Source organism: Erpetoichthys calabaricus, chromosome 13 (genome assembly GCF_900747795.2).
Source record: "Erpetoichthys calabaricus chromosome 13, fErpCal1.3, whole genome shotgun sequence".
Taxonomy (NCBI): domain Eukaryota; kingdom Metazoa; phylum Chordata; class Cladistia; order Polypteriformes; family Polypteridae; genus Erpetoichthys; species Erpetoichthys calabaricus.
In genome coordinates, this window is record NC_041406.2 from 113,129,152 (window position 1) to 113,201,240 (window position 72,089).

At 40.5% G+C, this 72,089-nt stretch overlaps 2 protein-coding genes across 4 annotated transcripts; both read right to left on the reverse strand.

Annotated features, from left to right (window-relative positions):
* Nucleotides 1-4,972: 4,972 nt before the first annotated feature.
* Nucleotides 4,973-22,731, reverse strand: rpp25l (ribonuclease P/MRP 25 subunit-like). Of its 3 annotated transcripts, none has more exons than XM_051935843.1 (3): nucleotides 22,630-22,731; nucleotides 20,457-20,565; nucleotides 4,973-9,883 (listed from the first exon to the last, which is right to left on the reverse strand). In XM_051935843.1, exon 3 carries the CDS (start codon nucleotides 9,852-9,854, stop codon nucleotides 9,261-9,263), a length of 594 nt encoding a protein of 197 aa, XP_051791803.1. In that variant the 5' UTR covers nucleotides 9,855-9,883; nucleotides 20,457-20,565; nucleotides 22,630-22,731; the 3' UTR covers nucleotides 4,973-9,260. The 3 variants fall into 3 exon arrangements, with proteins under 3 accessions (XP_051791803.1, XP_028673314.1, XP_051791804.1); XM_028817481.2 differs by having other exon boundaries at nucleotides 20,457-20,569; nucleotides 22,630-22,708; XM_051935844.1 differs by lacking the exon at nucleotides 22,630-22,731 and adding an exon at nucleotides 22,247-22,614.
* A 2,434-nt stretch (nucleotides 22,732-25,165) lies between these two features.
* dctn3 (dynactin 3 (p22)) lies at nucleotides 25,166-41,482 on the reverse strand. The gene is made up of 7 exons (XM_028817482.2): nucleotides 41,255-41,482; nucleotides 39,548-39,632; nucleotides 39,305-39,391; nucleotides 36,862-36,945; nucleotides 34,654-34,712; nucleotides 34,434-34,493; nucleotides 25,166-25,573 (listed from the first exon to the last, which is right to left on the reverse strand). The coding sequence occupies exons 1-7, from the start codon at nucleotides 41,354-41,356 to the stop codon at nucleotides 25,481-25,483; spliced, it is 570 nt and encodes a 189-aa protein (XP_028673315.2). The 5' UTR covers nucleotides 41,357-41,482; the 3' UTR covers nucleotides 25,166-25,480.
* Nucleotides 41,483-72,089: the final 30,607 nt, after the last annotated feature.

A 72,089-nucleotide genomic window follows, 5' to 3' on the forward strand; every position in this document is an offset into this window, starting at 1 on the left:
TTATTTTTAATAAATTTTCAAAAACCTCAAGTAAACTTTTTTCACGTTGTCATTATGGGGTGTTGTGTGTAGAATTCTGAGGAAAAAAATGAATTTAATCCATTTTGGAATAAGGCTGTAACATAACAAAATGTGGAAAAAGTGATGCGCTGTGAATACTTTCTGGATTATATATATTGTGGCAGGTGGTCGGAATCCTTACCTGGCCAGGATGCCCTGAGTGTGAAAGGACCCGGGGAGAGAGTATTTGTGGGACCCCCCCAGGCCGGTAGAGGGCAGCCCCCTTGGTTTCAAGTGAGCATGGGAGCTCAACCCTGTTGGGGGCACATGGACCTTTTCAGGGCCTTATTTAGCCACACTTTCGCCACACCTTGAAGTGTGGCTGGAATAAGCTGGTTAGGCACCTGGAGTCCTTCCAGGTGCCCTATAAAAAGGGACCAGTCCTACCATTCGAGGGCCAGAGTCGGGAGGAAGGAGTGGACAAAACCTGAGGAAGAGTGGAGGTGGAAGGACTTGCGGCAAGGAGGGGAATGGACTATGTATTGCAGTGTTGGTGATTGGTGTACAAACTGTAAATAAATACAGGTGTTGAGTTGAACATGTGTCCTGCCTGTCTCTGTTGGGGGTTACGATGGCAGTACACCCCCTAGTGGCTTACAATATTGCTGTATTATATATATATATATATATATATATATAGACAGGTGTCTTTATGGCTGAACTGGAAGGTACAGACACAAGACTTTTTCCAGACGGGTTTGTCAATAGCAGAAAAGCACGCAGGAAGCGGCTGTCACCCATGGCAGGTCAAAAGAACACAAAGCCCATCTCATTAAGCAGGTTCAACAGCTCAGAAGCAGTGCCTGGAGCAGACATACTCTGAGGGAGAGAGGACAGGAGAGTGAGCTGTTAGGTTGGCCAGGGCCCGATCTAAATGTCCATACCTTGTGCGAGAAGCACCTCACACAGAAGGACTGCAAGCCTTCAGATAAGAGTGTGTGTTTCCTATTGAAATACTGTTTAAGAGGGAGAGCGGTTTCTTTTAGGTTTACTGTATATATACTATATATATATATATACAGTATATAAACTGCTCAAAAAATTAAAGGAACACTTTGAAAACACATCTGATCTCAATGGCAAAGAAAATCCTCCTAGATATCTCTACTGACTGCAGTGGGCTGGCGCCCTGCCCGGGGTTTGTTCCCTGCCTTGTGCCCTGTGTTGGCTGGGATTGGGTCCAGTAGACCCCCGTGACCCTGTAGTTAGGTTGGATGATGGATGGATATCTCTACTGATATGGACTGGGTAATGTGTTAGGAACGAAAGGATGCCACATTGTTTGATGGAAATTAAATTTATCAGCCTACAGAAGGTTGAATTCAAAGACACCCCGAAAATCAAAGTGAAAAAATGATGTGGCAGGCTAGTCCATTTTGCCAAAATTTCATTGCAACAACTCAAACTCGTACTCAGTAGTTTGTATGGCTCCCACATGTTTGTATTCATACCTGACAACGTCGGAGCATAGTCCTAATGAGATGACGGATGGTGTCCTGGGGGATCTCCTCCCAGATCTAGATCAGGGCATCCCTGAGCTCCTGGACAGTCTGAGGTGCAACCTGGTGGTGTCGGATGGACCAAAACATAATGTCCCACACAGAGGTGTTCTATTGTATTTAGGTCACGCGAGTGAGTGTGGGGGCCAGTCAATGATATCAATTCCTTCATCCTCCAGAAACTGCCTGCATACTCTCGCCACATGAGGCCAGGCATTGTCGTGCACCAGGATGAACCCAGGACCCACTGCACCAGCATAGGGTCTGATATTGGGTCCACGGATTTCATCCCGATACCTAATGGCAGTCAAGGTACGGTTGTCTAGCCTGTAAAGGTCTGTGTGTCCCTCCATGGATATGCCTCCCCAGACTATCACTGACCCACCATCAAACCAGTCATGCTGAGCGATGTTACAGGCAGCATTATGTTCTCCACGACTTCTCCAGACCCTTTCACGTCTGTCACATGTGCTCAGGGTGATCCTGCTCTCATCTGTGAAAAGCACAGGGCACCAGTGGTGGACCTGCCAATTCTGGTATTCTATGGCAAATGCCAATCGAGCTCCACGGTGCTGGGGAGTGAGCACAGGGCCCACTAGCGAATGTCAGGCCCTCAGGCCACCATTATAAAGTCTGTTTCTGATTGTTTAGTTAGACATTCACACCAGTGGCCGGCTGGAGGTCATTTTGTAGGCTATGGTAGTGCTCATCCTGTTCCTCCTTGCCCAAAGGAGCAGATACCAGTCCTGCTGATGGGTTAAGGACCGTCTACGACCCTGTCCAACTGTCCTAGAGTAACTGTCTGTCATCCTGGAATCATCTCCATGCCCCTGAGACTGTGCTGGGAGACACAGCAGACCTTCTGGCAATGGCACATATTGATGTGCCATCCTGGAGAAGTTGGACTACCTGTGCAACCTCTGTAGGGTTCAGGTATCGCCTCATGCTACCAGTAGTGACAGTGACCATAGCCAAATGCAACACTAGTGAAAAAACAGTCAGAAAAGATGAGGATGGAAAAATGTCAATGGCCTCCACTTGTTAAACCATTCCTGTTTTTGGGATTGTCTCATTGATGCCCCTCTAATGCACGTGTTGTTAGTTTCATTAACACCAAAGCAGACGAAACTAATTAACAACCCACTCTGTTAGTTAACTGATCACATCAATAAGCCCAGAAATTTCACTGACTTGATGCTATAATCTGATTAAAAAGTGCTCCTTTTATTTTTTTGAGCGGTATATTTTCTAAAATAATCCGGAACACATGTTGGTGTCCCAAGAAAAGATCATAAATAACTGGATGAGAGAGATTTTTCAAACAAGCTGCTTTCTTTAATATCTCCACCTGCCACCAGTCATTCAGCCTATTTAAATGGAGAAAAGTAGTCACTCTCCTGTTTGGTATCATCATGTGTCCCACACTGAACTTAGACAAGAGAAAGCAAATTAGAGAGTTGTCTGAGGAGATCAGAAAGACACATCTCCAAGCAGCTTGATGTTCCTGTGACAACAGTTGTAAATATTACATTTAAGGTCCATGGGACTGTAGCCAACCTCCCTGGATGCGGCTGCAAGAGACAAATTGACTTCAGAATATGCAGAAGGCTAGTCAGAGAGGCAGACAAAATGCCAAAGACAAACATGAGAAGTATCATTGAAAAACACCACATAACAAAAGCATCAAAACTGGACAAAGATGTTAAAATTTCAGTGGAGGAATTCTTTTATAATTACTAAGGTAAATTTGTTAACTGCCTTATGCCAGTATGCTAACAATTTCATGTAACATTTTTTAATATTTAACTTCAGCTCTCTCCATTTTGACAGATGTCAGTATATTGTAATATAGAACAAACACAGTAAATTGGTTGTAATCTTATAAAATAACCATATTTCATCTATGTTTTCCTAGCGACTATTTATCATTGCTTTATTTTTAAAAGTTTGCTCATGTTTGTTTTATGTCAGTCATTAAGTTCATTAAACATTCCGACATACAGTAAAGCATTCAAACTTAGTTTATATCTCTCTATTATAAAAGAAAATCTTGAGACGAGACAAGACTATTACCAAGAGATTTTATCAAGTTCTGACCTCCTCTCCACCATTTCAGATTAACGGCCCACGCCCGCAGTCCTCTCATTCATATGAATACTTTTGTCAGACACAGTTCCTGCGCTCTCGGCTCTTTTTTTACATTTTCCTCACTTTAAGTTCCCAATGTCTAAATCTTAATGAAAAATTTCATTCCGAAGGGTTATCAACAGAAAAAATGAGTACACGGGCAATCCTAACACAGAGAAACGATGAAGTCAAATGAATTAACATTAAACTTGTCAATCGGTTACATGACAAATTGGTTAAATGCTGTGGGGTACAGCCCGGACACAGACAGGTAGACATCATTTTGTACCCAACACACGTTTATTTACAAGTTCTATTTAAACAAAGTTCAAGTGCACCACAACCCACAGACTCCTCAAAGTCCAGGCCAACCACTATGCCTCACTCTTCAGGCCACCTCCGTGTTTCCTCCTGAGACCTTGTCCAACTGTTCTCCTGACTCCAGCCTCCTTGTGAAGGGAGGCGGCCCCTTTTATTAACACCCGGATGTGCTCCAGGTGTGTTTCAGCAATCTCCCACGAACACGCCCCAGTGTGGCAGAAGTGCTGGCTGCGTACCCGGAAGCACTCCGGGTGTCCCCACTCGTCTTCCCCCCAGCACTTCCGGGTGTGGCGGAAGTACTGGGGTCCAGGAACCATCACGTATGGGGGCGCCCCTTGGCGGTGACCACGGGTCCCTACAGGGCTGAGCTTCCAAGCTCTGTACCCGTGGTCCCCAAAACAACCAGGACGGTCACCCCCTCGTGGTCCCCAGCCGCGTGCCACAATGCGTATCAGTAGACTATGCTGAAACAGTTGGTGGTGATCGCGCGGAAAATGAAAACATCATCTTACAATGTCCCGTAGAATATCTACAACCATTAACACCGTCTGGTCTTCCACTGGATGAATTATTGTTGAAAGAAGGATGTATTGTAATGTTATTGTGTAATTTATGCCTAAGTGATGGGCTATGCAATAGGACAAGATTAGTTGTATTCAAAATTGGTTGAACAATTCTGACATGTAAAATTTTAACAGGCGACAAGAAAGGTGAGGTAGTACATCTTCCGCGGAAAACAGACACCAAAGGATATCTTGATATGCCATTCGTATTAAAACGTTTACAGTTTCCTGCTAGAATTGTAACGGCCGACCCCTTTACCCAGCCGGCAGCTACACCTCCAAGACCTGTGGCCTGGATGATTTACTGAGAAATAATCTAACTATCAAGCTGTACTTCTAACCAATTAAACTTTTCCCCACAATCGACGGTGAAAATATAAGTACACAAAAACAGGATGTAAAATTTAAACGGATTAAATGTATTAAATGAAACAAGACATGCAAAAAATAGAAAACATATAAATATAAATATCCCTCCACCCCAGCAACAACAAGACACCACCAAATATAAATACAACAAAAAACCCTCCCTTGCCCCTGTAACATATAAACACACAACACGAATAACAAAAATGACTGATAAACTGAATGATTGTGAACTTGAGTCCGGTTATACAAACTGTCCTGAATACGGATGACTGAACTAGCGGTAAATGCGTTGTTTGACTTTCCCGGCGATTGAAGCAACCTCACCACGATTCCTCAGCGAATGGCGAATCGACCCCGGGGTCTCAGCAGATGGAGGTTGAAAGACAGTCTGGCAAAATGAAAAGCAAACGGGTGAAAAGGCGCGATGTGAAAAAACAGCAAGTAAGTTGAAACGTGGTTGAAACAAAATGGTCTCCTTTCTCTCCTCTCCCCTTCCTTCTCCTCCTGCTGGCTTAAATAGTCCTGTGATGGCAGTAACTGATTAATTGTGAACAGGTGTTTTCCAGGTTTGTGGCTGTGATCTCCTTCCATCATCCGTCCTCCTTTTCAGGGACGGCATTAACTGATACACATACAAACAGCAAACGGGACAATGAAACGAGACGCACTCAGAACTGACATTTACAACACTAACTATGTGGCCCCGCTACAAAATAGCTTTTGCTATGACAATTAACAAATCACAGGGGCAAACATTCGAAAAAGTCAGTTTATTTATTAGAGAGAAAGAAACAATATTCACTCATGGGCAGTTATACGTTGCATTGTCACGATGTAACTCCAAACACGGAATCAAAATTCAATGCGATATTGATGAAAAGATAATTCCAAATATTGTTTTTACTGAAGTTTTACAGTAAAAGTGTAAGTTTAAAAAGTATTTGCATGTTAATTTCAAAGCCAAACAGAATGAAAACGTATAACGAAATGAATACCTCTAATGCAACATGAAACAATTTTCTTTCAATATATTATGTTTTACTATTGTTAATTACTCGCTGTAATGTAAAATAGTTAGGTTTATTATGCATATGTAACAATTCCCATGAAAATAATTTGTTTAAATTGTACATCCGCTTCCCCATAACTGAGCGGCAGCGCCGTGAGGTGACTAGCGCGTAGCGCCTGCCCAGGAGTTGGCAAGTGAAAAAAACCAACATTGTAGTTACATTAAGTTATATACACTGACCATGAGCAGGTGCCATTGCATAGTTGTGCTCCATTGACAAGGCACCTGCTGTGCTGTTTTCTATGAGCATGGATTTGCACTTGTTAACTCCAAGACAAGCATTTGCCCTTTCGAAAACCAATGCCCATGTCAGTGCAACATTAAAGTTGGTCCAGTTAAAAAGTAACAGCATCAATGTTAATGTAGTGCATAAACGTTAAGTACTCATCAGCTACAAACATGGGTGCTGCAACAACATATAAAAATGTGTCCTGTTGTATCTTTTGATTGTTTAGATTATCTTTACTATGTTTATTCAGTGGAAAAGCTGTTCAAACTTGGGCAAGGATTGTTATATTTAGAATTTGAACACAGAGGAATTTTACCAACATTGTTCTTTTGTGATTCTGCCATTTGTTTAACGGTTTACAGCTTCACCTAGGGCAGCAAAAATGCTAAGGGTGGATCTGGGAGCAGAGCTATAAATACTTCATGGTCCACCTTAACAGCAGATTGGACTCGGCCGATTAACAGTCCTGCTGTATAAAAAGAAAAAAAAAAATGCCATACAAGAATCTTCTGTTTAAAGTGATGTTTTACTTTACCAGTTTATGAGAGCTTTGAAAATAAAATTGGCAAACAATGCAGCTATTTAAGCAAGAATTCTGAAAAATGCTCAAAGAACTGACTTCACTGGTATTGAGAAACGTGAAGAACTCAAATCCTAAGAATCAATGCAGCACCCAGAACTGACGTACATGGCTTGCCAATCCGCTAACCCACCCCTACATCCAACCAGTAAATAGCTGACTTGCGTGCATATGATGAGAACTGGCTTTTACTTCATGGTTTGAATGCAAGTCTGGTAATTTCTGGTAGTCTGAGAGGGTGCATTTATGAGACAGGCAAATCACATTATGGTTCGCACTGCCCCATTGATTTCTGGGATTTGTGTTCTTCCACAGCTCAGTACTAGACCAGTGATGTCACTGGTTGGCTCTTTTCTGGTGATTTTTATGTAAATGGTCACATCCTTTCATATCACAATTTTTACAAAGCATCCACAAGAAAATATACTTTTTGGTATTAAAATATATCAAAATGTGCACCACAGGCTGCTGGGAATGTCTCACTTGTATATTGTGGCCAGTGTACTATTCTCTGGTATGATCTGCTAAATGAGTAAATGCCAGCACAAGGTATGTCAGAGGCTTAAATAAACTGATCAAGGAAGTCAACTGTGGTTAAGGACTAAGCCTTGTGTTGTTAGACAGAGGGGAAAAAAAGGACAGTGGTGCACACTAGTGGCCAGCAAGACTAATGTTGGCATGTGAGGCCACTAAGACTAATGCTGCTGTAGGACAAAGTGGGCGCTGCCCGTTCTGCAAGGCTTTAGCTGCATGCCAGGCCTGTTAAGAAGGCAGATTTAACAGCGATGCAGGCATCCAGCTGTGCCTTCCCTCACTTCCATTCCAAACTAAGTGACTGAACTCCAGCTTGTGCCAGGACCTGCCTGGACATCATCGGGTAAGAGAGTTGCACTGACATCTCTCCGGTGGTTCCTCTGCAGACCTCTTGAGACAAAAGGCGCAAAATTATATCATAAAACTATTCATCTGTGTCAAGATAAAGTAGAACTCTAAAATACCAGCAGACAGGCAGCCTATATGTTACATGTTTTTCTGTCTAGGCTGTCTGCGTTTATTTGATTATATATGCATTTATCATACTTCTGTAACCCTTGTATTTACTAATAAATTATATTATTCTCTTCCTTAAAATGAGTGTGCCTTGATATAAATCTAAAGGTTGGAGACTCCCTCCTACAACCAAGAAAGGAAAGGTAAATAAAGTACCGTTGCTGAATTAGGAGTAATTACCAGTACTGCCGTCAGCAAAACTGATCATTAATTAACCAAGTTAAATTCACTCAATTCCTACATGAAATATATTTTTCAAATCCTACACTGCCCATCCACATCATGGCCTGTTGTCATGCAGCATGTTTACCCATCAGCTTGTTTCCAGCATGGTGCCCATGAGGATCTGCTATGGATCTTTTTTGCCCGCAGTCATTAATATATAAAGTCTCCTCTCATCCTACCTGTCTTTCCCCCCAGCCAGGGTATCGTGTGCATAGTTTGGAGTCTTAAATGTATTGCATTTAACAGTGTGCGCTTGCTTTATGTTATGTTTTTTAACTATGTCTGTAAGTAAGTTATAAGGTGCTGCTGAAGCAAATGAATTTAAACTCAGGGATCAATAAAGTTATTTCTTTTTATCCACCCATCAATATTGGAAGTGCACTGCCTTAAAAACATACAAAGAGTGTCCATAGCTCACATAAAACTCTGGGAAAGGAAACAAAAGAACTACTTCTGATTTCTTGGAGGGAAAGGATGCTCAAAGAATTCATACAGAGCAGTCTATTAAGTAATTTATTGACAAAATAAGGAAATGAGCAAAAATAAATCTATATACTGGGTTTGGGGGTGCACAATCCATTCTTAGTTTAATCATATATCAATTGTTCTTTCAATAAGCGTACAAGAGTCGCTGAAGTTGACCCAAAATGTTGGGTGAAGTAATCTGTAATACCAATACAAAGACAGAGATTTCCTTACTGTTAATTAAAGCTCTTCTTCGAAGCTCTAAGCAGTCTTATTATAAAATTACAATGTGCACACAATACTCTAGAGTAGCTTACCCAACGCATGATACATACAATTGTGTTTGGAGACACCGCAGCTTAGAAGCCTAATGAGCTATGCAACATATTTGTTGACTGCTGTAACTCTGAAATATAAATAATAAAAACCACTGTGCAGGCAATGGACACAACAACAACGTTAAACCAAACAATGTGTCACTGATAAAAATGAAAAGACAGACTACTATTAACCAGAAATTTTCAACACCACCACTCTACCCCAAGACCCAATCAGAGGAGACTATCTAAGTGAAGTGTTATTGCCCAAAAGAGTGCACATTTCTTAGGAAGGAAGAGTAAAATACAAAACAATGAAGACCTTCAGACTGAATGATCACCTCATCATTTAAAAGGGTCAGTCCAGCTGTCTAATTCAGTAGGACCTACTGCTTTGGACGCCCTCTGCCTTGAGTCTTTTTGACTGGCTCACCACGATTTCCTGGGTTTTGAGGCGTATATTTGCCTTTTCCTCCTTTTCCTTGCCACACTCCTGCTTGGCGCTTCCTTCTTTGCCCTTGTTGACTTTCTTCATCTTTTAAGGTCTGTGCCCAAAAAGCAGAAAAGCACCCTGGTGCCTGATAGCCAGATTCTGAAACATCCAGAGGGTCTTTTGACAGTAGCACATAGATAGCTGGCACATTCCTCTTCACAGTTAAGCTGTCCAGTCCAGCAGTGGGTTCAAGTGGCTCCCATAACTCTTCAGTAAGCTTGTACAGAAGTTTAGTAACCTGATGCAGACCCTTAATGTGTTGCTTTAAGATTTCCACACAACTGATGGCCTTGCACACAGCATTACCACTTCCTGTGAAGACTATGCACCTTGCCTCCTCCTTCTCCATATGCCTAATAGCGAACCCCACTAAGTTACGTATTTTACTGCCATCCTTGACCTTCATTTCTGGGGTGTCAGACGGCAGTTCCTGGAAAGGCATTGGACAGGGCTTTTCTGTCGTTTGAATCTTCTTGTAGTTTTCCATTTCTGGTTTTCTAGGTGAGATCTTGAAAACTAAAGAAAAAAAATAAAAATATTCAATAAATTAATAAACTGCAAAAACAGCCTACCATTGTAGTGAAAATTGTTGGGAAAGATTTGATACCAAGGACACAATAATACTGATTTTTTTGATAATATGTTAAGTATTGTGATTTAAATGTACAATATATTGCTTTCCATTTTATTTTATTGTTCACCCTGTGATGGGCTGGTGCCCATTCCAGGGATTGTTCTTGCCTCTGTGTCCAGTGCCTGCTGGGATCGGCTCTAGCTTCTTTGTAACACTTGCCTGGATAATGCATTTGTAAAATCTAAATGGAATAAAATAAAATTAAAATTTATACCGTAACTCCACAGGCAAAATCACCACAGGGACTTTGTATCTGAATCTCAGTAGCAGTGTTGGTTAGGGCTGTCAAATTAGCAAAAAAACAAGGCTTGAACATCCATCCATCCATCCATTTATTTTCCAACCCGCTACATTCCTAACTACAGGGTCACGGGGGTCTGCTGGAGCCAATCCCAGCCAACACAGGGCACAAGGCAGGAACCAATCCCGGGCAGGGTGCCAACCCACCGCAGGACACACACAAACACACCCACACACCAAGCACACACTAGGGCCAATTTAGAATCGCCAATCCACCTAACCTGCATGTCTTTGGACTGTGGGAGGAAACCGGAGCCCTCGGAGGAAACCCACGCAGACACGGGGAGAACATGCAAACTGCACGCAGGGAGGACACGGGAAGCGAACCCAGGTCCCCAGATCTCCCAACTGCGAAGCAGCAGCGCTACCCACTGCGCCACCGTGCCGCCCAGGCTTGAACATTCAAACTAAAAATAAGTAAATATTTAAAGATATACAAACTTATGGTAATGATTCTAGGTGTAAGATGTATGTTTGTGGGGTTTTTTAATACTTTATTTTAAAGGTAAGCAGTGGTGACAGCAGCAAGAACAAAATCCTGCCCATCTAACCAGGAACAATTATAACACTAATCGAGCAAGTGTTAAGTAAATATAAGAGCCGTCAGATCCTGAGAACATACACCATATATATATATAAAAAAAAAGATCTGCACAGTCACCTTGTCTTAAGTCCAGCATTGATGTCTGGGTAAGCAATTTCTTGTTAGTATAGCTAGCCATAAAATAAACTATGAAAAGGAGCTAAAATCCATATGAGTCACATGTGCACGCAAAGTGCTTTCCTATCCTTTTTTTTTTTTTAAATTACAGTGAGTCTGAAAAGCATTAAGTGCTTTTGATATGTGCACTAGTGAGTGAAAACTTCAGGCTACAAACTTGAAACAACAGCCCCTTCCAAAAATGGGACTCTTTGTGTGTACAAGGTGATGTGATGTCAATGGAATTAAAACCAGAAACACTCACACTGATAAGGCATGTGTGAAGCCCCAAGAAAAAACATTCATGATTGCTTAAACCTGGTAAATGCAGTTGTCATTTTACTTTCCACCAACTAAGCCACTTTTTGGTCCTTGAGGGCAGAGGATGCGAGTAAGATGTGCTTATAAAAATTAAGGCACTAAGAATCTGTCCATGTCTCACAACGGAGGTAACTCAATGTACTAAATGTTGGACTGTAGTGATCTTTAAGTATTTAGTCCCCATTACAATTTTTATTTAGCATACATTTTTATTTCACAGCAACTTAAAGATTCTGTAAAACAAGTTAGATTGTAGTGCTAAGTTAACAAATGATACAATTTTAAAGTAAATCATAAGAGGCATTGGATATAGTTATCGTTTATTAAAAGAAACACACACACAAATTGTATAGGGCCTTCTTGGTACGTCTGTAGTGCAGGACGCCAGTTGAGTGCAGCAGGCAGGAGTTAGCCATTAATTAATAACACATGACATTAAAACTAACTAGGGTCTTTTCTTCTCCTTTGTAGATTCAAAAATGCAATAGGTGGCCTGAACATTTTTTTTATTACACTTGATTGTTTTAGGCATTATGAACCAAGCCAACAGCCAAGAGCAGTACAGTGTGCTGGCTGAGGTAGCTAAATGTGCAAATTCTCTTTAAAATATGGGTTTACAGTGTTACAATAGAGGAAAATCGGAATTGTGCAAGTTGTTTTAGGCTAAGATGTTCCCATTAAGTCAGAGAGAAAATAACAGTCAAGAATCAAGAACAGTGGATCAAAACAATATCTAATGCAAAACAATACAGTACTTTTAGTGTACCAGAGAAGACTTTAAAAATACCAGTAGATCAAAAAAAGAGGGCAATGGGGTAGAACAACTGCCCCTATGTTGTAAATTGGTGTAGCTGTAAATCTTACTGATTAACAAGCTAACCATTCATAATTCCAAAAAGACTGATTGCGGACATGATCTGCAAATTCCTGCAGCACTGCATAGTGTATCTAGAGTAACACTTTTCCATAAATTATTGCAATATGAAACGAACAACGACTGTTAGCTTTTGCCTTGTATAAGACCTTTTTCAAATAAGTTCAAATTATATTTTAACAGTGAAACTTTATCTCACAGTCCTAGTATTAATGTTAGCAATGTGCGAGAATGCAAAAGGGATACATTTTGCTATGGAAATATCAATGAAATTCCTGACTTCAACTTTCTTATTAATGGTGCATAGAATGTAAAAAAGTCTTGGTAATTGTGATCAGTGTTCCAGTGGTATTTTACAATAAAAATCATTGCAATACGCTACTATTTTCCCTTCACTTACAGAAGACAAGAAACCACTCGGCTGCTTCAGAGTTTAAAAAAAAAATAAAAAATAAAAAAAAATTACAGGAAATGGGTGAAACATAAAACTAGTCAAATCTTCTAAAGGATGTAGACTGCTGTGGACTCACACCACAAAGCAGCCACAGTCCAATGATTTTTGATGTGGTGAAATTGCCAGTTATGAGCTGCGAACCTATGTTCTCTGGCTCAGAGGTGAGCGCTTTTTGGCGCGAGCTAAATGTATATCTTCATGCATCAGTCACACAGGGCCAGTCTCCGTCCACTGTGAGCGATGTGCTTCCCTGGTAACAGGAGGCTTCTCTCTCTGTGTCAGCCACCACCTTCTCTGCACAGCATCACCACTACAGAATATTTTAAGATCAAACCTTTACTAATAAGATTACAAATTATTACTGTGAAACAGCAAGCCATGTGTATATACAAAGTAATAAAAACCCAAATAGCATCCATCACTTTTACCCTTGTCCCAAGTCCTGCATCATTCCATCAGCAGCAGTGGTTATGCCAACTCAGCACAATGCCACACTTAATGAAGGGTGTCGCAAATATGTTTATGCAAACAAAGGAGGCTGCAGAATCCTTATTTTGAATGGAGGTACTTGATGCTCGATTCATTTTTGATGGTGACAGTTCTAGACAGATCAAATTACAAAAACAGGTCAGCAAATTCTTCAAAGTTTTTGTTTTATGTTTCAGATGGAAGATTCCTGAAATAATTTTGCAGCTTCTGTCCTTAAGCATATCCTTTTCCATGAAAAAAGACACCAAATATTTAAAAACTGTATTGAGTGTTCAGATTGGTTTCCTTTCTAATATTCCACTTTGTCTAGTATTCTGAAATAAATAATTATGTAAAATATGCAAAAACAAATGATATGGGGGTGAAAATACTTATTCACAATCCTAAACGCACACCCAACACCTCCAAAGTTATTGGCCCCTTCAACTGAAGTAAATTTATTCTGAGAAAAAAAATAATTATTCATCAAGAAATAATCATTTTTACAACACCACATTTTTCATAATTATTGGCACCCCTGCATTTAATACTTTGTACAACCTCCCTTTACCTATAAAGGAGCACTGAATCTTCTCCTAGAACATTTTATATTTTATACTCTTTACAGAATCTCTCCCGATCACCCAGAGTTCTAGATACTCTCTTGTACACTGTCCTCTTCACCTTATTCCCCCACAAGTTTTCTATTGGGTTTAGATTCAGGGACTGAGACTGTCATGGCAGATGCTTGATTTTGTGTTCCTTTAACCATTTTTGTGTTGATCTGGGCACATGCTTTTTGATGAGGCATTAGGTTTTCTATGAATAACTTTTACTTAAATTTGTAGCGCACCCCAACTTCTAGTGAGCGCAGAGGTTGCCACCAGATTTACGTAGCAAGGAGGCCACTATGCTTTTAAAAATGAGGGACGGATAGAATCAGGCCAACACCTAAGCCCTACTGAATACTGACAACAACCAGTAAAATGCCCACAAAGATTCAACATACCAAACACACAAATATATAAAATGTTCCTTATTTGCTAGAATAAGTACTTACACACACAAAAAGTACTAAACAAACCTCACCAATAAACCCCCACATGACGAAAAGTCCTTACTGTAAGTGATTGAAGTGATTCTGGAAATGGAAACTATGGTTAAATGATGGAAAGAAGTGTGGAACGCTCTTTTTCAATAAACTGCTTCCCAGAACATGGATAGTGAAATACTGTTCTACTCCTGGAGTCTAGAAGAATAGTCTTCGGAGGCGCACCTCTTCTCCAAGAACATCGATGGACTGGATTGGGAGGAAAAAGAACCTAACGCCGGTTTAATTGGTATACTGCATACAAACCACAAACTACAAATCCCACAAGCCCCTCCGCATCAGTGCAATCCTGTTTAAGGGGACTGAGCCCAATTTACAAACAGGAATTGGTGCAACCAGTATTGTTATGCACATTTAACAATCACTCAACAGGACATACTTACATAGAAATAAAACCCTCTATGTGGTCCTGCTACATATTAAAGGTTGAATTTCACTTTTTCAGTGCAAGATTAAGATAATTCATCACAAAATGATTTTTACAATTCTTTTTATTCATCTTTACCAGGGGTGCCAATAATTGTCTATATAATGTATATGTATGTACGCAATGAGAAAGCTTAAATACGAGTATGTACTGTAAAACTTATAGCCACCATAGCACAACACAAGAACAAGAAATGATCTCTAAGCAGAGACGGTATGAAATGTCTTCTGTTAAGAACAAATTATCCTGCCAACTGGTTAAGCTAAAACATAATGTTTTGTTGACAAATCACTTCTGTTCAGGCAGGCTAACTCTGGTAAATCTAATCAAGACATCAAAGAATGTTTTTATTTTTCAAAAATGATTTTTAGCTACTATATGAAATGACAGGTAAGTTGTTGTCAACAAAATTCAAGTAAACTGAAATGTTTTTCACTTGTGATATGCTGTCCATAAAGCAAATCATAAGCTATTAGCTCATCATAACTGGCAGAGCATATGTCAATCAGTCATTTTCTAGCCCGCTTAGTCCTTAACAGGGTCATGGGTGTCCCCTGGAGCCTATCCCAGATACCATAGGGTGCAAGGCAGGAACAAACACTGAAAAGGACACCTGTCCACTGCAGGGCAAAAACACACACCTCAACCACCCACTAGGGCCAATTTAGGAAACGCCAATCCACGTAACCTGTGTGTCTTTGGACTGTGGTAGGACACCGGAGTACCCAGGGGAAACCCAAGCAGACATGGGGAGAACATGCAGGGAGGACCTGGGATGCGAACCCTGTTCTCCTTACTACGAGGCAGCAGTGTGACCACTGGGCCACAGTGCCACCACAGAGAATAAGTGTACCTTCGTTTTTAGTATCTGCTACTTAATTAGTTGCCCAAAACTGGATTCGACCATGTCCATTTTTTTCAAGACTCTGTGAGCCCTTTCAAATGGCTGAAATTCAATGCAGAAAAAAATTATATACGCAAGGTCTGAAGATTTTAATTCCTAATTCTCTCCTTGTGGTTCTGAGGTTCAGCATCTGCTTGCAGTTTTTTAGGTTAGATTTCTGGGACATTTTCGTTTTTAAATCTTTCTTATACTACTGGTGGAGTAGCTGCTTGAAAAGTAAAAATTAATGTTTACAGTAGGGATACATTAATCTTAGAATAAAAATACATGGTGATAAAAGTTAATTCCATTTTGAAAATAAACCTGCAATAGTTTCCACTCTCTGAGTACCAGCCCAAACAGCTAACAATCAGCAAAAAAGCAACAGATGCTTGTGAGAGACCCTTTCAGTCAAAAATGTATAGTCATTTCATTAGTGAGAAAAAGTCTGATGTTATATTTTTATTACACTCATCAAGTGCCATTGAAGTAAAGGTAGCGTGACACCCTCACTCTATTATCAAGCTTTTGCCATTTCTGGGAAAATGTTCTGGAAAGAACAATGTATAACTCTATTATTACAGTGATGCTTGAAACATTCATGGTTATAGTTAAGAATTTTTGCTTATCAAAATCATTAATATTAGATGAAAGTTATTTCAGATAGCTAACTGTTCCTTCTTATTCACTTTATTTTCCATATGCACGTGTTTACTTTCCTTTTGAAACATCACACATTAATAAAAATTTAATTTTTGTCAGCCCTTTTTTATTTCAGTTTTATGTAGCATATACTTGATGAACCCATCACAGATCATCACTAATTATGTCATATGCTGCAACATTTTCCTACCCAAATATATACAAAGCAGAGTCTGTCATATTTAAAAATGATAGATGTGCATTATTAAAGAAGAGGAAATAACTGAGGAAGGAAACTATTAACATTTTTCCCATGACAGTCATATTTATAAAAAAAAATGTATATATATCTAAAAAGATGTGTGCGGGGCTGACAAATCTTTCAAGCTGGTAGCCTTCAAAGGAAAGTTCATTCACTAATTGATGCACCAATACTTTTCATAAAATGCCCCATATCTAGAATCGCCCCCTTCGAAATGTTCCCATTTTGTTTTTGCTTTACAGCCTTAAATGAAAACACACAAACCAATATTTTTTCCAGCTTTACTTACTCAATGCAATCTATAACATCCAAGTGAAAGATATCACAGCTACAGTTCAGAAGAATTTAAAAAAATAAAAAATAAGAAATAATGAGATTAATAAAGGATCACCCCCCTCCTAAACAATATTTGTAAACTCAATCAGGTGTAAGTAACCACCATTTCTATTGCAGACCATTGTTACTGGCTTCCTCCTCTGATCAGTTGTAATCAGTGTGATTAGTGAAGCATAAAAAAAGCTGTTCCTGGAGCATTCCCTTGCTTGGTAGTGCAACGGACAGCAAACAACTGACTATGGGTGGCAAACCACTTTCAAAAGATCTCAGGGATAGATCTATGGACAGACATAAGGTGATGGATACAAAAAAATCTCAAAGGCTTTATCAATCCCAAGGAGCAAAGTAAAGGTCATAATAAAGAAGTGGCAAGTGTTTGGTACTACTAGGACCCTCCCTGGATCCGGCTGTCCGTCCAAACTGGATGGAAGAGCAAGGAGGAAACTACTAAGAGAGGCTACCAAGAGGACAATGGCCACTTTGAAGGAGTTACAGGATTTTATGGAAAAGAGCAGTCTTGTGTGCATGTGACAACAATTTCACAAGCACTCCACAATTGTGGCTTGTTCAGAGGGTCACAAGGAAAAAGCCACTTCTCAAGAAAGGCCACATTAATGCTCGTTTGAGCTTTGCTAGAATGTACCTTGAAGATTCGGATGCCTTTTTCTTATGGTCAGATGAGACCAAAATCAATACCAAAAAGTACACCTGGTGGAAATCTAATGCAGCTCACCATCCACAACACACCATACCTACTGTAAAGTATGGAGGTAGCAGCATCCTGTTATGGGGGTGTTTATCGGCCGAAGGGCCTGGGGCTCTCGTTAGGGTAGAAGTAAAAATGGATGGGGCAAAATACCGAGAAATTCTTGAGGAAAACCTGCTGCCCTCTGCCAGAACGTTGAAGATCAGCAGAATGTTCACCTTTCAACACGACAATAACCTGAAGCACACAGCAAAATTGACCACACAGGAGAAAAAAGTGAATGTCCACGTATGGCCCAGTCAGAGCCCAGACCTAAATCCCACTGAATGTCTGTGGAAAGAGTTGAAGATAGCAGTTCATCAATGCTCACCATCCAATCTCACCAAACTTGAACAGTTTTATATTGAGCAATATTTGCCCACTCTTCTTTACAGATGTGCAAAGCTGATAAAGAAGTATCTCAACAGACTCAAGGCTGTCATTAAAGCAAAAGGTGGTTCAACAAAATATTGACATTGATGGGTGATCCTTTATTAATCGCAGTATGTCTTGTTTTTGATTTTTTATAATTTTTCTGAACCGTAGCTGTGATATCTTTCACTTGGATGTTACAGATTGCATTGAGTAAGTAAATCTGGAAAAAAATATTGGTTCGTGTGTTTTTATTTAAGGCTGTAAAGCAAAAAAAAATGGGACTATTTTGAAGGGGGTGATTCTTTTCTATACCCACTGTATAATCATGTGCACTCTCACCTAATATCTGTCATCAGGGCTGCATTAAACATTTCTCTCAAGGTCCTTGTGTTTACAAACAAGGCAGTTTAATGCCCTGCTGGGTTATTTTTGAGTCCATGTCTTGGAGGAGAAGCACAGATGGTCTGCTTTCTCTTAGCTAATTTTAGAGTTGTCTGGATTTTTACAGGGAAAAAATAACAATGGCTTAAGGCAAAAAACATAATTAGTCTTGCTATAGCCAGACATATAATTTGTATGTCTGGAGACAACCATGAGTGAATTTTACTTATAACTCGGTAGGATCAACTGGATGGTTCACTGAGTGTCCCATTTCTAAACCAATCCAACAGATCATGAAGGCAACACTCAAAGTGGGGACGGTGGTTTTGATCTGCAAACAGCAGAGGTGCTCTCATTAACCTGGTGCAACAGACAGCAAGCTTCTGTTTATGATGGCTGTTGTTATGTTATATAGTGATCAAATAGTTAAAATAACAAAGATATTAGGGCAGACAGAGGCACTTCTCAAATGTGTGCAGCCCAATAGCTGTAGTGGTCTGCGTGTATGTATGTCTGCCTCCACTGTCACAGCACTCATTACAATGTGAAAATTAATCAATTAATATAATAATAGTAATAATAATAATAATTCTTTATATAGCACTTTTCTCAGTACTCAATTCGTTATCCACACAGGGATTAGCTTAAGTTACCTTGTACTACTAAGGTCCTGAATGGATAATTGCAATTTAAGCTGTTAATTTTCTCTCAGCATCAAATCAGCATCTTCTAAGAAGAGGCCTTATGGGCATAGCCCAGCCTTTGCAGTGCAGCATTTCGCCACTTTACACTTTTCCAAAGTAATAATAATAATAATAATTCATTACATTTATATAGCGCTTTTCTCAGTACTCAAAGCGCTATCCACACAGGGAGGAACCGGGAAGCGAACCCACAATCTTCCACAGTCTCCTTACTGCAAAGCAGCAGCACTACCACTGCGCCACCTGTGAGGACAGTCTACTACCTCTTCCTGGCAAAGTGGGGTATGTATGCAAAATTTTGTTGACACGGCCAAGGTTGTGGAACTACACAAAGAACAAACACACACGCACAAGCATTGAGCATTAGACACTGTATAAGATGGTTCCTGGGTCATACTGATTTTTTCCAAGGGTTGACAGAAAGGAATCAAAGTGCGAAATAGAGCAAGACTTACTCTGTACTATAATAGAAGGAGAGGGAGGTTAGGAGCACACGCTGATACAGCGCATTACCGCACCCACCACATGACAAACCAACTCAGGATCCCAGATTACAACCCGAGTGCAGCATGCAATGGGTGATACCTCAGCATCACAATAGTTCAGGTGGAATGGAACAGTGTGAGGTTTTTTTATGGCGGCTGGAGTACCAATCCTATCACCAACCCCAAGATTTTCCCCTGCAGTTAGGAGGGCCTACATGCAGGGTTAGATGCAGGTTAACGTCATACCCAGGACGGAGCAATTGCAGGTTAAGGGCCTTGCTCAGGGGCCCAGAGGAGTAGAGTCACTTCTGCCATTTAAGGGATTTGAACTGGCAACCTTCAGTGCAGATCCCTGCCTCAGTGCCACCACTCCACCCAAGTACTATAATAGGGATTTTAAAAATTATGATATAATCAATTTACAACATTTTTTGTTTATATTCTTAAACAAATTAATCACGTGACTGTATTAATTATACTTGTTTGCAGTTGTTGGCTACGGAGCCAAGCAAGACGTGTTTACAGTGAATGGAGAAGTTCAAGTATAGTGTTCTTTTTAGGGCACAGTAGGGGCTCACTTTTGATAACAGCTGTTAACAGTTGTGTGGCCACTAACTTTTTTCAAAACGTAGGGTTTTCACATAACACAGTAGTTGCCAGGTCTGCCCCATCTTAGCAAAAATGTAATGAGATGATATAGAAGAATAACTTTCTACGTTACAAGGATAACAAAGTTCTGGAGTAGTTCCAGGAACATGACAGCGAAAACTCCTCTTAATCCATGACCTCTTCTGCAACCAAATATTCATCCATCCAAGTACTGGTGCAATATGATGGAGTAAGCTATTCAGAGTAAAGATCAATCCATTTACAGAGCCCTCTTACTTACATTTTCAGCCAAACTGGGTGAAGCAGGAACCAGCCCCATGTAGGACTTACCACCAGCTAATCTGCAACAACCATAAAATTAGACACTGGCCAGCTTACCTGTAACTGTACTTAATGCCTAATTAAATCCATGTCCAAATAAATTTGGGATGTCCTGCAGGCAAATAATGGAACAATTTCCTCTTAGAAAGACGTAAGTAATTGACCACTCACTGTAAAAAGAGAAAACAATTAGATAGATAGAACCCCAATTCCACAAAGTTGGAATGCTGAGTAAAATGTAAATAAAAACAGAATGCAGTGATTTGCAAATTTCATAAACCAATATTTTATTCAGTTAAAACAACATAGAAAACATATCAAATGTTTAAACTGAGATAACGTACCAATTTTAGAAAAGAATAAGGTCATTTTGAATTTGATGGCAGCAACACTTCTCGAAAAAAAGTTCTTTTAACAACAGTCCATAAACGTATGGGAACTGAGGAGACCAGTTGTTGGACTTTTGGGGGAGAAATGCTGTCTCATTCTTGTCAGATATAGGTTTCTAGCTACTCAACAGTCCTGGGTCGCCTTTGTCATATTTTTCGTTTCGTGATGTGCCAAATGTTTTCAGTTGGTGAAAGGTTTGGTCTTAAGGCAGGCCTGTTATAACAAGCTGGATTGTCCTTCTCCCCTTTCTCTAGAGGACATGGCATCCATGGTTTCCAAAAAGAATTTCAATGATTTATTCGACCACAGAAGAGTTTTGCACTTTGCCTCAATCGATTTTAAATGAGCTTTGGCCGGAGAAGATGGCAGAATTTCTGGATCATGTTCACATTTGGCTTCTTCTTTGCATGATAGACCTTTAATATGCATTTGTGGATGGCACAGCCAGCTGTGTTCACAAACACTGATTTCTGAAGTTTTCCTGAAGAAGGGGTCTGAGTTGCCTCAAAAGTTTGCATATTGTAATCTCTTTAGTTAGCCAATAAAAGGTGTCATTTCTCTTGACTTCTCGTTATGTTCTAATGTGAATAAAATATGGGTTTATGAGATTTGCTAATTTTTGCATTGTTTTTAGTTGCATTTTACACAGCGTCCCAACTTAAGTTATTAGGGATAGACAGATATTAATTCATAGACAAACTTCCTAAAAGCTAGACGAAAGACACTTTTTGATGACACTTCATTATAGGCACAGAAGGGAATAAATAAGGATATGGGATCTTCTATGAGGCAAATTTCATTTTGAACTTTGTAAACATACTTAATAAATTAGGCAAATTCACCCCAAACAGTGCATACCATTGTTGATGACCTATTTGGCTGTGGATATGCCAAGCTGAAAAGAACATTCAGATTATAATGTTAAAAAAAAAACAAAAAAAAAACCAAAACAAAAACCTCTTAAAAAGTTTAAAAATCTTCCAACACATTTACTCTAGCTTGTGATTCAATCTCTTATTTTATAAATTGAACTCATTAAAAAAAAAATGGATGGAGAAGTACTCTACGGGGCTGCAAGGGACTGACATTTAAGCATGACATATATAAGTTATATAACAAGCAATAATTTAATTCATTACATTTTGCCACTGAATGGTAAATCTACTTACAGAGCAACGACTTGATCATAAAATACTTTTATAAAGATACTTGCGCAGAAATGTGTCTTTAAAATACCACCCATTATTATAAAGTCAAGTTTATGAGTAGTAAATATAGAAGAGTACTACACAAGTTGATTATACATAATACATATTAACGTAATTCACCCAGAGACAAAATTTACTGTGATACAGATAAGCTAAACAAGTTTCGTTTCCATATATAGAAACAGCTTGCAATCATTTTATTGTCCTGTCAAAATATCGTATGAACTGGTTGAGATGAATGCTGCCCACAGTTTTCCTCTGCGCACGCGGCTTTCGACCACTTCCACTATCAGTTGACATCTGTCTCTGTGTGTTTCGTTCCGAAAACGATAGCGTTGTCTATGTATTTTACTAATTTACAAATATATAATCCGAAATTTTCAGTGTGTTGTAAACGTTCTGGCAACACAAACCTCGAGTCAGCAGTCAAAGATTCCCTTATGAGTTTGAAGACTGACTACTCTTATTTCAGAGGATATGCATTTGGATCTTTCGAAGCTTATTTTAAGACTTTTACCACGAGTACTGCACTAGGTCACTCTGCCACGGCTCAACTTGCCCACTAGCCGCAATATATTCGAAGAATCTTAAAACATGACCTGACTTACAAGGAGGTTTAAACATAAACTCACATAATTTGATGAAGCACTTCTCTCCACAGGCGCTGGCGCCGTAAAGCGATACTGCAACGACTACAGCACTGCATCTTGGGAGTTGTAGTTTTTTGGGTCGCAAAATAAGCATGACTGTCGTTCACTGTTTATCCATTATTATTTCTTTAAACCTCTACAGAGCTACGTAAGATAGATGTGTTTCTAGATTTTCACACAATGATTTAATAGGTACTCTTAATTGAGCAGATTATTTTTTACTATACTCCATTTTCCATTTACTTTCTGAGAAGTCAAGCAGAATTACAAATTTTATTGGCTAACTGAACAGATTAAAATAATATGCAAGCTTTCGAAGCAGCTAAGGCTGCTTCTTCAGGCAAGCTGTAGTGGAAAGGGGGCCTGAGCTGCTTCAAAAGCTTGCATATTGTAATCTGTTCAGATAACCAATGAAAGGTGTCATTCTGCTTGACTTCTCATTGCATCCATAATGGATAATACGGTACAACACCCTACTACTACAGTTATTTTCTGAAAACATTATTATTACCATTCACGTTATCTTGGTGAGGTCTTCAAAGCTTATTTTAAGACTTTTATCACAAGTACTGCACTAGGTTACTCTGCCATGGTTCAACCTACCCACTAGCTGCAATATAACATTCAGATCTAGACTGACTAGTCTAACGTATCTTCAGCAACTTCTTCTAAACACCTCCTGAAGGATTCCCAGACCATGGTCTTGTAGAGTATCCACCAAGCTGCTGGAACTGCCCCAGTTCATTAGTTAATTTAAGAATTATCTTTATCATCACTCCTGAACAAGACCCCAAGGCAGTGGAACTCCTCTTCCTCCTCCTGGGGCAGCAGCTCACACATTTCTGTAAGAAAACAGACCAGTCTCTTCCAGTAGAGAACCATGACACCTCAGATTTGTAGATGCTTGTTTTCATCCCATCTACAAATCTGTCAGGTGCGAATCACTAATCTCAAGATGGGAAAAATTCCTAGATGGGATGATAGTCCATTCCAGGACACACTTAGTCTCACAACCACATTCACTCAAACATTGTCACTTTAGAGTTGCCAATTCAACCAACTTGCACGGCAATTGGGAAGTGGAATACTGAAAGAAAACAACATAGACACAGGAAGAATGTTCACTCTGTACACTGACAGTGTTCTGGCTGAGATTCACACCAAGAACCATGGGGCTGTGAGGTAGCAGTGATAAGCACTTAGCATGTCACGACTGATATTTCTCATCGACAGATTTCTCATAATAGGACACTGCTTGTCACACTGTCACTTCTGTTTGAACTTACCAATTATTACACAGATTCAATGCCCACCACTGTCTCCTTTAATCTGCTACTGTTCCAACTGTACAAAACAGAGAAACCATTGCACTATAGTTGTATTGTACAAGCCATGGAATGAAGTTCATTATGGAAAAGCAATATAGATGTTTGTTTAAAATGGATAAAAAACAAAACAGAAAGAGTGAGTGTACAAATGACATCTGTCCATTTTCTATATCCAGTTAATAATACATTACACAGTTTCAGAGATCAGCACAATACGCTGCCAGCAGAGAATATATCAGGAACTAATCCTGGATGGGCCAGCAGTCCACCTATAATACCAGAGTACCTGACACAAGGAAGACTCCATATAAAAAGAATGGGACAGAATAAACCTAGATACTTGGGAGCTGGGAAGAAGCAACACTAACCACTGTATTTTGATATAAGTAGTGAAAACTTGGTTGATGTTGTTTGGTTGGTTAATTAATTGAAGTAGAGAACAAGGTTGTTGGTGTACTTGTGACTTCAGCTAAATAACTTAAGGTATGCAGAAACTCATACAAATCCAACAAAGTAGTCCAACTGGTGATGCAGTTTTACAAGCATGTGTGCAATACATCTAGATGTGAATCCAGTCTAGAACATGTGCTGTCACATGGCAAAGGACATGAAAAGAAAAGCATAATATGCACTGTTCGGAGTTGTACTTTTATACATGCCTTTGGTTTTTTTAAGCTGAAATATGTATGTTTTGTTTTCACTGGGGATGTTGACAGAATATTTTCTTGTTTTTGAATTACCAAAAGCAAATTATATTTTGTAAAAACAAATATAAAATATTTTGCTCCTTCGCTAGTCCTTCCTGTCAAAACAATATTGCATATTGAAAGGGGCTCATTCAGTATATTCATAAATACTTTAATTAAATAATCCATGTAAATTTGTCAGTACTTAATAAAAATAAAACAATTAACAGATGTGTACTAGTACAGGGGAATGCATAGCACATCGGTGTCGTAGTGTAAGGATGAGACAATATGTGTTCAGAGGTAGGCCTTCAGACTATTTTTACTGAAAATCACAGAAACCTCAGAGGATTATACCAGAGGCCAAATGACAGATTCTGAAGTGGTAAGGCATTATTTAATCCATTCTCCACCAGACCTATAACTATAAACAAATCATACTAAAAGTTTTGACAAAGAATTTAAAGAACCATGGCTACAAAAGAAAAAAAAAAAAAAAAACAGTTCCATGCTTTTTCATTTAATGTCATCATAAAACAATACTTGATAAATACAGATAAATTAGATGTACTACATTTGCCATTATAGTTTTCTTCAAATTTGCTTGAGAGGGGACTCTCCTGTGGATCTGAGGCCTGCTGCAGTACCTCACTATCAGACCACCGCAGCAGGTAAAGAAGTCATCTTCCTTATAGTGTGCTCTTCAAGAGTGTGATACATGCCTCCACAAATAAAAAAGGGAAATTAATAGCTGGGATGACACCATCACGGACATTAAACACAGCTACAGTCCTCCAGACGACATGTTCTTAACGAGTCTTATTCTGTCGCATGTTTGTCCTGCTTTGCTGTTGCCTCCAACTTTCTCAGCGTTTCATCCCATTGAGAAAATTGTTTAGACAAGAGAAACATCTAACACTGGTGTTAAGGAACATAAATATTAATTACTGTATAATAAAAAAAAGTCACCTGCTTATGAAGTTTACATAAGTACTTCTGATTGAAAAAAGTAAAACACAGGCTTAGCATGACCTTCTATACAAAGCTTTTGATATTTAATTCTTCCATCTCACTTAGAGTAGCGACTCTTGGAAAAAAGAACTTAAAACTCCACAGCCAAGCCTAATAATAAACAGCATGCACTCATGTGTATGTGCGTAACTACAGAAGTAAGCCAGACTCATAATTGAGGTTTTTAATACCATCAAAGTAAAATTTCAAATTAGATGACAACCAATGCAGCATTATTTACGAAGAAATTTCCTTTCATATATTTTCTGAGTTCACATTTTCCATTATAAGGTTAAGAGTGCTGGAACTCATTCTCACAGCAGTGTAATCCATACATAAACTAAGCTTTAATAGTTCATTAAATTACACACGGCCAGTTTAAAGTTAGCCATTAATCAAAAAGCTTGTGTTCATGATGGGGGAGAAAACAAGAGTAGAGAAAATGCAAGCGAACACAACAAGAATATGCAAACTCCATACAGAGATCACTTGTGTTTGGAATTACAGTAATCCCTCCTCCATCGCGGGGGTTGCGTTCCAGAGCCACCCGCGAAATAAGAAAATCCGCGAAGTAGAAACCATATGTTTATATGGTTATTTTTATATTGTCATGCTTGGGTCACAGATTTGCGCAGAAACACAGGAGGTTGTAGAGAGACAGGAACGTTATTCAAACACTGCAAACAAACATTTGTCTCTTTATCAAAAGTTTAAACTGTGCTCCATGACAAGACAGAGATGACAGTTCTGTCTCACAATTAAAAGAATGCAAACATATCTTCCTTTTCAAAGGAGTGCGCAGGAGCACAGACTGTCAGAAAGACAGAGGAAAGCAAACAAATCAATAGGGCTGTTTGGCTTTTAAGTATGCGAAGCACCGCCGGTACAAAGCTGTTGAAGGCGGCAGCTCACACCCCCTCCGTCAGGAGCGGTGTGGGGGGGGATGGGGGGAGAGAGAGAGAGAGAAACACAAACAGTCAAAAATCAATACGTGCCCTTCGAGCTTTTAAGTATGCGAAGCACCGTGCAGTATGTCGCTTCAGGAAGCAGCTGCACAGAACATAGCAACGTGAAGATAATCTTTCAGCATTTTCAGACGAGCGTCTGTATCGTCTAGGTGTGCGAACAGCCCCCCCTGCTCACACCCCCTACGTCAGGATCAGAGAAAGTCAGCGCAAGAGAGAGAGAGAGAGAGAGAGAGAGAGAGAGAGCGAAAAGTAAGTTGGGTAGCTTCTCAGCCATCTGCCAATAGCGTCCCTTGTATGAAATCAACTGGGCAAACCAACTGAGGAAGCATGTACCAGAAATTAAAATACCCATTGTCCTCAGAAATCCGCGAACCAGCAAAAAATCCGCGATATATATTTAAATATGCTTACATATAAAATCCGCGATAAAGTGAAGCCGCGAAAGGTGAAGCGCGATATAGCGAGGGATCACTGTACCACATGTTCTCGGTTTCATTGAGAAAGCAAATAATAACCACTATGTTACCATACTTTATACAATGGAATGGAAAAATATCCCAAAACAGGGGTGGCACACTGTTGCCTCGCAGTAAAGAGAATAGTGTTTACATCCTCTGCGGTGGGTTGGCACCCTGCCCGGGATTGGTTCTTGCCTTGTGCCCTGTGTAGGCAGGGATTGGCTCCAGCAGACCCCCGTGACCTTGTGTTCAGATTCAGCGGGTTGGAAAATGGATGGATGGACGGATGTTTACATCCTAGGCCCTCCCTGTGTGAAGTTTGCATGTTCTCTGTGCAGGTTTCCTCCCACTGTCCAAAGACATGCAAGTTAGGTGAACTGGCGATGCTAAATTGGTTCTAGTGTGTGTTTGCCCTGCAATGGACTGGCACCTTGTTCAGCTTTGTTCCTGTCACGCACCCTATGCTAGCTGGGGTAGGCTCCAGCTAAAAACGCCACCCCCAAACCCACAACCTTGGTCTGGCTTAAGTGGGTTTCAAAATGACAACAAAAACACTACAAAACATGTAATGAGGTGACACTTAATTATAACCCATTTCCATGTGCAAACTTTTGTATGAAAAAAAGTACACATCTCGATAGGGCTGCACAATTAAGCAGGCTTTCTTTACTGCATCTGTGCTGTCTCTATCAAACATACTAAACTCTAGTTCCTATTCTTGTTTCCTTTCCCCACATAACCAATTACCACATAGTAAACATGTGTGTGATAATAAAATTAGCTATAAACTTAGAACACCAAGTTTTCAGAAATTTTAAGAAACATTGAGAGATCTTTGTTAGACACGTTTATTCCATCCAGTAAGTGTGCGAGGCAGGAACCATCCCTGGATGGGGCGCCAGCTCATCTCAGAGCGAACATGAGCAAATGCATACAGTAGTAGCATTAATTTAGCATCATCAGATCACCTAACCTGCATACCTTTAGAAGGAAACCGAAGCACATGGAGGAAAGCGACCACGAAAACATAAAAACTCCAGGCATGGGACACCTTTAATGCGAAGCTGCAGTGCTACCGCTGCGTCACAGTAACCCCATTTGTTTAAAACAGGCTTAAATGCATTTCTTCATGAAAATATTGCATATACATCTTAGTATTCTAAAATGTTCAGTGAGCTGTAATATCTAACCCGCTATATCCTAATTACAGGGTCACGGGGGTGTGCTGGAGCCAATTCCAGCCAACACAGGACTCAAGGCAGGAAACAAACCCCGGGCAGGGCGCCAGCCCACACACACCAAGCACATACTAGGGACCATTTAGAATCGCCAATTCACCTAACCTGCATGTCTTTGGACTGTGGGAGGAAACTGGAGTACCCAGAGGAAACCCACGCAGACACGGGGAGAACATGCAAACTCCACGTAGGGAGGACCCAGGAAGCAAACCCGGGTCTCCTAACTGCGAGGCAGCAGCGCTACCCATTGCGCCACCGTGCCGCCCCTGTAATATCATGAATGCAATTTATTCTGTATGACAATCACTGTCTGTGCACTCCTGCAGGCATAAGAGAAAGCCTGCCTAAGAAACATGTAGCAATTAATGACTGGGTCGGGGAACAATTAGAATACAAAGCATTCAACGTGCTATTTATGTACAATGGGGTTTGAGAAACTCTAGTAAATTAAACATTGATTTTAAGATGAAGTTTACAACATCTTGCATTAATGACAAAATAAACTACGAGACATGTCGACTTCCATATGACACTCAGACGCTGGAACACTGCGACTCGCCTTTTCACGGTGACTTTGATGTCTGACCTCTTCTTATTTATTTTGGGCTCTGTGTGGCTTTCTAAACCTGAACTTTTGAGTGCCTTCACCACTCCATCAATTTCTTTTTGTTGCCTATACTACTACTTAAGCCACCAAATAGTACATTTTTCCTTGCCTCAACTTCACTGAGCAAGACCTACATTTTGTAGTCGCTGAAATTCTTTCTTTTTTCCCACCTATGTACTTTTGCCATTGTCTTTTACAATGAACTGAACGGAAGGGGTTATTTATATTGATTTGCATAATCTAATTGGTGAAATTCTGGGAGGACTTGGAGTGGGGATTTAGGTACATGCATATGTGTTAAAATTCACGATGACTGGGATTTATAAAGGAAAAAATGCATAGAACTTTGCTTAAGCACAGTTTTATGCATCTCAAATTTTTGTGCATACACCATGTTTTTATATGAATTCTACAGGATGGATAGGATTAGAAATGAGTATATTAGAGGGTCAACTCAAGTTGGACGGTTGGGAGACAAAGTCAGAGAGGCGAGATTGCGTTGGTTTGGACATGAACAGAGGAGAGATGCTGGGTATATTGGGAGAAGGATGCTAAAGATAGAGCTGCCAGGGAAGAGGAAAAGAGGAAGGCATAAGCGAAGGTTTATGGATGTGGTGAGAGTGGATATGCAAGTGATGGGTGTGACAGAGCAAGATGTAGAGGACAGAAAGATATGGAAGAAGATGATCCGCTGTGGCAACCCCTAATGGAAGCAGCCAGAAGAATTGTTTATTAATGATACTTTACATTCAATGAACTGTTATAATGCCAGATATGCACTACAGCCAATGAAATAGTTGATAAACTGGTCAAAATTAGTTTTTGTAATGACAGAAAATCCTATCAGGAAAGTATACATTTATCAATGAATTTAATTTCCTAACAGTGCCTAGGGCCAAATGAATAGCTTATTTATAGTGCACTGGCCTGCACTTTAATCCGCTGATTTAACCATAAAGATGACTGTGATACCAGGGGCCTCATGTATAAACGGTGCGTACGCACAGAAATGTTGCGTACGAATGTTTCCACGCTCAAATCGCGATGTATAAAACCTAAACTTGGCGTAAAGCCACGCACATTTCCACGGTAACTCATACCTTGGCGTACGCAATTTCTCCGCTCGGTTTTGCAGACTGGCGGCACCCAGCGTCAAAGCAGTGCTACTGTTCCTGTGTGATCACCCTTTCTTAGATCCACATCCACGACGGCGGCTTTATCAAATACACTGAAATTAACCGCATATCGTTCATAAATTTAATGCATCTGATTGTAATTAACCTGTAACAATATAATGGTCCACAGAATGGTCAAACTACTGTTCCTGTGTGCTCATCCTTTCTTTCTTAGCTCCACATTCCGGACGCGGCTTTATAAATACACCGAAATTAACTGCATTTTGTTTATTAGTGTAATGCATCTGATCGTAATTAACCTGTAGCAATATAATGGGCCAGGGAATAGCCATAGTATTCCAAATACCATAACTGCTTTAGCGTTGTTACGCTCACTGCATCTTGTTCTTCTTTTTGCTACTCCCGTTAAGGGTTGCCACTGCGGATCATCTTTTTCCATATTACTCTCACTGCACCACTCTGAGTATTTATATCACTGTATCTGAGTGTGAATCACAGCAGCAGATGATCGGAAAGAGAATTATCGGTATACAGTTTCAAGTACACACTACCTCAACCACGGCAAAAAGCGTCAAAGCCTTTCCTGTACGGACCTCGCGTTTCAGAAACAGTTTCATCCCAAGAACTATAAACGCACTCAATCAGTCCATCAAGTGCTCCTTGTAGAACGGTTTGTACTTATAAGTACAATCACCTCACTGTAAACTTACACTACAGTTATAATATTGCACAACCTGCGCTACTTTATAAAGAGCGTATGATGACAATATCATTTTTAAGATGAAATGCAGCAAAATATGTTGCTTATAGTATACAGATAAAACTTTAACTTCATTTAAATAATCTGTATTGTTAATAATTAAACATGTGAGGACACGTACCGCAGCGTATAGCTAGTTCAAGGATAGCTCCTGCCTTGCGCTGTATTCTTGCTGGTGCTGACGCGACACTGGAAGGATAGACGAATAGAATAATTAAACATATACTACGAAGATATTTCAATGTTCCTTAAAAGTTTTGAAGAATCGGCGTTCTAAGCTTACAAATGGCTTAACATCTATTACAGAGCTGATTGTGTGGCGATTGGAGAAAGAAAAGTATGGACAGGAATTGGAGGTTAGTACGTTTGAAAGAGACAGTACTTCTGTAATAAATTATTTCATCGAAGGTCGCACATGGCGCAGCAAGCCTCTTGCGTGAGATATGAACAATCACTGCGCCACCGTGTTCCCATGTTTAATAACATGCTTTCATTCCTATCATCATGAAAATGATATCACGTATACATCTCAGCATTTTAATTATTCAGAGAGCTGTAATATCTCGAATGTAATGCATTCTGTGTCCTGTCGGAGAAAGAGAAAGAATGGAAGCACGTAGTGATTCACACACATAGAGCACATAGAAGATCAAACACAGAACAAAGCATTTAACATGCTACTTGAGAAACTAGTAAAATAAACGATTTTAAGATGAAGTTTATGATGTTCTACTTTAATGGCAAAATAAACTACGTGATTAAAGTGGAAATTTCGAGATTAAAGTTGACATTTCATGCTTTTTTCCCACTGTGTGCCTATGTTTTTTGTTTGTACCCTAATACGCTTTCATATGACACTCAGACGGTGGGCTACGACTTGCCTTTTCACGGCGACTTTGATATGTGATTTCTTTTTTATTTCGGGCACTGTGCGACTTTGTGAATTTGATCTTTCGAGTTTTTCCGACACTCTGTCACTCGATCAACTTTCTTTTGTTGCTTATATCACTGTTTAAACCAACAAATAGTACGTTTTTCCTTTGCCTCCACTTGGTATTCGCTGAAATTCTTATATTTTCCCCTGTGCTTTTCCCATTGTCTTTACACAGAAGGCTATTTATATTGATTTGCATATTCAAAGAGGCGTAATTCTGGGAGGAGTTGGAGCGGGACAGAAGGCGCGTGCACGTGCGTTACTTTTCACGCTGATCGGGATTTATGTAGTGGAAGAACGTGAAATTATGCGTGCGCACAGATTCCTGCATCTGGATTTTTCTGTGCGCACGCACAATCCCGCTTTTGTGCTTACGCCATGTTATAGTGTGAGTTCTACGCACGGCGTTATACATGAGGCCCCAGGTCTGCTACCTTATTGTGCAAGGTTTCATATATTGGTACCCATCAATAGTGTATCGAATATCGACATCCTAAATATGAAGCTCAGAGGCACGGCATGCTTTTAAATGACAGTGTACCATCACACCCAAACTGCAGAACAGTTCCACAAACAAATGTAAACAATGTACTCCTGGTAAGTGTGCCAGTATGTAGCAACTGCAAACACTACTGGGTATTAAGGTGAATTGTTAATTTATATAAATAGTGAACTGTGTGAGTGGGTGATGTACATTTCATGACAACTTGTGAATTACTAATTTTTTGGAATCAGCATTACAGTATGTGTCTATTTACACTGTAGTAATACTCCTACTTCTGCAAGACCCCTTTCGCAATTCAACCTATTACGTGGTATAATTTTTATATAATACTCAAAGCTTCAAAGTCAAACACTCTGAGGCAGGTAATCAATTTTTTTAGCGGTTGGCAGGCCAACTCCATTAAGAAGTCATTTTGTTCTTTAAAAACAACAGAGGGGGCAGTTAAAGTTTATTACAATTTTACACAATGTGAACATAGCAGTATGAATTCCTGTTTGAGAAAAGAGAACCGACTGGTTTAAACAATTGTTTACAACAATAAATTAAGAATTATGATTGCCACAAGACTTCTACATTTAAAGTGAATAAATCATACTTGTTTGATATGGACAAGTTTTTCCTAATGGAATCACATACATGGTAGGAAGTAACTCAAAACAGTCTGCCAGAACCAATTCAGAAAATCCAATTAACTTAAACATTAATATCTATGGGGTCTGGAAAAGTACTGAAGAATACACAAAAGCCCTACAAATACAGAAAGAGAACGCACAAAAAACACAAAGCACCATTGGCCTCTGCTCTGTAATCAATTTTTAGAAAGTATTTTTTTTTAGCTTAAATACAACGCAGCTAAATTCATAATTTCCAATCCAAACATTGTAAATTGTGGTGTTCATAAGCATGAAACTCATAATGGCTCAAAAGTCATGAAGGTAAACAGACTCCTATGACGGATTGAGCAGAGGTGAATAACATCGTGAAAAATCAGAAATTAAGACTGTTTTGCTTGGTAATCCCATTTCACTTTGAATCTTTTTCCAATTTGCTCAATTTCTATGTACAGTAATCCCTCCTCCACCACGGGGGTTGCGTTCCAGAGCCACCCGCGAAATAAGAAAATCCGTGAAGTAGAAACCATATGTTTATATGGTTATTTTTATATTGTCATGCTTGGGTCACAGATTTGCGCAGAAACACAGGAGGTTGTAGAGAGACAGGAACATTATTCAAACACTGCAAACAAACATTTGTCTCTTTTTCAAAAGTTTAAACTGTGCTCCATGACAAGACAGAGATGACAGTTCTGTCTCACAATTAAAAGAATGCAAACATATCTTCCTTTTCAAAGGAGTGCACGTCAGGAGAGAGAGAGAGAACAAAGCAAACAGTCAAAAAAAAAAAAAAATCAATAGGACTGTTTGGCTTTTAAGTATGCGAAGCACCGCCGGTACAAAGCTGTTGAAGGCGGCAGCTCACACCCCCTCCGTCAGGAGCAGGAAGAGAGAGAGAGCCAGAGAAAAACAAAGTCAAAAATCAATACGTGCCCTTTGAGCTTTTAAGTATGCGAAGCACCATGAAGCATGTCCTTCAGGAAGCAGCTGCACACAGAAGGTAGCAACATCCCTATCGTCAGCTCACACCCCCCTACGTCAGCGCAAGAGAGAGAGAGAAAGTAAGTTGGGTAGCTTCTCAGCCATCTGCCAATAGCGTCCCTTGTATGAAATCAACTGGGCAAACCAACTGAGGAAGCATATACCAGAAATTAAAAGACCCATTGTCCGCAGAAACTCGCGAAGCAGCGAAAAATCTGCGATATATATTTAAATATGCTTACATATAAAAACCGCGATGGAGTGAAGCCGCGAAAGGCGAAGCGCGATATAGCAAGGGATCACTGTACCTTTAAGTGACTGTGTATTTAACTGGTTTGTAAACTTTCTGAAGTCTTTGGATTGCCAAAGATTAATTCTTATTGGTCTTCTAACAGTGAAAAGCAAATAACCATATGGGCCACGGAAAGACTAAATGAATTAAGTACAAATGAAAGTTCTTATTGTCTTAAGAGCACTATGAAACTTTAGACCATGGCCCTTACAGATAGGACACAAGCAGCTTTTTTTTTAGATTTCTATGCTGCAAATTAAAAGGATACCATTTTGTTGTAGTCTTCAAAGAGCTTCTTTGTGCCATCTGTGAGGGATTCGCACTGATCCTGTAAGAAAGCAAAACGGCATCAAGCGTGATGACAGGGAGATCTGTTCACTTCAGATCAGCTGTTATGGTCTAGCATGTAAACAGTAAATCCTCAAATTCTTCTCTCCTAATCTGCAGAAATTACTCATGAGTACTGATAAAGGAGTCATATTGCGTACCTGCTGTTGGATGTGAATTTGAGATAGGGACTGCAGTTTGGTTGCATGTTCAGGGACCACTGTGGAGTATAAAGATGCACATTTAATCTTGATAATCTACTAACCAAAAGGCAAATACTCTTACTTAATTGTACAGCTTTTACCAAACAGACTTTTATCAGTAACAGATTGGTATTTTTAGTTTGACACTTCAGGTAAACATTTCATAATATTTACAGTGAGTCACCATGTTAATCAGGGGGGTATTTTTCGTACGTGGATTACTCGTTTAGCCGGATGTAACTGTTGACGATTGGCATGATTCTGGATCTGTCGGTTTTTCGAAACTCTTGCTGGATGTGTTGTCATAGCAACACATCCTAATCCGCAAACCTGCTCAGAGCAGGTTTGTTCTATGTAAACAAGGCTTAGCTCACACACTTAATCAGTGTCCGTGCATGGAATTCATTCAGTCATGGCTTCACCGTTCATGAATGAGCGACCAATTGATATCGGTGCGCAAATTATAAGAAGAGAATTTCATACAGAGAGGGTTTTGCGCGATCGGCAAGATCCTTTATTGCTCCTGGAGGAAATTCTTTTCGAAAGATACCGCTTTAGCAGAGGGGGAATATTGTACCTCAAAGATTTATTAGCACCTTATATTCAAAGTCAAACTAGGCGAAGTCGGGCTCTCACAACCACACAGACAGTATGCATTGTTTTGAGGTTTTTGGCAAGCGGCACTTTTTTTTTTATATACTGTAGGGGATGCGGAAAATCTATCTAAAAGTACAGTTTGCCAGGCAATTCGTAAAGTCTGCTTGGCTCTGAAATATTTCCTTCAGGTTTTCATAGTGTTTCCTGGACACCTGTGTGTGCATACAATAAAAGAGGTGTTTCATGCCATTGCAGGTAGGTAATACACAGGTAAAAACACCCACAGTTCCATAAAGAATCTCACAATCAGCCTAACATTCTCATTAGCCAGGATTTCCAAATGTGATTGGGGCACATGGGACTGATCAGAGCAGAGTTTGAGCAAACATTATTTGGAAAATGTATCTCTCCTCCTGATGAATAATCAGACACAGCGTCTTCCTCAAATATTTGACCTTTGTCAATATCTCGTTGGTCAGACACAGGTTCTTGTGATAGGACATTCCCTGCAACTGACCCAACAAAAAAAGAGGGCTATATGGAACATACTTATGGCACACATTGATGACAAATATATGCAATGACCATCCTTTACCTGAAATGAAGTGACCATTGCATCCTGCCACTGGTTCAGGACAGGAGCTTCCCCCTTGAATGCCCTCAGAAACAGGGCGATGGGCATTTTGCTGGACAGCCAACTCTTCTGCAGGGGTTAGGTCTGAACCGCGTGCACCTCCACCTGTTTTTTGCTTGTCTGCCTTCTTATTAACTTTAGAATTAATGTTTTTTTTATATTATATATGATTATTTATGTCAACAATTCTTTAAATAGTTATATACCAATATTTACAGTTTGAAGTATATTCTTGTACTTCACTTTAACCTGTTCTCATGTTCTCCTTGTGCTCACGTTTGATCTAGAATTATGGCATATTAAGTAATAATTAATCCGACACATAGGAAATGAAACACTGCATTCAGTAAGTACAATTCACACTACTTAGCGTTGAATTTGTTGCCCACTTTTTGCCAGCCGTCTTTTCTGGTTTGGGCTGCTTTTGCAGTGTTACCCCTTGTGCATATTAAATCTTGAAATTTTTCACGTCCTTTGAATAAAAGGTCCTGCTCCGCTTGTGTGAAAAAAAATGCGTCTGTTCTTTTGTCATTTTGTTACAGCCTATCAAAGACTTGCTGATCATGTTTTCTAGACTCAATATATATGGGCTTTTCAATCAGCGCAGCCACGCCCATTCATCTTGGATGATTAGATCCAGCTACACTAATCTAATACATGGCTGCGTTTGAAAAACTGACTTATCCAGCATGAGTTTCACTGGCATTAACTCATCCAGGATGAGGCATCTGATCTCGGATGATTTAAGCGACGTACGGAAAATACCCCCCAGGACTGTGTTTCTTATTATTATTTTGGAGAGAAACAAAGCACCACAGAAAGACTCCCAACATTTCCTCCTCAGCTTGCTACGATTTGTTAGCTACCACTGATAACTCATACATTTTAGTACATTCTGTTCTATTGTACATGAAGTGTTCTCAGGACCACCTTACCTTTTATATATGTGCTGTCCAGCAGTGGTACAAGGCTACTCATATGCTCCAGAAGGCTGGCCTGTGACATAATGAACTCCTCCTCTGTGAGTGCAAAAAGTACATTTTTAAGCAATCACAGAAAATAAAGTTTTATAGTGACACTTACCTTTCAAACATTAAATCCCATTTTTTCTTTCAATGTTTTTAATTTAATGAATTTTCATTAGTAATATTTATTTACTTGTGGCTGTATTTAATATTACAAAATACACTAACTGACATAAAAAGAAAAGTTCACTAACTCATCCACGGTACCAAGCCTATTCAGTAAGCCCCCCTTCAATTTGCACTATGCTTTTGCTCATTCTGAAAAGCAAGTGTATTTGTATGTGTGAAAGGTGAAAACAAGAATCTTAAATCTAACTTAAGATACGATTACTATGACTCAAACTGTCCTTGACAGATAGCAGTAGTACAGCATATAAAGACGGAGATAATAAATACACATTCTCAACTCACCGTAAATTTTTTCTTTGTTGGAGATTCATCCTCCAAGTCCAAAAATGTTAGCTATTTATTATTTTCCTTTCAATACATGGAAAGATGTCTTCCTGCAGAATTTGTATGGACATAGTGCAGAAAGAAACTGGCCTAGCAACTGCCTAACTAAACTGGAATTAAAAAAAAGGAGCAGATGCACCAGACAGGAAACAACAGACACGCAAGAAACATGCATTGAAAGCTGTAGTATACAGTGATCCCTCGCTATATCGCGCTTCGCCTTTCGCGGCTTCACTCTATCACGGATTTTATATGTAAGCATATTTAATTATATATCGCGGATTTTTTGCTGGTTCGCGGATTTCTGAGGACAATGGGTCTTTTAATTTCTGGTACATGCTTCCTCAGTTGGTTTGCCCAGTTGATTTCATACAAGGGACGCTATTGGCAGATGGCTGAGAAGCTACCCAAATTACTTTTCTCTCTCTCTTGCGCTGACTTTCTCTGATCCTGACGTAGGGGGTGTGAGCAGGGGGGCTGTTCGCACACCTAGACGATACGGACGCTCGTCTAAAAATGCTGAAAGATTATCTTCACGTTGCTACCTTCTGTGTGCAGCTGCTTCCTGAAGTGACATGCTGCACAGTGCTTCGCATACTTAAAAGCTCAAAGGGCACATATTGATTTTTGACTTTGTTTTTCTCTGTCTCTCTCTGCTCCTGACAGAGGGGGTGTGAGCTGCCGCCTTCAATAGCTTTGTACCGGCGGTGCTTCGCATACTTAAAAGCCAAACAGCCCTATTGATTTGTTTGCTTTACTCTGTCTTTCTGACAGACTCTGCTCCTGACACGCACTCCTTTGAAGAGGAAGATATGTTTGCATTCTTTTAATTGTGAGACAGAACTGTCATCTCTGTCTTGTCATGGAGCACAGTTTAAACTTTTGAAAAAGAGACAAATGTTTGTTTGCAGTGTTTGAATAACGTTCCTGTCCCTCTACAACCTCCTGTGTTTCTGCGCAAATCTGTGACCCAAGCATGACAATATAAAAATAACCATATAAACATATGGTTTCTACTTCGCGGATTTTCTTATTTCGTGGGTGGCTCTGGAACGCAACCCCCGCGATGGAGGAGGGATTACTGTATTCCAGAAAAATGGTGCATCATAGGCAGATCAATTTGTGAAATGGCAAAATACCAACATTTTTTACTTCTTTTCAATAATACAGTATCTAAGATACAAGCTGCAATGTAAACTTTGTTTGAGCATTTCACCTTTTGGTTTTACAATCGTCACCATCAGATTTCAAAACTGCTGCTTTGCACTAATTTTGTATCAAAACACATGTACTACAGAAGAAAACAAAATGCTGGCCTCACCACCATCATGCAAGTGCAGCACTTAAATGGCATATGACAGCAGACTCAGACTTTTGGGCATTTAAACTATTAACTCACACACAGTTACCAGGGCACCATTATGGGAACATCTGCACTACTAATTCAATATTACTATACATGTGACAAACTTAAACTTAACAAATCTGCAGTCCAGGCACTTGTATTGCATGGAGGTTATTTGTTATGTGGGGCATATTCCGTACGTTTAAATCTAAATGATTGCATTGCCATTACTTTGCTAACTAACCCATGTCTGCAGCGCTATGTCATGATACCATGTACTCTATTGTCACAGCATTTTTTTTTATATTTCTGTATCAACAGGACTAACAACAACACTGAAAGACAATAATTTGAATTTTAGAGATATAAGACAATCTATATAATTTATGATATAAATACAGCAATAAATGAAACAGCTGCCCATCTAGGGATAAATTTAAACTGAAACTAATGATATCTTAGGATATGTCGAAAAGGAGTCATCAACACAATTCTCATACTAAAATTCAGGCACACAAAAAAAGAAAACAGTTGTAGAGTTCAGCTATGACCCACCTGCAAGCACACACTCAAGTCTCACTGCATCAGGCACAGTAATTCGCTCAGTAAATTGAGGGTCCAAGTACTTCATCAGGTCATCAACTAGAATGGAAACAATGCAAAAGCTCATTAAAAACCAATTAGTAAGAAAAACAAGTCCAGTTAAATCAAAGTATGCATGGAAAACTTGTTTCACTCCCGAAAAAAAGAGCAGCTAGAAGCTAATTAAGCAAACAGACAAACCCCAAAAGCACTTACTTTTCTTGTGGAGGCTTTTGACTCGCTCCCGCTTGTTGGCCATAGCACTAAGGGATGCCTGAATTCTAACCAATGCATCAACACACTGTCAAGAGAGAGAGCAGACAAATGTCCACAGAAGCAGAATTATGACCTCCATATTTATTTTACTTTAACAGCCCCATAGGCATATTACTTAATACAAGAAAACAAAATTAATACAATTTTAATAAACAGTAAATACCCACTTTAATATGATGTAAAAAATACCAGTCCAAGCCAGTATGCAGTTCTGTACACTTTTTAAATATTTTTGGTTTACTTTGGCCCCTAGTGGCTCAGGCAGTGGCCTCATTCATCCATCCATCTTCCAAACCCACTTGGTCCAGTTAAAATGACTGGAAACTAGAGCCAGTTCCGACAACCTGTGCCAGTCCATTACAGGGCAAACTGACATATACAATGACAATGCAATTAAAATGTTATGACCTAGCTAAAGTCCTACTGCATTACACAAGACTGATGTGGTTAAATAATTTTAGGGTTAAGCTTGGGAACATTAAAGAGGATACCCTCACTACATTCACATTGTTTTTTCATTGTAAACCACAACTGTTATTTTCTATTATCAAACCAAGCTTACATATTCTATTAATTTGTGTGTGGCTGGGCATTGATGAATACTATGATTGTTTTCCAGTTTGTCATTACCTATACGCATGGGGGAGAAGGGAATAGAGCGCTCCACAGCAGATCACCTGCTGTATGAAACAGGAAGATCACAAATATGGAAAGACATGACATATGGGAAGGATCACCTCTTCTATTGTCTTGGGTTTATCCAATAGGATATGGTGGGTCTGCTGTGGGTTGGCACCCTGCCCAGGATTGGTTCCTGCCTTGTGCCCTGTGTTGGCTGGGATTGGCTCCAGCAGACCCCGTGACCCTGTAGTTAGGAATATAGCGGGTTGGAAAATGGATGGATGGATATGGTGGGTGAATGACAAACAGTGGAGAATGAAGGCAGGTGTGTGAATGTGCAAATGCATATAACAATTCCAAACACTTAAACAACAAATTAAAAGCTTTTCGTCGTCCATGGGGTTAAACAAGACCTGTTAGTTCTACTTGAATGACTGTTATTAAACATTTCTAGCATTCAAACTGCTTTAGTCATGTTTGTCCCTGGGCTGGTCAGGACTAATGGGGACACAAACTTCTCATTGGTAAAGTGGCTCCCAGTTCAGTCCTACAAACCTCCAGAAGCTATACACTTTCTTCTGAGTGGGTGTTCGTTACGAAACGCGTTATACCGAAATAAGTCCTAACTCGGTTTCTCCGAGTAATGCGACAGTAGATTTTTTTTGTTTCTAATTCGACTTTCTTCCTCATCTTTACAATCGCTTTATTAGTTGACATGCAGCACATAAGCCGGGGCGCATACCAGATCTATGGCCCGTACACAGAGGCTAACCTCGGAGCTGTTTGTCACTGTGTCAATAACTAGGAGCTTCTGCCATGACATGATTTCATGTTCGCGATATTACAGCAAAAACAGCACAGTAATGTTGTAGGATGCAGGTAGAACACCTCTCGCATTGGTGCATATATGTATGCGTTACGAGAAGTAATAACATTTCAATCGAGGGGAAGTAAAGTGGACGTTCAGAATTATGTCGTCTAATTTTGCAGACACGATAAAGTATAACCGAATAATCACTCGCTTACCTTCACCGGTTTGCCTGTCTGGACATTTTTATCCACATCAAGTCGCTTCTCAAGCCTCTCCAATCGTTCTTCTAGCCCTTCCAGCATCACCATCGCCTCCATGTTCGCGCAGGCAGACTGGGTGGTGTTAGGAAGAAAAAAAAAACGGAAATTAGCGCGGACACAATAGGCTGGCCATGTTGGGTGAGTCTAATCTAATGCAGCGTCGTCCATCTTCCATAAAGGAGTCACCATAGAATGCACTACTACTGTCAGAGCGGCAGAGGCGGAGACACCAAATCGGGGGCGGGCACAGATCGGCCAGAGTTTTAAAGAAAATTGGAGGTTTGAAAAATAATAAAGACGACGACAACAAACATCCAACCATACATCCATTATCCAACCCGCTACATCCTAACTACAGGGTGACGGGGGTCTGCTGAAGCCAAACTTATCCAACACAGGGCGCAAGGCAGGAAACAAACCACGGGTAGGGCGCGCACACACACACACACACAGCACACACTAGGGTCAATTTAGAATCGCCAGTGCACCTAACCTGCATGTCTTTGGACTGTGGGAGGAAACCCATGCAGACACGGGGAGAACAGGCAAACTCCACTCAGGGAGGACCCGGGAAGCGAACACAGGTTTCCTAACTGCGAGAAAGCAGCGGTAACACGGCGCCACCGTGCCGCCCCCAGACAGAAAACAGATTAATTAAAAAAAGCTTTTTTGTTAAGGCTAAATCAACAGATACAATGATACCTATGCTTTGTTTACTTAGATAGATAGATAGATAGATAGATACTTTATTAATCCCAAGGAGAAATTAACATACTCCAACAGCAGCATACTGATAAAGAACAATATTAAATTAAAGAGTGATAACAATGTAGGTATACAGACAGACAATAACTTTGTATAATTTTAACGTTTAACCCGGGGGGAATTAAAGAGTCGCACACTTTGGGGGAGGAACGATCTCCAAAGTCTGTCAGTGCAGTAGGACAGTGACAGCAGTGTGTCGCTGAAGCTGCTCCTCTGTCTGGAGTTGATACTGTTTAGTGGATGCAGTGGATTTTCCATTAATGATAGGAGCCTGCTCAGCGCCCGTCGCTCTGCCACGGATGTCAAACTGTCCAGCTCCGTGCCTACAATACAGCCTGCCTTCCTCACCAGTTTGTCCAGGCGTGAGGCGTCTCTCTTCTTTATGCTGCCTCCCCAGCACACCACCGCGTAGAAGAGGGCGCTCGCCACAACTGTCTGATAGAACATCTGCAGCATCTTATTGCAGATGTTGAAGGACGCCAGCCTTCTAAGGAAGTATAGTCGGCTCTGTCCTTTCTTACACAGAGCATCAGTATTGGCAGTCCAGTCCAATTTATCATCCAGCTGCACTCCCTTACCTTACTTAATTGTAAATTTACAGTTAATGAAAGTGAGATGGTGATCAGTATGGATTGTACTTTTGTTGCTGTACACCTTTGTGTGTAAAATTTAAAAAGCAAAAAAAAACTTTGTAGGGTTTTATTTTCGTCATGTGACAGCCCAACACAATCAATATTTGCATACTGAATTTGACTGTTTTGTAAAGCCAGTCCTTTACAGAATTTCACAGTGAAGCAGAACATTTGACTTTATTTATGTATAAATATATCAATGGCACATTTGACAAAGACTATAACAAATATTGAGTCTAACTATCTTTTTTGTATTTTTTTCAGCATTAAAATAATCAAATTTTTCCTTTGGTATTTGCTCTTTACTAACACTAATTTAAATATACCTAGTGATTAGTGAAGGGTGCTCTCAGGCAACCAGCACAGAAACCCTTAGCTGTGCTTCCTCATCCCTGCAATACAGGATGGCTTTTATTAAGTCACATGTAAGAACAGATACCAATAGAAGGTAAAAGACAACAATTTAGCTGTGGTTTACAGACCCTCCATCTATTTAGACTTCCATATCTTTTTCTTCTTCTTTTGGCTACTCCCGTTAGGGGTTGCCACAGTGGATCACACCCATCACCTGCATATCCTCTCTCACCACATCCATAAACCTTTGCTTAGGCCTTCCTCTTTTTCTCTTCCCTGGCAGCTCTATCCTTAGCATCCTTCTCCCAATATACCCAGCATCTCTCCTCTGCACATGTCCAAACCAACGCAATCTCGCCTCTCTGACTTTGTCTCCCAACCGTCCAACCTGAGTTGACCCTCTAATGTACTCATTTCTAATGCTATCCATCCTCGTCACACCCAATGCAAATCTTAGCATCTTTAACTCTGCCACCTCCAGCTCTGTCTCCTGCTTTCTGGTCAGTGCCACCGTCTCCAACCCATATAACATAGCTGGTCTCGCTACCATCCTGTAGACCTTCCCTTTCACTCTTGCTGATACCTTGTCTCTCATAAATTACTTCTGACACTCTTCTCCACCCATTCCGACTTCCATATATAGTCCATCAAAAAATTTTTTCTTAGAGACTCTTAAACACAACAGGCTTAGAGAGTGTGCTTCTTCTTCTTCTTCTTCTTCTAATGCCTAATGTATACCAGAGTTCTTTAAACATATATCCATCCAGAAATAAACTAACCTGTCTATTCAAGTCATCTTAGATAGATAGATAGATAGATAGATAGATAGATAGATAGATAGATAGATAGATAGATAGATAGATAGATAGATAGATAGATAGATAGATAGATAGATAGATAGATAGATAGATAGATAGATAGATAGATACTTTATTAATCCCAAGGGGAAATTCACATACTCCAGCAGCAGCATACTGATACAAAAACAATATTAAATTAAAGATTGATAATAATGCAGGCAAAAACAGACAATAACTTTGTATAATGTTAATGTTCACCCAACCCGGGTGAAATTGAAGAGTCGCATAGTTTGGGGGAGGAACGATCTTCTCAGTCTGTCAGTGGAGCAGGACGGTGACAGCAGTCTGTCGCTGAAGCTGCTCTTCTGTCTGGAGATGACACTGTTTAGTGGAAGCAGTGGATTCTCCATAATTGATAGGAGCCTGCTTAGCGCCCGTCGCTCTGCCACAGATGTCATACTGTCCAGCTCCATGCTAACAATAGAGCCTGCCTTCCTCACCAATTTGTCCAGGCGTGAGGCGTCTTTCTTCTTAATGCTGCCTCCCCAGCACACCACCGCGTAGAAGAGGGCGCTCGCCACAACCACCTGATAGAACATCTGCAGCATCTTATTGCAGGTGTTCTTCTAAGGAAGTATAACCGGCTCTATCCTTTCTTACACAGAGCATCAGTATTGGCAGTCCAGTCTAATTTATCATCCAGCTGCACTCCCAGGTATTTATAGGTCTGCACCATCTGCACACAGTCACCTCTGATGATCACGGGGTCCATGAGGGGTCTGGGCCTCCTAAAATCCACCACCAGCTCCTTGTTTTTGCTGGTGTTCAGGTGTAGGTGGTTTGAGTCGCACCATTTAAAAAAGTCATTGATTAGGTCCCTATACTCCTCCTCCTGCCCACTCCTGATGCAGCCCACGATAGCAGTGTCGTCAGCGAACTTTTGCACGTGGCAGGACTCCGAGTTGTATTGGAAGTCCGATGTATATACTGTAGGCTGAACAGGACCGGAGAAAGTACAGTCCCCAGTGGCGCTCCTGTGTTGCTGACCACAATGTCAGACGTGCAGTTCCCGAGACGCACATACTGAGGTCTGTCTTTAAGATAGTCCACGATCCATGCCATCAGGTATGAATCTACTCCCATCTCTGTCAGCTTGTCCCTAAGGAGCAGAGGTTGGATTGTGTTGAAGGCGCTAGAGAAGTCTAGAAACATAATTCTTACAGCACCACTGCCTCTGTCCAAGTGGGAGAGGGATCGGTGTAGCATATAGATGATGGCATCCTCCGCTCCCACCTTCTCCTGATATGCAAACTGCAGAGGGTCGAGGGCGTGTTGAACCTGTGGCCTCAGGTGGTGAAGCAGCAGCCTCTCCATGGTCTTCATCACATGTGATGTCAGAGCAACAGGCCAGAAGTCATTCAGCTCACTAGGACGTGATACCTTTGGGACTGGGGTGATGCAAGATGTTTTCCAAAGCCTCGGGACTCTCCCCTGTTCCAGGCTCAGGTTGAAGATGAGCTGTAGAGGACCCCCCAGCTCCAATGCACAGACCTTCAGCAGTCGTGGCGATACTCCATCTGGACCCGCTGCTTTGCTGGCACGAAGTCTCCTCAGCTCTTTGCTCACCTGTGCTGTTGTAATTATGGGTGGGGATGTCTGTCCTATGCTGGTATCAGCAGAAGGATGTGTGGAGGGTGCAGTACTCCGAGGTGAGAGTGAGAGTGGGTTAGGGTGGTCAAACCTGTTAAGGAAGTTGTTCATTTGGTTTGTTCTCTTCACGTCTCTCTCGATGGTGGTACCCCGTTTCAAGCTGCAGCCAGTGATGATCTTCATCCTATCCCACACTTCCTTCATGCTGTTATTCTGCAACTTCTGCTCCAGCTTTCTCCTGTACTGCTCCTTCGCCGCCCTGAGCTGGACTCGGAGTTCCTTCTGCACTCGCTTGAGCTCATGCTGATCACCGCCTTTAAAAGCCTTTTTCTTCTGGTTCAAAAGGCCCTTGATGTCACTTGTAATCCATGGCTTGTTGTTAGCATAGCAGCGTACAGTTCTTACTGGAATTACAATGTCCATACAGAAGTTGATGTAGTCAGTAGTGCAGTCAACAACTTCCTCAATGTTCTCACTATGTGATCCCTGCAGGATATCCCAGTCTGTAGTTCCAAAGCATTCTCTCAGAGCCTTCTCTGCCTCCGGGGACCACGTCCTCAGTGAGCGTGTGGTTGTAGGTAGGACCCTCACTCTTGGTTTGTAGTGAGGCTGAAGCAGAACCAGGTTATGATCTGCTTTCCCAAGCGCAGGCAGCGGGGCGGTGCTGTATGCATCTTTAACGTTTGCATACAGTAAATCAATAGTCTTATTTCCCCAAGTGTTACAGTCCACATACTGGGAGAAGGCAGGTAATGTTTTGTCCAGCGTCACATGGTTAAAGTCTCCAGTGATTAGCACAAGCGCCTCAGGGTGCTGCGTTTGTAACTTAGCAACAGCAGAATGTATGATGTCACTCGCTGTCTCCACGTCCGCCTGAGGAGGGATGTAAACGATAACAACAATGACGTGTCCAAACTCTCTGGGCAAGTAATAGGGACGCAAACTTACGGCCAACAGTTCGATGTCCCTGCAGCAAGTGGAGACTTTGATATTAACATGTCCAGAGTTACACCACTGTGTATTAACATAGAGAGCGAGTCCTCCTCCTTTGTGCTTCCCGCAGGTACTTGCATCTCTGTCTGCTCTAACTGTGCTCTATCTTCTGGTGACTCATAAAGCGACAGGTCTTTGCAGTTTAATTTAGAAGTCATGGGAAAGACTACACTGCCACTTTCTTTTCGTTCTCTTTCTTTTGGTCTTCCACTTATAAGAGAACAGAACTCACTTTGAGTTATCTGGAGTCCCTCATCTGTTTCATCAGGGATTTCCCCTGTGCTTCCATCTTGGACTCCACAAAGGGAAGGAGGAAACTGGGACATTTTGTCTGTTTAAATAAGTGAAGGACTGCCCTTTCCCACTAAATAACCATAAAAAAAAAAATGTTTTTTCCTACTAGTGCTCTTCCCATCAAATCAAGCCCTTGCCACTATTTCAGCTCCCCACTTCAAACTCTGTTAACCTGGTGCATTTTCTTGCAGAAAATGTTCAACATTTTAATGTGTTGGTTAACAGTTGCAGGCTATTTTGTACCATGGCATCAATTACTGTGGGTAGAAGCAACTGTGAAATTGGTGTTGGTGAAGTCCTTGGATGAAACTCTCAGCTTGCCAGTTATTGTATTTCCCCATTCTCACCTATACTAAGTTGTTTGTAGGGTGCAGTACTAGATGAGAACCAATTCAAAGTGACTGCTTTACAGGGTTGCTGGCCTCACTTTTCATTACAGGGTGTTGAGCATTCCAGAAAGGTGCTTTGAAGATGTAGTTAGAATATTCATGGATGCTTCAAGCAGAAGACATACTATGCACTGATCTTCTACTGAAGGTCCATGAGCAGACCCAGGATATGCTTTACGGATTGCATTTCTCAGCTTTCCTCGGAGCATCAACAGATTCTCAGGGAGGGACTGGAGATTGTTACTGTGAATTCAAGATGTCTGGCAACCCATTTTACCACCATGTCCCACATCAGGGACAATTTGCTATATGTAATATTAGCATGATAGGACATGTTCATACTCACTGTTTCCTTGTCTTGAGACAGAGGATGAACTTGTAAATCATAAATATCTTTCGGTTAAGAATAATTCATCCATTATTGAACTGTCTTAATCCAATTTAAGATTGCAGAGATCCAGAATTTCTTTAAAACTTGTATTAATGCAATCTCCAACCATATTAAAATTAGAACATTAGGACTTTAGAACAGTCTAGACAAGAACAGGCCTTTCAGAGATTGCCAGTCCTATCCACTTAATTCTTCTAAAATAACATCAAGTCGAGTTTTGAAAGTCCCTAACGTCTTCCTGTCTACCACACTACTTGGTAGCTTATTCCAAGTGTCTATCATTCTCTGAGTAAAGAAAAACTTCCTAATGTTTGTGTGAAATTTACCCTTAACAAGTTTCCAGGAGTCATTTTAAAATAACTGTCTCAATCTACATACTACCGGTAATTCCCTTCATAATTTTAAACATTATATTTTAAAATAAAAATAAACATAAAATTAAAACAATTTTTAAATCATGTCACCTCTTAAACTTTATTTGCATAAGAATGGAAATGGAATATATTGTATTAGCTAGCCTTAGGTTATGAAAGAGTTAAACCATTAACGGCTCATGTCTATATTTCTTACTTTTTTTAATGCATGCAGAAGTCGCCCTTCTCTGCCAGTCCTAAGTCAGGAATGTGAGAAGTGATTTAGTGGACATAGAGGGAAGGTCACTGCTAGGGATGGGTGGCAACTGTGTTTTGGTTTTTAGAATAATGGTGGCAAAGTAATGGGGCAGAAAAGCAATTATTTCTGATTAAGCATGAGAGAATATTTGTGGTATGGATAAATTTTAGGAATGAAGGATTTGCGTTTTTGGAGGCAGATAATGATGTTCAAGTACAAAAGAGGTACTGATAAGATTTGTAATAAATGTAAGATTTGCCCAACAAAGGGGGCTAACTTCATGAACTGAGATGGCTGTTGCACATCTCTCTATTATAAAAAAAAATCCTGGGAGAGAATGACTAGGGAGACGAGACATGATCTTCACGTGAAGATCACGAAAGACACTTAAAAGACCTGCGAGATGAAAGAGATTGGCCACGGAGCGTCTTGCGGGGACCTTAAACATGAGACTTTGTGCCAAGAGATTGACCCAGGACCATCTCACAGTGATGAAGAACATGAGATTCTTGCAAGACATGCCTGCTTACAACCAATATCAAATAAGACCACGGGCAGCAAAACACTCAGTCGTGTCAAGGCTTTGAGCACACACAGATCCTGGGTTCTCAGCACATAAAAAGCATATAAGGACAATACGTTATAGATGAAATGTCGACAACTAAGTGAAGAAGAAAGAGCAGCGCGGAGAAAAGAGACTCAAAAGCACTGCAGAGAAAAAAATGCAAAAAAGAAAAAAAATAATCTATGTGCAAATTCAGAAAATAATAACCAGTCCGGAACAAGTGGAATTGAAAAGAAAGCATGTCCAATCGGGCTCAGAATTAAAAGACGAAGTATAACTTCATAAAGATGTTCAAAAACATTGGCGCTATACACATGCAGAGCTGGTTAGAGATTATGAAAGCAGTGGAATTCAAAAGGCAAAAACAATACGATGACACGATACACATGTAGAGAAAGGTAAAGAATATGAAAGCAGGAAAATTCGAAAGTATTGTAGCATCCCTTCCAGGTTGAAGCCTTATTTTTTGGAGTGACTGTTAGGTTCCTGCGGTGGGCTGGCACCCTGTCCAGGGTTTGTTTCCTGCCTTGCGCCCTGTGTTGGCTGGGATTGGCTCCAGCAGACCCCCATGACCCTGTAGTTAGGATATAGTGGGTTGGATAATGGAAGGATGGACTGTTAGGTTCAATTGAGGAAGGGCGGAATACAGCACGGAAGACTGACAGCGGGGTATTGATTGATGCGGTAAGGGGGTGGGTAACGAAAATGCAAATAGAGATCGAATATATGGACATAGGTGATATGTCTGAAGTATGTAAATTTTGTAAGGCTTTGAAGTTTAAGTCAGAGAATTTCAAAAACGTGGTTTACCTCACATGCATTTATTGGTTACTTTGCAAAAAAAATGATTAACTGCTGATGATGAAGATCATTTTGTCTGTGCTGAAATTCCAAACAGAGAAACCTATTCTGAATTATGGTACAAAGTCATTAAAAACATGTCTCATGGACCTCATTTAAAAGATTCAGCATGTTGGGACTCGAAAGATTCCAAATATTGTTTTTAAAGAAGTTCTGAAATAAAAGTGAAACTAATGAAATAGCAACAATTCAAAGAAAAAAAAAATCTTTAAAGTGTGTATCTGGAAAACCAAACATGGGGGTTGGCGAGTGAAGCGAGCAGGGGGCAAAGCCCCCAAGTCTTTGAAATAAAGTCCATTCTGCTTGTCTGTCTCGAGACTCCAAGCGTTTACTTCGAAAGGAGAGTGAGTCCTTTCTCCACAACAGTTGCAAGTCTGGAACCAAACATGGCCATTTGATCAGGCCATTGCAAATGATGAACTAAAATAATGTAAACTGGCCTAGTACAAATGATGTTTTCATGGCATTTGTTTGACATCTTCTCTGATGTTGATTCTGGCCTTTTGCCCAATGCTGCTAAGAGAGGATTCGGCTCTCTTGATCCCATATTTAAATAAACTGAATCAATAAAAATACATTCTGAAACCCACTTAAGCCAATTTAGAGTGGTGGGGTGGTACAGCCTATTATAGCAGCACTGGGTATGAGGAGGGAAACAACCTTGGACAGAGTGCCAGTCTAGAACAGAGCACCTACAAGCTTAAACATACATTCATACTTGGGCTAATTTAGTTACTTAACATGGACATCTTTGGAAGAAACAAATAGGATACCTCTACAGCAGCAGAGTAAAAAGTAATAGGGAGAGCCTACAAACTCCACACAGACAGTGGCACAGGATTTCAACCAAGGATGCTGAATCAGTGAAGAAGCAACACTAACTGCTGTGCCACCTGCTTCTAAAAATAGAATATAAAAATGGAATGATACCATCTCTCTGCGCCACCAGGCATCTCGGTGTGCCTGATATGACCTTAATATAAAAGTTTTCTTTTTAAAATGCAATCCTGCTGTATGATTATCGATGCTAATGTATTTGTTATTTCTGAGTTGCATCGTCAAAACTCATTGATTGGCAGATCAAGGGTTCAAGTTCAGAGAAAGATACACGGAAGTTGTTTTTTTGCTTTTAAATGAAATCTTTAGCGTAAGAGCGCTTTTCCTGGCCAACTTCCTTGTCTAATTCTTGAATGAATTATTTCAAAAGTGTCTTCAACCCTACAGGCTCTGCTTGGCAGACTTCTCTGCACCTTGTGTGTAGCAGATGTGGGTCATTTTAGGCCATCTTTGAGTGAGGCATGTAATTATTAGGAGATGCATCCGTAACATTGAGCATTATTGTGCAAAACTCAATGTCACATAATTTATAATTAAGAATAAAATATTACCATTTTTTGAAAAGGCATGAAAAGACTGGAGAAATGCAGCTCTGTTGATCCATCAAATTACACATCTGCTAGCGGACACTTGGCTTAATTGTAATGAGGCAAAGCTTTACCTTCCTTGACCCCACCAATAAGCTACTTTTGACATGCAGCCAGCAACTTCTCATTCCAGCATCTCTGGCAAATATGATAACTTTAATAAGTGAAATTCATCAGATTTCTTTTAGCTAAATAATGAAATCCATACTTAAAGATACAAGTGAGTGAAGGACAAGACAGAAACCTGAAAGCACATATTTCACACAAAGAAAGCTAGTGGTACTATGGCTCTAACTGGACAGCGTGTGAAGGATGTGGCCAAATGAGATAATGGGACAAGACGGGTAAGTGTAGGACAGAAGGATGTCCAGTTTTTTAATAAACATTCTTATTTTCTTAACTACCACTAGATGGCACCATAACACTCCTGAGTTTACACAAAAACTTGATCAAGTTAAATTCTGTGGAGAGTCCTTTCAACATGCACCTTTGTGGCCCCAGTTAGTGAGATCAGTCACATTGTGTGACATATAGTTTCCATCAGGGCCAACACATTGAATAATGCTGTCTGAGGAATGTTTTTTCCACCCTCTTATATGTCCTTACTAGGCACAAGATGATACACTTAAACCAAAAACAATATGTATTGCAACACAGGCTTCACATTACAAATATTCCAACAATATAGTGCATCTTCTTAACAAAGTAAAAAATGATAAATAAATAAATAAATATTTCTGAAAACAAAAAGGAAAAAGATTTCCTTTATAGCAACTGTATGACGCTAGGGGTCGCTGTCACCCCTTTCAACTCAACAGACAGACACACTGAACACAGGGTAAAATCACCAAGAAGGTATTTAATTATTTTCTTCTTGTTTTCAGTGCCTACAAGCACCTCCACCAACATACACAGGCAATTCAATAACAATAATATTAATAATAATCACATTAATTTCTCCTCCACTCCTCCCAGCAAGCTCTATCCTACTACCTCCCAACTCTGGCTCACTTGCTGGTCTCCAACAATCCTTTTTATATTGCTTGACCCAGAAGTACTTCTGTTCTTTCATTCACGTGACTTGTTAGCACTTCCGGGTCAGATGGAGAATATGGACTTTTCTTCAGCCCGGAAGTACTTCAGGACTCCTGTCCTCTTGACCTGGGAGTACTTCCGGGCTATAAATATGGCATGAGTCCTTCTGTTCCTTTACAGCTCCCCCTGGCGGCACCCATGGCACCCAACAGGGCTGTACAACCGAACTCCAAGACCAAGGATGCCCTGTGGGAACCACCAGATCCCAGGGAAGCTGCTGTCTAGTGTTTTGGAGGAGGCAGTATCCTGAAAAAGCTGCCTTCCTCCATCCTTCCATCACAGGGGTGTCCCGGCTGGGATGAGATGCTGGCCATCTACCACACAATAAAACAGACAACCCTGTACAGAGTGCCAGTCTATAATAAGGTACCCACAAACATAAACCTACATTCAAAATAATAATACTATGCCCAACTGAAACCCCCAACCTTCTTGCATCTGTTTGTGTTTAATACTTTCATACAAATGATTTCTTCATTAGCATATTTTGGTATAACTTACTACCTAATGAAGTTGCAAGATGAGATCAGATGGACTGACAGATCATCTTTAGGTAGACTCTCATTCTATAGGCAGGAATGCAGTATGATCCCTGGTTGTACTAAAAAGACTGGTGAGGGGCAGTCGGTCTACCCTCCTTCATGAGATCCAGGAACTGGATTGTTATGGATGGCTCCCCCTTTTATGATGACGGGTCTCACTGTTTTCTTACTACCTGACTCGCCTATATGAGGATCGACTCTCTGTAATTTATAAAGGTACCACCAGATGGCATCAAAGGGCTGAAGATGAGCTCTAGCTGTTTGAATGTTTTTTTTTAACCCCCAATGCACAGGTTTGCTTTTGTCAGTCAGGAGCAATATGCTGGAGGACCTGAAAGACCCCTGAATGCAGCTTTGCAGTGACATTTTCTGTGTTTTTTTTAGATGTGAATTTCAGGAACATCCTGCCTTGTGCCCTGTGTTGGCTGGGATTGGCTCCAGCAGACCCCCGTGACCCTGTAGTTAGGATATAGCGGGTTGGATAATGGATGGATGGATTTCAGAAACATGGATGTCGATTATTAGGTTCAATATGTTCAATATATAAAACATAATTTGAAACCTATCAATGAGATGTTTGCTGAAATGTCAGTCAACCTCAGATGTTTTCTGCACTTGCTATTTGTCTCCCACTGGGGTAGAAAAGTGCTAGTGACAGAAGAGCAGTATGTGACAACACTGGCACCTTATGAGGGATGTTGGCACTGAAATAACCAAATATCATTGGCTAAGTCTATCACAGCCAGACAGATGATGGGGCTCCCACCTCTTCTCACGTACCCACACTCACTTTGCATCAGGTTGGCTCTGCCATGCATGTGCAGACATCCTGCTGACTTTTATTTTTACTCCCCAAATTCTCCCCACTGTGCTGCCATAGATATGAGCTGATGCAAAATGAAATGCAGCTGTGATGCTGCAAATAAAAAGAAATAGGGTGTATTTTTTTTGTTGTAAAGCACATTGATCAACTTGTAGTTGTGTTAAATGTGCTATATAAATAAAGTTGACTTGACTTTAAATTGAGGCATCTTGGCTGCTTTGACAGTACCTACAAAAAGTATTCACCCCTTGGGAGTTTGACATTTTATTATTATAGAACCTAGAATCACAGTAGATTTGTCTTTTTTGTCAATGATTAACAGAAAAGACTTTGTAAGGTCAAAATGAAAAGAGATCTCTGCAAAGAGGCCTAAATTAATCATTTATTACTCATCTCATTTTACTTTGCAAAACTGCTCAAGTAATGTCAAATTATATGGGGGTCATAAATGAACAACCTTTTACAAGTCCAGCTACACATTCTTCATTGAATTGAGGGCTGGACTTTGACTTGTCCACTCCAAAATATTCACATTGTTATTTTTAAGCTATTCCTGTTGAGCTTTGGCTTTAGGCTTGGAGTTGTTATCTTACTGGTAAACAGATCTTCTCCCAACATGCAGGTGTTTTTGCAGAGTGAATTAGGTTTTCCTCCAGGATTTCCCTGTATTTTGCTGCATTCGTGTTACCTTCTACCCTCATAAGCCTTTTAGGAACCGCTGCATAGAAGCATCCCCTCAGCATGATGCTACCAATACCATACTTCACAGCAGGGATGGTCTTGTTTTGATAATTTGCAGTGTTGAGCTTTTCCCAAATATGGAGTGTAAGGTAATGGAGAAAAAACTCAATTTTGGCCTAATTAGACCACAGAATCTTCCTTCAGATGACTTCAGAGTTCCCAAAGTGCCTGCTGGCAGGTTCTCACCAAGATGACTGTGAATTTTTTTTAACAGTGGCTTACTCTTTGCCAATCCCCCATAAAGCTGCCACTTGTGAGGCAACTGGTCAACAGTTGTTGTATGCCCAACCTCTCCAGTCTCATCCACTGCAACTTGTAACTGCTTCGGAGCAGTGACATGCAGTGAGGTTCATGGCTGGTGAGGCACTGACTCATTCAGAGTCAGATTTACAAATATATGAACCCAAAAGAGTAGCTTATTCACTATTCATTTGGCAGCATGCACATTGACTACTGGTTATGTTTCATATCTCATCAGCATAATTTACACATACATAGGTAAGGTTCATATTTGGCTAAGAAAGAATGTTACATTTATAGGGGTGAGAGAGGACACATTTGCTCTGCACCCTCCATGTATTCTAAATTTGCGGGTGCAATTCCTCAATTCATACCCATTCAATACAAACGAAAGTATTGAGTGGGGTACCAAAAAACGGATTTCAATTTTAACCTTAATTGAAATATTTAGTAGTTTATAAAAGCTTTTAATTCTGATGCTTTAATCAATTTTAATACAGACTGTTCAACAAAAGGATAACAAGAAAAACAAAAGAATATTTTATTAAAAGTCAACATTTAGTTTTTAAATATTGGATTCTTTTTTCTTAGCCTGATCCCATTTTTTATAAAATTGAAAACCATTTATTGCCTTATCTTAATTTATAAATAAAGTTCATGCGCCTATCTTTCTCCATGAAAATCATCAATTTCTTATAAAAGTCCTTATTTTCCTTTAGTTTTCCAGAATCTTAATCTTCCATTTTGGCAGTCAGTCGGAACAAAAAATAAAAATAAACTGACCGCTGCAGTGCAATTTATTTTCTGATATCGCCAACTTATTGGCCCCCAGAGCCTCTGTGTAGAAGAACTGCAGCAACAAGCACCTGTTGGGCTCACATGCACCCCCTTCGGTGAGGCACAGTACTGTCTGCCTCACGCTGTGCCTTTTCACTGAGGTTTTATATCCGATCAGCAAGACTAAATATGTCACACACATTCAATAAAGATCTTAGCCAGACTGTGGAAAGTCAGGGTATATAATAAATGTGTCTGCAAATGTTATATTGGCGATATACAGAGAGACAGCAACAGGCACGCGCCAACTGCATGCATCAATCCCATGTGTGAGGGAGAATGCAGTCCGAGGTGAGGCTCCCCTCATCGCTGCCGCACCTCACGTTTTGCCCCTGAATTTGGACAGGAAATGTGCCAATTCAGCGATTTTGAAATCATACAGAAAACAAACTTATAGCACAAACCGGTGGGCAAATTTATTTTATGTTATCGTTATTAGCTTTTTTTTACTTTTCATGATGACAGGTGAGGCACTTACCTTCCTTCCCTGACCACATGTCCCTTCTTCAGAGTTCTCATATGGTGGTCTCCCTCACTAGTCTTCTTATTGCACAATCACTCAGTTTTTTGTTGAAGGCCTATTCTAGACAGATTTACAACTGCACCATACACTTTCAATTTCTTAACAGTTGATTCATCTGGACTGTAAGGGATATTCAGTGACTTGGATATTTTCTTTGATCCATCCCCTGACACGTTCTTTTCACGGAGTTATGTGGAGTGTTCTTTTGTTTTCATTGTATGGGTTAGTACTCAGCTGTGATTCTGCTCCTTTTCAAGTAAATAATGATTTGCCCAGAGCAGCACACTCTGGGCAATCCAGCATATTTATTGTGTTATACCTTAGTACAGCATTTGATACTGTCAAGCATGAAATAGTACTGTCCAGAATGGGGAACATGCTGAGTATCTCTGGCATTGTCCTCCAGTGGTTTAAGTTCAACTGACTGATAGGCAAGAATTTGCTAGTTTTGGCAACAGCAGGTCCAGCTCAGCACCGGTCACACACGGAGTTCTTCAGGGCTCTATCCTCAGTCCTCTGCTCTTCTGTATCTACATGCTTCTCCTTAGCCATATTAATGGTAGCTTTGGAATGGGCTATCATTTGTTTGTGGATAATACTCAGATCTACTGCAGTGTTAAAAGTGAAAGTTCATCAGAGCTTTCTCAGCTCACAACGTTTCTCAGAGAAATTAAAAACTTTAAAGAAAATAACTCTTTAAAATGAAACTGTAACAAAACTGAAGCCATGCTAATTGATGCTAATGCTCATCATAAGAACACGAGCTCCTTCTTCTCAATCACCCTTGGTTATGATGTTGACAGATCTTCTTCCTCTGCTAAGAATCTTGGTGTATTTTTTGATTCCTCCCTTTCTTATTCTACTCACATTCATCACATTAAAAACATTCTTACTTCCACCTTTCAGAACATACCCCATGTTCACTCATTCCTCTCCTTTTCTAATGCTGAGAAACATGTCTGTGCTTTTATTACATTGACTGCTGTAACTCTCCACTCACAAGTGGCCTGTCTAATCTTTATCACAGCTCCAGTTGGTTCAAAATTCTACTGTAAGACTCTTTACACAGACCCATAAGAGTGAGCGCATATCAGCCATCCTGCTCTGTCTTCACTGGCTCTCTGTGTTACAGGATTGAGTATAAAATTCTAATAATAACCTATAAATATTTACATGGCCTTGCACCAGACTACATCGGTAATCTCCTACATTCCTATGGTCCTGCTGTCCCACTAAGGTCCACTGATTCTAACAATTTCCTTGTGCCCCAAACTAACCTGTGTTCTATGGGTGACAGGCCCATATGGGTGACAGGCTCTGTAGATCCCAGACTTTGGAACGTCCCCCCTAAATTAATGAGATCGGCCGGAGCAGTTCATTCTTTCAAAAAACAACTTAAAACTCATTTGTTTAGGAAGATTTAACTTCTGACCCTTCCTTCAGTTTACCTTCTCTTTCCAGATGCCCAGGAAGATTTGTGTTTGTACCACAAATTAGGTTATTCATTCGGGCTTTTCTTGTAGTGTTTATATTTTTGTATTTTATTCTGGTTTATTGTCACTTATTCTATTTCAATGCTTTGTATATACTTTGTATTTAGTATCTTTATTTAGTATTTATGCAGTGTGGAAATCAGCCCCGAACATACAAAGGCACAGAGACACAAGTGCAAAATACACCCTTTTATTTTCTTTCTTATTAGCACACAGTGCACAAATCACCAAAATGGCTCAGTTTCTTTTTCTTCTTCTCTCTCTCTTTCTTCTTTCTCTCTCTTTTACTGCCTTCACTCATCCACACAAGCTCCATCCTCCACCTCCTGACTCCGGCTCCATAAGGCAGCCTCTTTTATACTGCACCCAGAGGTGCTCCAGGTGCTCTTCAATTAACTTCCGGCAACACTCCCCGGTGTGGCGGAAGTGCTGCATGGGCACCCAGAAATACGTCAGGGGCACCCGGATCCTCTTCTGGCAGCACTTCTAAGTGTGGCGGAAGTGCTGCATTCCAGGGCTCCGATATTGTCCAGGCGTCCCCTGGTGGTGGCCCCGATGCAATCCAGGGGGGCTGCCCTCTCGTGTTCCAGGGGAGTATTGTTTCTCTCCTGCTCCTTACATAATAAAGGTGTCCCGGCCAGGCAAGAGCCCCAGCCGTCTGCCACAGCAGATATTATTTGTACCCAATGTTGTATATGCCCTGTTGTTCTTTCTAAATTTCTGGGAAGTGCTTTATAAATGTATTATTATTTATTATTAGGCCACAATTGGTTGAACCTTACAGATTCAGGGCCAGTTATAAGACAATCAATTGAAACCTGTTGTCTACAGACAGGTGATCTCCATTGAACTATTTATAGAACTTCTAAAACCAGCTAGGTGCACAGGTGATGATTTAGTTATGTCATGTCGAAGTGTGTGAATACTTACTTATGTGATCAATTATTTTGTGTTTATATTTGTCACCAATTTATACCATTTACAGAGATTTGCTTTCACTTTGACATCAAAGAGTTTTTTTCCTCTTCATTGAGTCAAAAATGCCAAATTAAGTCCATTGTGATTCAATGTTGTATAACAATACAATGTGAAAACTTCTAAGGTAGTGAATACCTTTTTATGGGCACTGTAAATACCACACCAAACCTCCCAAAATTACAAAGGATGAAACAATATCCAAATTAAGAACAATTCCTGTACTGGACAGTGCCTTTCCTTTCTCTAATATGTCTGATCATAATGGTAACCCACTGCTGCCTCCTAAAGAGCCTGAATTCAGTTATCATCTCCACTTCTCTCATTAAAAATGAAGAGGAAGGAGGAAAACTGAAATGAACTGTGCACCCTAAGGCCTCTGCTTACTCTCTTGCTTTCTTTATCTTCTTTTGCACTAGCTCAGCGTTTGTGACTTCATATTCAACCAGTCAGTTTGACTCTCTCTTTTATGTAATTTCTAAAAATGGATGTTATTTACTAGGCCAGGTGTAGTGCACACAGGCCTCTTAAGTTCAAGATGGAAAAAAGTTACTTGCAACCTCTAAAGGTACTACAAGTCTAAAAGCTCCCAAAGCTTTCCCTATGGAGGTCCACTGCCAACTCCCACCACTGGAGCAGGTCGGAATCTGTGGGTATTGTAGCCTAGTTGTCACTTCACAGTGCCCCACATCATTAAAAATGAATAGGAAAGTCTGAAACGTGCTGAGCTTATCGAACCCCTCTATATTCTTTTCTCCTCACTTTTTTATTATTTTAGATAGATAGATAGATAGATAGATAGATAGATAGATAGATAGATAGATAGATAGATAGATAGATAGATAGATAGATAGATAGATAGATAGATAGATAGATAGATAGATAGATAGATAGATAGATAGATAGATATTTTACAAGCTTCAAAGATAAACTGTGGTATCTTTCAGGAGCCCCTTTTCAGACTGGGTCAATTCTCTGTGCCACTTCACAGCCTTCACCCTTCTACACCAATAAAACTAAATAGGGAGGGATTTTTTAATCCATGGTCTCTTTGACACACGTTTGCTTACCTTTTCACCGTTCTATCCCACTAATGTCTTCTGCCAGTATTTACGGCTGCGTCAAACTGTACTTCCAATAAAGATGAATGTAAAAGAGGGAAATAAATGTCAGAATCCTCCTCGCCCCATGTTTCTCTATTTTGTATGTGCCTCTTGGGTTTGATATCCCACTGCTGGGTCCTGACAACCAAAGCAGAATTCACTCAGTGTCACACATGTGATCATAGCGGGTGACTTCAAGGCTCTGACAAGATAAGAAATACCACCTCAGGATGAGATGGGAGGGGGCACCGTCATTAAAAACTTTGTCTTTGTGTCCGTAGGTCCAAAGGAGTGCAGTATGGTGACACCTGACCAGACCCACCGCAGACTCCCAAGCTTCACCTTTTCTGGGCTAGTAGGCATAAAAAGTGCCAGTCAAAAGAATCTGATGTCTTTATGTGGATCAGGGTGTGAAAGAGGAAGACTAGTGGAACTGCTCCAATTAAAGGAGCTACTTTGATTATTAACGGCAGTGGCTGAGATTTTGTTTTGTAATCATACTAGTTTATTTTCTTTTCATTTAAATAGGGGCTTCTGGGTTAATACCCCAAAACTCTGAATCTTTGTTGTCCCTTTCTTTCCGCATCAGGCCAAGTCATTGTAATATTTGAGCTACTTTTAGATTGCTCACCTTGCTACTGACTCTTACACTTTCTTTCTTATAATGTCACACATGACACATTAATTAAGGGGCAACTCCATCAATTTCTTATTGTGCTGCTTCTAGAAGAGACATATTGAGAGGAGTAGTCTATTTGAATTTTTCCAGAGGTGTAGGATAACAAGCAGCTTAATGCTCTTAAATGTTCTTTTTTACTGCTGCAATGTACAATACCTTAGGAAGTGATGCACCCAATGGAGTTTATTTTCTAACTGGGACCACCACTCTCACATCACATCTAATTATATGTAACAAACTTGGAAGACTTGAATTGGAGTATTGTGCAAGGAGTGCAAGGAGGATGTGAAACAATTTCACTTCTGTGCTTAATGATTTCATGCCAGTTTGAAGGTGGCGTCTTGGTTGTTCTCTGTTCCCTCCTTAGGAGATATGGTCAGTTTGGGTCACTTACCTCCAACAGACTGCAAAATATCTTACAGGCTGCTCTGTAAATGTGTACCACAATGCACAGAATAAAAGGGTCAGTGAGGCTGGACATTTAAAAACAGAGTCTGTGTAACTGACATGAGGCTATACACCAGTTCATGTTTTGTGACTTTGGATTTCTCTGTCTTCACAGCAGAGTGTTGAAGCACAGATCGCAAACTGAAAAAAAAAGTTCAGGAAAACAGAAACTAAAGCAGCATGATGACAAAGCGGCCCCCTCATATGTAGGCACTTGGCAACCAAACAGCCACCAACAGCCTACAGGAAGTGGAGGCCTCCTGAAGAGCAGCAACTGGAGAATGTAACACTCCAGGAGGCATGAAAGGGACCCTAAACAAACGAGACCAATGACCCTTCTCAAGCTCTCACAAGAAGTCACTAGAGTGAATTTGCTATCTGAAACCAGTTAACCCTAGACTATCCTTGATAGTGACAATGCATTGACCACACAGAGGGCATTCCAGTAACCCGTCTGTAGTGAGATCACTGGTCCTTTTCCACCCACCGCAATGATCTCACAATGGTCAGACAAGTGATTATACAGGGGTTAGCCAGGGATTCTGAAGGATCATCTCCACTAACCCCTTCTGGTGACTTTCACCAGCTCCTCAGTTACTCATTTGGTTAGCCAAATGACCATACAGACACAATTTCAATCATCCTCAGGGTCCAGTTCCAGTGGCTCCACATTTGCCACCCAGTGATTTGACTGCTGTCAAAGAGGCAGACCATACAGAGGCCATCCCGGTAACCCTATATCAGCTTCACCTTAAAAACTACGTCACAAAACTCCAATGAGGCCTAGAAACATAAAGCAAGCCTTCAAATCCCAAGGTAATCCTGGTCCCCAAACTGAATTAGCAGGCTTGAGACCTACACACAAAAAGGAAGCCAAAGCTTCAAGGAAGAAGGAGCCTTTAAAACCTCTGGGTGAAATACGAAAAAAAAGAATTTATTACTGTTATGAATTTTTCCTTTTATTCTAATTTCATCTTTTGATTTACATATAATTATAGTTTTTTGTGGGCTGCAGATTCCAATTCTAACATTTATTTATAGTATGGAATACATTAAAATTAAATTGAGTCTTTACGACTTTCTTCTCTTCTACCACTTCCCAGGTCATTTGCGTGTTGTTGCTACGGCGATTGCCATGTGAGATGACTGGAGGTTGTGACCTGTGATGTACCAGGTCAACTGTATAAAGTTCAAATGCCACTTATTTCTAGGTCGTCAGAGATTTTGGACATTTCCCTGAATCTTGGTGTGTGATTTTCTTGTTTGTAAATTCCTGGTAATAGAACTTTGTCTTTGACTTTCAATTTTGATTTAGGGTTTTGTTTTTGGTTTTAGTGGCAATACAAGGTGAGACACAAAAATAACTGGACTGGGCTTGGGGCTTTCCTGGAAAACCGTCTGGAGGTCGGCTGGATGTGAATCATAGAACTATATCGCGTCCTACACGCCCTCTCAAACCGCCAAACAGCTAGGTATATCCTGTGAATAGCCCAGTCAGTATTTGCATAACAGTCACTACATGAGTTGTCTTGACAGTGTCGGGTGAAAAAAGTGAACAGTGAGACAAGATAAGACAATGCTCCCACACACAATGCTTTTTCTGTAAAGCAGTTTTTGACTGACAAAAACATTCCTGTCCTCGATCATCCTCCCTACTCGCCTGATTTAGCTCCCTGTGATTTATACTTGTTCCTGAAAATCAAAAGTGACCTAAAGGGAACACATTTTTCTTCAATGGATGAAGTGAAGACAGAAACGGCAAGCCTGTGGAAGAGAACTCAAGCAAGAAGACTTCCAGCACGGTTTCAATCAATGGAAGATACGTATGGAGCGATGTCGAGATTGAGAAGGGGAGTATATAGAAGGTGACAATGTTTAGAATGCTGTAATTCATCAATAAATATATTTTTTTTACCAATACAGTTATTTTTGGGTCTCACCTTGTATTTATATCTCTCTGTTCTGAACTTTCTGTGATTCTTTTTAATATCGTTTCATCTCCTAACCCTTTTAATTAACTTGTATGTTTGTCCATTTTTGTTTGCCAGTAGGTTTGCTTTGCTTATGCTCTTTGTCACCGAAGTGCAAGATCTCTGCTCTGGCATTATTAATTTTTTTCAATAAAAAATAAAAAAATAAAGGCGAAAACAGTATACCTAAAAAGAAAACTTATAAGCAAACAAATCCAGTCTGCAAATTAGTAATCAAGATGAAACAACAAAGCCAAAGTGCATTAACCAAAGAATCATAAGAAAAAAACACTTATAATGAGGCGGAGAACCTCAAAAAATCCAAAAATCTAATAAGAGCTGATCAGCAGCAGATTATACTTAATTATGGCACGGCTCCAGTGTTGAATTTTACCTGAGCTTATTAAAGACTGGGACAGTCCCACAACTGCAGTGTCTGGATGTCCTGGTCCCTCAAGCTCAAGACGCAAAGGACAATGACTATAACAAGTATTAACTAAAAGGAAATACTAAATACAGTGCATATGAAATGTATTCATCCTTTACAAACTTCCCCATTTTTTGTTATACAACTTTGAATCACAGTGCATTTATTTTACGTTTTTTGACATTTATCAGCATGTAAGACTGTTTAATGTTAAGGTGAAAACAGATCTGTGCAAAGTGGTCTAAATTAACCATCAACATAAAAAAAAATAATTGCATAAGTATTTATCCCTTTTAATATGACACACCTAAATCATCCACTGGCACATCCAGTTGATTTTAGAAATCACATAATTAATTAAATGGAAATATCCTGTGTGGGGTTTCAATTGATTTCAGTGCTCCTGTATCTGGAAGGTCCAACTTGTGGTGAGTCAGTACCATGGCCTGACCTAAGCAATGATGACAAAGTAACACTTCAATCAACTCTGTAAAAAAGGTGACTAAAAAGTCAGAAGATGGAGACAAGAAATTATCCAAGTAACAGAATATCCCTTAGAGTCAGTTAAATCCATCATTAAGAAATGAAAAGTGTGCCGTGGTCATGCAAGAAGAAGACTAGTAAGACAGGCCACCAAGACACCTAAGAGAACTCTGAAGATGTTAAAAGCTACAATGATTGAGAGTGAAGAGGCTATAGCAGCTTTATGGTAGAGAGTCAAAGAATAATCCACTTTTTGAAAAAACAAAAAACAAACATACTTGACATCTTGGCTAGAGTTTGCCAGAAGGCACATGAAAGATTCTGAAGTCATCTGAATGAAGGATCTATGGTCTGATGAAACCAAAACTGGACTTACTGGCCATCAGACTAAGTGCCACACCAAACACTGCATCTTATTTTAAGCAAACCATCCCCACCATGAAGGATGGTCAAGTCATGGGGATGCTTCTCTGCACCGCACCATAGACGTCTTGACAGGGTTAAGATGAATGCAACAAAATAAAGGGAAATCCTAGAGGAAAATCTGATGCAGGCTGAAGGAAACTGGCACAGTGGGAGAAGAACGACTCCAAGGAGAAGACCAAAGCTACACAGGAATGACTTTGAAGCAACAATGTTAATATGCTGAAGTGGCCAAGTCAGAGTCCCAGTCTCAGTCTAACTGAGAATTTGTGCCTGGACGTGATAAAGGCTGTTCATTAACTCAGGATTCCCATGCAACTGGACAGGGCTTGAGCAGTTTTACAAAGTAAAATGGGGAAAAAATTGCAGTGTCTAGGTGTGTAAAGCTACAGTAATAGAATGTGAGAGACCTGTCCAATGCGGGCACAAGGCAGTCATAGCTGACAAAGGTGCATCTACTGTGATCTGTACGAGGCACACCTGCACACCCAACACCCAGACACAACCAAACCACACAGTCCTGAGTTCAAGGAAAGAAGTTTTTAATTTAAACAGTACCTTTTATCAGTTTTTATCACCGTATAAATCAATTACAGTTCAGTTCCATGTAGTTTCTTTCCTTTCTTATCCTTTTCCACCTCTAGTCTCCTCTAAGCAAGCCTTGTCCACCTCCTCCCAAACCTGATTCCTTGATGTAGAGCAGGTGTCTTCTTTTATGCTAGACCTGGCAGTACTTCTGGTGCCACATCAGTGCACGTCAAAACTACATCCCATTCAGGCAGAAGCCCTCCAAAGTAGTGGGGATGTTCCCCTGCAGCTTAAGCTGCTGGCACCCAAATACCTCAACAGGGCTGCCCCTCAGGACTACAACCCACAATATGCCCTGCTGGTGTACAAATGGGATTTCCACCAGAGGGTTGCTGCCACCCTGTGTACAGGGGGAATATACAGTCCCAGGAAGCAGTTTCCCTGTCTTTCCGTTATGGCTTCCTTGCTGGGAAAGGTGCCAGCACCCAACCCACCCAGAATGCATGTCCTTCCACATCTCATAATAGCCTCTTGACTAGGAAAGGTACCACTAACCAACCTGGTCAGGATGCTCATTCATCTGTGTCCTTCCTTTATCATGTCTTCCTGGCTGGGTTGGGAACCATCCACTGTAGCCAGTGTGCAAGTCAACCCATATCTTCTGTTAAATACTGACATGAAGGAGGTGAATACTTATATGATTAATATTTTGTGCTTTATTTTTTATTAATTTTCATCACTTTGCAGAGGAAGTTTTCACTTTGACATTTAAGAGTCTTTTTCTTTTGTCAATATGAAAAAAAATAGAAATTCCGTCCAGAATGATTCAATGTTGTATAACAATAAAATGTGAAAACCTCTAAAAGAATGACTTTTTATAGAAACTAAACAATATTGCACAGAGTACTTAATACAGAATCATAAAGCACATGAAGAGGAAATTCAAAATCATCTAGAGAACCATAATTTAGAAATAAATGCAAAGAAAAATAAAATAAGAAGAAAGTAAAGAAAATTGAGCCAGGAATGAAACACTGTCTATATGGCATAACACCACAACAGTGAATCCACAATGGCATACCAGAGGGCCATAAAGAAAAGATCACAGAAACTCTGAACCATCCACGTCAGTGATTTAAAAGCAGTCAGGTAAGCATACAGAGGCCACTGCAGTGTTCCCAAACCTGCTGCCACTCTGTGACCCCATGCCGGCACCCCTTTTACTCTGCAGTGTCCAACTGGATGCCTAAGCAGACATGACTCCAGCTATCTTGAAGGGTCAGTTTCAGTGGCCCTACACCCGCTACCCCAATGGTCCTGCAACTTTCATATACAGTAGATGACCAAATCACAGTGGCAGACTAGGTTACCATTAATAAATGATCACATTGACTGTGAAGAGGTAATTCCACTAAGAGTTCACCATTCTCCACAGTGACCCTACAACAATTAGAGAGATGGCCATGTAGTGATTATTTCAGCAACTCTGAACATCTAATTCTCCTGATCCTACACCAGTCGCCTCAGCAAATCTACATTAGTACCTCCGTCAGTGTGCAGTAGCCAGAGACTGGACCTTCTGAAGGACTTCTTAGTGACCCTGAAGACCCCATTTCAATGACCCTGTTCCAGCCACTCCACAGGCCAAGCAAAGGTTATCATCTGACCTTGCAACGGTTAGTCAGACAACTGAGGATGCAATTCCAGGAACTCATCTGTAGACTCACCAATACTTAGCAGCCAAACAAGCAACCATATAACAGCCTTCATAGTGACCCTGGCACCTCAGTTGGACTTAACTGAACATTGCAATGCAGGTCAAACATCCTGCTAAACATTGGAAATTATAGACTCCATTGGAGCATCAAGTTCACATTCTGGACGGCTGAGTCGCAGAAGTACCAAGTGGGCATAGTGACCAGATGGACCAGGAACATTTAGGGTGCCAGAGTCACCTCTTCTGAGGTCTCTGTCATGTTTATCATTCACTTCCATCATGGAGATGATTTCTTCCAGTGTTTCATGTAGAGCAAGTATCAGTCTTTTGTGGACCCAGGGCCATGTGCCATTACAGCAGACCTTTTCTACAGGCAGAACAGCACTGTATACTGGCATTCATTTTTTGGATCCTGACTTCTGAGACTGGATAAGGAGATCTGAATTCCTTCTCAATTTTATGATTGGCCTTTTTTAAGAAGCGCAGCATGTCTGCGTGGGCAACTCTTCCAGACGGGTGTGATGAGTGGGTGGTAAAGCAGAAATGGCAGGAGTGCATGTGAAGCATGCTATGAGAGCTTGAGAGAGAAGGAAATTCGGGGGCTGGATGGCAGGAACTCTGAAGTGAGAGCTGTTTTGACATGGTGGGTGGTCACCATAATGTAAAATAACACAGTTGAAGGTTACCAAAGCTGCAAAACTTTGTGCTGTTAGGCAGACAGCTTGCCAACTCATGGTGGTCATTGCCCAGTCCTAAACAAAAATTCATGTCCAGGTGGTCTCACCTTGTGGATTTGTACTGGCAGAAACACACTGCTCAAAGAAGGCACACAGAGTTTCAGGAAGGCAGAATCAAGTTTTATTGTGTGATGGATAAACAGAAACAAATCAAGTGAAATGAGCATTTAGCAAATTTAGCGAGCTTAAATTTATTACAATTCTTATCAATGATGCAAAATACTCTCTTCCTTCTGGCTGTTCCCATGATTAATGTCCATCACTTGACCGAGACTGCCATCATTACTTACCCTGTGCAGGTGTCCAAAACTTATTTATCAAATGATTCGCGCCATAAGATGGAGTCAGGCGGACCGACACATAAGATATTGGGCTAGAGGCAGCTGCACCCCTAAATAATAACACTGTTTCTTATAAGCTGTATTTTCCTTGACTTGTCATCATCTGTCCAGGCAAGCAGACAGGGAGGCAGAGGCCCAGCCGCTGCAAATGAAAGTGAACGGCCTATCTGGTTTTCTCTCACAGCCAAAGCCTCAACAGCTGCATTTCTTAAAACAATGGCCCGTTTAGCCCTCTAAAAGTACACAATGTCCTTGACTGAAGTTTTTAAACTTGCCAGCTGCAAAGAGAAAAATAATAAAATAGACAAGCGAGGGCTTTTTACGGTTTAACCTTTACTATGCTAATGTGCATCAGAATCTTCTTCTATGATACGCTACCGTGGCTGTTCGTTTGTCTGTCCAGGATTTTAAATCACCTGTAGCTCGCAAACCGTTTCACCTATTGACTTGAAATTTGGCACACATATACTACGTGACGTCTACTATCCACTTTAGGGGTGATGATTTTATTTCTCTTTTTATTTTTATTTTATTGTAGAATCAACTCTTGGCAGCGTGTAGCAGAGTGGCCATGCGGCGCATGCGTACAGGCGCCGTTATCATTCCCTACCACCTTCGTTAATCATTCTTGAGGCAGATTGAAGACTTAAGTGCCAGATTAAGTGAAAAAATTAAAGAAAACGTACTAAGTAATTGCAGCACAAAAACTAACTTAATGAGTTTTAACGCGAAAAGATGCCGACGAAATAAGGGAAGCAGCGGGCTGCTAGGGTGGAGTAAAGAAGAGCTGCTCAGGAAGCAGCAAGCACATCAACCTCTGAGCAAACGAATGCTAAACATACAGAGAAAGAGGATGAAAACTATGAATGCTCAAGTCAAGTGTATTCACTGCACGTTATTGTGCAGTGCGCCGTTACTGGTATATGATACTTGTTCTCATGTATGCTTTATGATTCTCTTTACATATACTGTATGCAAATCATCAACTTTAACAATATTCTTTTCTACAGATTCTGCAAGGAGGCTTCTTAATGGCCTGATGAGAACAGGACACCGAAATGAACCAGAAAAAGAAGTGCAGGCACACATCAGATAAGACACACAACTGACTCCCATGATCTTCCTGAGCTGGGCTCATAAAACCATCTCAGCTCCAGATGTTCAATAAACAGGAGGGATGTGGTGGAGTGTCTGAAGCCAGCACAAGGCCTATCTATTTACAAACACACACACACACACACACCTTCTAGTCATTCAGGGACTGTTGAACCTTTGAGCCATTGCCCATCTGTTAGCTCCATTGTGTGTCACTCTTTTGAGTGCCCTGGTTGTCAGTGTACTACAGGTCAGGCAGATCATTAATACCCACATCCAAAATGAGTTTGGCCTTACAGTTCGTGAATTGTCATTGTCTTCTGGCAGCCCTATTAAGACCCTTCTCCACAGTCTCTGAAAGAAGCTTCTTATCTATGCCTCAGAGTCATACTGGTCTCAGATCATTTACATGTACAGTTTACATGGTCTTTCACTCGCTTTCGGGCTCTTCCTGGATAACAACTTGTGCAGTGTTCAAGCTACTAATCAATATTAACAGTACTAGCACTACTGCCACCTAGTGGCCTCGTTTTGTATGTCTATGTTCTCTTAAGGTACTTTATCTGATGTCATACTATACTCTACAAAATGCTCGCTTTCACTCTTGGCAGACATCACTATTTGTAAAGCTACCATTACACCACCAACTGATCCTAGTCTCTGAAGAAGGCTCTAAATAATCTGCATGGCACACCTGGTCTACACATGAACTAAAACTAGGCATTGTTCATCTGTTGGATAGAAAAAAAAAAACAATTCTTAACAGAATAAAGGTTGAAAGAAAAGCTTGGGTTTATTGAACATGGCTCCCTGTCTCCCTATAATCATTCATGCCACAGTTGTAAGCCTTATGAAGACAATTTAGTGTCTGGACTGGTTAATGGGGAAAGAGGGTGCCTGTGACGTTATCTTCTAATAAACCACTTTCCGTAGGAGCTTTATTAAAGCAAGTCATCAAGGCCTAGTCTGACAGTGACTTTTTTTTTTGTCTTGCACTCTTTATTATTATTATTGCAGTTCATTAAAAAGCTTGAGACAGGCAATCAGCTCTTCTTTTCATTCTGTATGAATGTGGATGAAAGGACTGAGCTTACAAATCCCAGGCTGATGAGCTGGCTTTACAGGAAGATGCATGTGTGGAAAAGACACTACAGAGCTTTAACATAGCAATTTTCATCTTTATTTAAAAAGCAGTGCTTTTCCGGAAGTGAAGCAACTGTGTCTTTCAAGAGGCATGTCATCATCAGTCAATCAATCAATTCACGTTCAATTATAAATACACTTTATAGCATTTTATTGAGTGTTTAGAATTTCTTAAGGCAAAGCAATATATTGAATGTGGTGTAAACATTAGTATATATTATCTGTAAGGAGTCTGATTTTTTTATGACACGTGTCCATGTTTTCACTGACACTATCAGTGAAATATTTAGAAGTATGTTGTGTTGTTTATGTTTTTTATATGTTATTTTCTTACTTTGTTATGGGCAGCTAGCTGTGCTATCCATCTAAGACAGAAAAGTAATCAACATAGACCTCAGTGTTAACGTTTGAAGTGCACCATGCAATGCATATGTCCCTGTCATATCCCATTTAGTATGGGATTCGTAAAAGCAGTGTTAATGTTTGTGTTGCACCATCTGTTGGAATGACAAATGAAATACATGTTATTACTTAAAAATTTTAGTTTTGCAGCATCTTTTGGGGTGACAGAGACATAGCAACTAGATGGATACATAGAGAGACACACAGATATACACTTATCTTTTTATTAAGGTGGATGAGACCCAGGGTGCCATAGGTGCCATAACATATGCCAGTCTATATTGTAATAAAAAAATCATTTGGGGAGTTACTGAACTCACAGGTTGGTAGGACCAGCACCTTTATGTTCTTTATTTTCCAATGAAAGCAATGCATGACTGGATGTGTTGTATAACTGATAGAGTAACAGCACTGGCATGTTTTTGGTTTTTTTTTGGCAACTAAAGTAAACTTTTTGGATATGGAGATCAAAAGGCAAAAGGATCAGCACCTTTTTGATTTCTCTTGTCACTAGAGGGCAATGTATGACTTTATATGTTAATGGGCTGAGAGAGACACATCCAGTTGCAGAGCCATGCATCACCACAGTGTGGATACGTCACCACAGTTTCTTGGCAGAATTCACAGAATATAATGAGCAGCAGTTTCATGGCCGAAATGATGTTACTACACGGTTACCACACAAACCCCTAACCTTATCCTCAAGCCTTAAATTACCCCTAATCCTAACCATGTATACTACACACTAACTCATAAATTTAAATTACCCTAATCTTACTTTCGCCAAGAAACCATAGTCAAAAACTGTGAGATGTATGTCTCTGCAGTTCAATATTATTGGGCTGAGAGGGCAGTAGTATTGGCACATCCTTTATTTTTTCTTGCCAATAGAGGGCAATGTATCATTTGAGCTGTTACGGAGCTAATTGGATAATCAGCCCCCTTTATTGGTTTATAAGGTCATTATTATCATGTTTTGGCTTTATCTAAAAGAACAAATTGAAGTGAAGCTTGCTGCTGTAAAAGTACATTAGATGATGCTAGAGGGCAATGCACCACCTAGTGGGCTATTGATCTGATGGAGCAATACAATCAGTACTGAATCAGCAACTGAAGTAAAGCCGGAGCCCATTCTGGTTGGCTTCATACTCCCTTGTAGCTTCTAGGGAGCTTCTGGAACCCAAAAGTGTTAACCGAGAAGAGCCAGGCAAATAAGGATACACATGCAGCAAGGGTTAGGTGCAAAGCTGCTCAAGCGCTTTTATTAAAACCCAAAACAGTGCAAACAGTGCAAATAGTGCAGTGTAAAATCTTCTCAAATAAATAATCCAATAAGATCAATAAAGCCAGAGCAAATCCCATCCATTATCCAACCCGCTATATCCTAACTCCATGGTCATGGGGTCTGCTGGAGCCAATCCCAGCCAACACAGGGTGCAAGGCAGGAAACAAACCCCGGGCAGGGCACCAGCCCACTGCAGGGTGCACACACACACACTAGGGACAATTTAGAATCGCCAATGCACCTAACCTGCATGTCTTTGGACTGTGGGAGGAAACCGGAGCACCCGGAGACACGGGAAGAACATGCAAACTCTACGCAGGGAGGACCCGGGAAGCGAACCTGGGTCTCCTAGCTGTGAGGCAGCAGCGCTACCACTGTGCCACCGTGCCGCCGGGAGCAAATCCCAGGAGGTTAAAATATCTGCAATGAATATGTTCAGATAAAACAAACTTAAAAACCATGGCAGGTAAAAACTCTTTAAAAAAATGCAGGCCCTGGTGCCTCCTTCTTAAAACAGACATCTTTCCAGGCTTACCCTCTGTGGATCAATCAGCACAAAGAGACGTCTCACCAACAGGCCAACACCAACCACCCCTGTGAACAGGCACAGGTCCCTGCTGGCTGCAGGCACCAAGCAAAACTCTCAATCCGAGTCGAGCCTCACTCCATCCATCTCTCTCTGCCTCACCCTGGACTTATGTGGGACATCGCTGTAAGGACTGGGTCACTCTGGCTTCCCGTAATGCTCAAATGGAGTAGACCCTCTTCAGCCCCTTTGAGTATGCATCTTATGATACCCTTGGGGCTCCTGACCTGGCTGCCTACCTCCTTTCCACCGCACACGGGCTTATACACCTACTGCCGCCTCAGTCATTCCTTCTTTCCTTTTAACCTCCATTGCTTCTTCTCTGTCTCCATCTCTTTCTTTGTCTCTCGTTCATAACCGTTCAATCCCTCTATCTCCATTGCACAGGGTCTTACATACTGCCCTAATTGGATGTAGGTGCAACA

What these genes read in the sequence shown, in the direction of transcription:
- rpp25l (XM_051935843.1), bottom strand. Translation starts at nt 9,854, where the DNA reads ATGGAAAACTACAAGAAGATTCAAACGACAGAAAAGCCCTGTCCAATG.
- dctn3 (XM_028817482.2), bottom strand. Translation starts at nt 41,356, where the DNA reads ATGGAGGCGATGGTGATGCTGGAAGGGCTAGAAGAACGATTGGAGAGG. An exon ending in AGACAGGCAAACCGGTGAAG is followed by an intron (nt 39,633 to 41,254) that starts GTAAGCGAGTGA and finishes CTCTCTTGACAG; the next exon opens with TGTGTTGATGCATTGGTTAG. An exon ending in AAATTCACATCCAACAGCAG is followed by an intron (nt 34,494 to 34,653) that starts GTACGCAATATG and finishes GCTTTCTTACAG; the next exon opens with GATCAGTGCGAATCCCTCAC.